A 72089-nucleotide genomic window follows, 5' to 3' on the forward strand; every position below is an offset into this window, starting at 1 on the left:
AACCGTAATTTATTAATTTATTTATGAATATTTTCCGATACGAAATAAAAAATTCGTAAATACAAATAATAATAGCAGATTAATAAAATAATTCTATAAATTTTAAAAAATATTACTAATAATTCTCTTATAACTTTATAAAGGCTTACACCTTTACAAGATTATAGCTTTAATTTAAAAATCTTTTTCTTTAATTCTCTCTTATTTAAATATAAATAAAAAATATAAATAGAAACATCAAATTAATTGTTGTGATTAATTGCTTAATTTAAATTATAATAAATATATTTAATATTTAATATATAATACAATTACAAATTACAAATAAATAAATTGCTTACCAGAAGGTTGCTCTGCCGGAGCCTGATGCCTTTCCTAGGCCTCCTCCTCCTCTCAGTCTTAGACGCGCGATACTTAACGGCACTCCCGCACTCACGAGCGATATTTTTATATCGCTATTTTCGCTATTTTACGCGCGATACTAAACGGTTCCCGCACTATTTCGGTACAATAAAAAATTTTCTATTTGATCGCGCGATGTATATACTTAATATGTATATACTTTGGACGGCACTCCCAGTTTCGGTACGAGCGAAAATCTCGTTTCACTTAAGAGAATCAGCTTTGAGTCAACAGGTCGGGAATGCAACGATACAACGAGCAAGGACTAAGCCCAAACCGGAAAGAAGACGAAACGATTGACGGAAATAGAGGAAAATGAAGTTCACCAACTCTTTTTCGCGCATAATTATCCTATCTCGTATCGAACCTGGACTCGCTAAGCACGATTTCAGGTGCTCCGCCCGGACATATTTATGCCTCCCGCGGTTGCTATATGCTACACCAGGCTGATAGACAGCAAAAGAAGAGGATATCCTCATTTTTTAAATGCTAACATTCAGCAATTTAGAAAATGGGGAGACAACCCCTTTTACCGAGCGAAAATCGTGCCTAGGGGAATCCACTCGACTCCTCGACAGGGTTAATACAGCAGTGGCTGTAGACGAGCAAAAAGAAGGGACCCATTGACGACCATTCCGAGCAATCGATCGAGTTCTAACTAATTTGAGCCGAATCACTTGACGAAGCACGAAGCAAGAGTGTACGTTGCATACCAACGTGTGCAAATTCGAAACATCCCAGTTAGTTGGCATCGGAAGTAGAGACTTGTGACAATAAATGAAATTGGGATTTTTATATGAAAAAGTCCAAAAGTTCCGCGAAAACGCGACGACGCGAGAATACTACAACGCGAAAACGCGGTAACGAAGCGCTTGCCGTCCGCGACACGTTAACGGCACCGACGACGCGAAATGGTACTTGGCTTCCCCTTCAGGCTCCTTAAGATTTATCATAAATAGAAAAATTTAAGATAAACCTCAAGGCACCATCCAAGTACTAAGCCCTCCCACCACGACAAGGTGTACCCCATGGGAGGGTTATATTATATATAATTTTATATATAATATAATATATAATTTATAATATTTATTTTGTAATATACTATATAAATTTTAATTCGCAAATATAAACGATAAATAAAAATATAAAAGATAAGAAAAAAATCTATTATATAAAGCAATGTTCAAAATAATTGATTTTAAAACTAATTATTGCGCGCAATTAATTTTTACATTTTTACTTTTAAGTAGATATACTTTAATGTTATAAATTACATATTACAAAATAATTTATATTTCTTAGATATAAACTTTTAAAAATATGATAAATAAAAAAATTTCTATTTTTTTCTATCTTTCTATATTATAATTTAAAATCACTATTGAATCACAATTAAAGAAATAAAACCAAACGAGAAATATGTAAATTTTCAATATATTGTTACATCCGCGGCGGCGACTTCGAGATATCGGAGCGCGTTCAACACAATCGGGCACTCGCGTACCGCGTAAAATAACAAGACACAAGAAATTCAATCGAATGGCGAATACATCCAGGGGGGTGGGACGCGGAGATGCAACAATATAATAAATAATGAATGCGATAAATAATTTATATTAATGAATTACATCATATCTTATTGATCCATCCATTTCTAAGAGCTCCTTTTTTCTTTTTCTTCGCTTTTTTCTCGTGGCACTTTAATCCTCGTTGCACTCATTTGAATTCCTCGTTGCACTTACACTCATTCACGAAAAGTTCCTCGTTGCACTTGCAATTGTGTTCAGAGAAAGAATTTGATAATATATGATACGTCTCACATCACTACTTCACTGCTCAAGAGCCACTGAGCGAATGATAGCAAGTCAGAAACATTACCGCGGTACTGTTTATATCGCCAAGGTTGACTATGTAAAGAAAGAATTTGATAATATGTGAAACGTCTCTCAAGTCACTACTCAAGGTCACTGTGCGAATGATAATAAAGCTGTGTAACATATTAACAATAGCGCTATACTGTTTATCAGGGTCGAACACGGTATTATTGATAATTTTCTCGTTGCTGAAATATTTTCTGTAATATAAAATATTTGCGCGAGGAATATTAAATTATAGAAGTATTTTAATTTATTGATTAAGATTAATTGATTATTTATTAAACTATTTATCATGAAGTCTTTCGTTATGCTTGTTTGATTTCTTGCGTGGAAATCCCGGGTGGTTCCACGGGCGACGCATAGTCGAGGCATAAGCCTCTAGATTTCTTTTCTGTTGTAGCGACAAGCTCCTTTGAGAGTGTAATAAACTCTTTTCTTCTTAATTTCTATCTTTATTGTAAGAATTACTATGGTACTTGCTCTAACGAATGATTCGTGGCGGCGGTATGATTAGCAGGACCCTGTACACCGGCTCCGAGAAGCTTATATACCGCGAATCTCCCGAATCTCGAATGTTCCGAGAATTTGCGAGATCTCACGATCATCTCGTTTCTGTAGCGGCCACGTTTCATAACAATCGACTCGAAGCCGGAGATAATATATGATAACTTTTAATAATATATAAGATATAAGAATAGTAAATAGCTCGTTCTAGAGACGTATAATGAAATATGTGGAAATATATGAAATGAAGCAAATTGATACGAAATAACACGAAACACCGCCCGCCTTGGAAAACTGCGTCTTACAATATTAACATGTGATAATTAAATGAATATAAACAATATGACAAATAATATAAATAAATAATAAATAATAAAATGTACAAGTAATGACAATGATTATGTTACGTCCAGACCTTGGAGTGGATCGGCCGTATGGAAGAATGTAACTTACTTACCCCGTGACACACTTTATTCGGGCGTGTGTATGGATCGGGTCGAACGAATGTGAAGGGCCTGACACAGGTCAGCGACCGAGGGTCTCTTTAACGCTGCGTTTTAAGCCTATTCGCTCGGTGGTCCCTTTTCGGTAAAGGAATTTAATCCTTGTTACGCGGGATGGGACCTAGTGCGATCTCAGGATTAGGGAAGAGAACGGGTTAAATAATTAAATTATATATTAAATTAAAAATACAATATAATATTTAAAAAGATAAAGAAAGAATGAAAATACTTGTTAGCGCTTATAACTATGTGTGTGTGTGTGGGAATGTATGTATTCTCGCGGGTGTTACAATTGTTCGGAGGTCATCAGTCAGAATGTACAGGGAGGAATTTACGTTAAGAGTTAGGTTCTGACTGGTTATTACAATATATATAATTAATAAAATATAAGAAATAAGACAAAAATAAAAAAATGAATGTATAATAAAAGTATGAATAACGCTTACTCATTAAAGGAAGTATAGAATTCGTCGCTTGCGCATATGTGTTATAGTTAGAATTAAAATTTTCTAAATTCGCTGAAATACAGGTCTAAAATAAAATACAATAACAAAATTAAGATAAGGGATACGCCAAGTCTATGTTTGAAAATTATTCATCTTTTTCAACGGTTTCTCCCAAAGTAGTGATAACACAAAGGAAAATAATATAAAGAGAAGAGAAAAAAATAATAATAATATAAAGATGGGAAATTAAAAGAAAATGAAAGGAAGAAAAGAAAAAAAAATAATAGAAATGAAGAGTTAAATATATATAAAGAAGGGCTGAAACGAGATATAAAGATAGAAAACAATATAAATTCTCGCTAAATAAATCAGAAAGAGCTAATAAAGAGAATTAAGGAGTAATCGCGAATCACCTTGCGAAGATTCGAGGGGAACGGGGAATCGTTCGCGAACCACCTTGCGGAGATTCGAGGCGAACGGGGAATCGTTCGCGAACCGCCTTTCGGAGATTCAAGACGAATTAGGGAGAACAAGGAGTGAGACTGGGGGAGGAGTGAGACAAGGATTGATTGATTGATAGTAATTAGTAAAAATTTAATGGTTATTAAACCGTTTAGAATTATTTGTCAGACATAGATTTTAAATAGTGAGATAGTAAGGTATGGGAAAGGGAGAAAATAAAAAATAAAAATCACTCAATTTTACTCACTACTCGTTGGCATCACAAAAATGAGTGCGTTGATAGAATTGCAATAGCTGAGGTCGGAGCTTTATAACATGAAGAGTTGAGTAATGGAGATGTTCACCAGAAAATTCACACGATGCACAATTACAGGTTAACAAAATCATTTTCACAATGATATAAAACAGATTAATAACTCAATTGCATAACGCAAGAGGATCCCCGAGGCTATATAATTTGAAATAAATTAAGATTGAATGACTGAATCTTGACACTGGAACTGTGAACTGAACAGACAACTGCACTGATCCTCGTCGGAAAGATTAGCGTACTGAACTGTCAACTGGCGCGTGCTGCGCCTTGCGCTTGAGTTTTTAAAGTTATTGCTCCTCCTCTTTTCTGGATAGGGAATCCCTTTTGGGCGAATGAGATAATTTCAGTTACTTCCTTCTTAGGAGCAAGGAGGCTGATTTTGGAAGGAGAGGCGTTTTTAAGATTTTTAATAGGTTGGCCCTTTTGGTTCAAGATTTGGTTCTATCCAGCAGAGAATGGGAGCTCAGCGGACAGATTTATGACTCGCGAGAGTCTTCTCGCGTTTTGGCTAACCCTTAAGGATGGCCAGGCGAATTGTTTAGTTTCTCTCCCTTTTTTTTGATAGCCTGCCTAGGATACTGCAGGCCTCTTGTTTTAACAGAAGAGTTTTCGATTTCATAGCTGCACGTGTGTAGCGCTATAAAAAAAGATTTATTGCTCTGATTCCGATTTTTGTTTAGAATTTCTAAGTTCCAACGACTGGCCATCCTTAGCTCTAACTTTTCTTATTTATTTATTGCTTCGAGTCTCTTGGCCTCAGATATCCGCTGCAAGGATTAGATATACATATGTTTATCGTTGGCGCGATTCTTAAGAAGGATCGTTTTGTTTCTAGTGTTTCAATGGTTCTAATGGACGTCCCAACTGTAAACATATGCGACAGTTCGATTTTATTACAGCTCTTTATTTTAGTGGAATTTCTTATTTATAGCGACAGGCTGTTCGCGTAGTCTAGGCTTATTTATTATTTCTCATTTCCTTGGTTCAGATATCGCCAAGAGTTACCCGCGCACATTGTTATCGAATAGTTTTTCATGGTTTCGAAGAAAGAAAAAAATCGCGACGTCCATCGGACGTAACAATTAATTCTTTTTAGTTTTTAGATGTGTACAGATATTTTGTGGGTGAGCTTATAAAAAATCTGACGGATATTTATGTCGAAGAAATAGATTTAATCATCTTGAAGGAGATTTAGTGGATCATCGATGATTTTTTCTTCAGGACTTCCTAGTGACTGATTTATTCATGGTCAAACTCGGTGCGATCATCGTCATATTTATCTTCGAGTCTTTGACGACTTATGATCTAGAATACATATGTTGCAAATAGTTGATAAAGAGCCTGCATATAATGAGTGGTTCTATCGGGGAATAATTTAATTCTATATTTTAAAGCAAAGTTTTTTGTGAATCCTCGTGTATTTCTAATCTTTTGTATATATGTCTATTTCTATTTGCATGTTTTACTTTCGTTTCTAGTTCGACGAAATTAAAGAGACGAAAATACATTTATATGAATATTATTAGCTTATCAATCTTAATAGATTTTTGAAAATCGCCTCATAAATATGTATAATACAGCTGTTTGTCGATTAGACATAATTTCCATATGTATTCTTGATCCAGACCTTGCAATGCTGGCGATTGTTTTTTTTTTTTTTATAGAAATAAGACAATATATATATGAATATTTTATATCTTATTTCTACAATAAAAAATACAAGAGCTAGCATTGCGAGGTTTGGGTCAAGAATACATTCCGCATATATTATTGACCTAAACCTTGCAATGCTGGCGATTGGTTTTTTTACCGAACAATATATATATTGCATCTCATTTCTACGGGATCAAAAGGGAGGAACGATATATAAGACCTGAAGAGATAATTTACAATTTGTCTGATTGTCGCCTTCGTTTCCTGATATTTTTCTAAGCAAGAGAAAAGACGATGAAACTTCACTTCGCGATCTTGTTGCTGGTAGGCTTGTTCGTTCACGCTACACTAGGTAAGTTTGTGATAACTTGGTGATTAAAAAAATATATTGAAGAAGAGATGCAAATCCGGATGCCACGAAATTAAAAATATATGGTATTATACGTGGTGGAGCAGCTTAAGATTTCGCGAACGATTTGGAGAAGCGAGATACTGTCCTTTAAATAAATATTCCGAAAACGAATGTTATAAGGTTAATGATGTTTATAGCGTATGAATGATTGGTGCGAATGATGATACGATTTTATTTACTCTAGGATTTTATTTACATAAATGGCTGTCCTATTTTTGGGAACGAGACTCTAAGTGTGGGTGAACACATTCGTCAATGCTCAACGGTCACTTGTCGTAATGATACTACAATAATAATGGTTCCGTGAGTCCAAGTTTCATTTCTCAAATTACTTCTTCTTCAAATATCTTCTCGTTACACCTGTAGAGATATGAGACTTGATATCCTGACATGAAATTCTGAAAGAAAAAAATCGCGTCACTTTTAATTGGTGCTTTCGATCGTTTAATTATATATTCAAGCAAGCCGATTATTACATAACGAGCGTTAATCGGTTATTCCGACCTTCGACTTTGCAATTGATTGCAAATCGATTTTAACGAAATGCGCGACAATAATAATTGATACACGATTGATCATCTAATTTAATAGAATTTAAAAAAAGAAACAATCGAGTATAGAGTCTACTTGAGATTGCGATACAGAGAAAGTACATGATTTATAAAACATGATTTATTTGCCAATAAATCAAAGAGTTTATACGGTTTATTTTAGTTATATTGCAACAAGACGATACTCTATGAAAAGAGAGATATCTTGTGTATTACTTAACATTTACAAACCTCATATCATTCTCTTCCATGTAGCAATAGATATAATAACACTAATGATATTTCTGTTTTTTTAATAATAAGTAAAGTTTCCTGTCAAAATTAATTATCCTTTTTAATTTTACTTTATTTATTTTCTGATCCCGTTGAATTTCGACAATATTCAATTATAATTATGTTTCTCTCCAGATGTCCTTTATTCCAATGTGCAGGAGGAAAGCAAATCGGTTGGAAAGAATTGGATCTCAGCAAGCCTTACTCAGAGTGCTGCGCAGGTCCGATTTGTGCGGAATAAAAGTCCAAATGGAACTCCTATATATAATATGATACATAAGAGCCTCTTTTATATCAAATATTTTCGCAGAATAAAAATATCGTTTTCGTCTGCACTTAAAAAGATCACCTTTTTCTTTGCTTGCCTGTTATTTATCGAAACTGAAGAAAAATCGCGATTACTCGCACAATAAAATCGAATTTATCTATTTGCATCCTGGCGCCTCTCGTCGCTTATACTGTTTTTAGTTCGCGTCATCATCGCATTTCAGTTGACGATTCTTTGCGATTCCTTCGCGCGACGATGAGTAACGCAAAAGAACCTTCCTCTCTTTATTTAATCGTAAATTCCGCAAATATAAATTAAAAACATTAGCTTTAATGCAAATAATCCATTGTCCGAATTCTCGTTTGCTCGTGAAATTTCGCGAAATTAATGAGAAGCTACAGCGTTTTTCAAAAATAAAATAAAAAATTCTTTAAAAAATAAATTAAAATTAAAATTTTTAAAAAATTTTTTAAAAAATTCTTTAAAAAATAAAATAAAAAATTCTTTAAAAAATAAATTAAAATTCTAAAAATCTCAGATAAAAGAGATATTCATATTTATTTATATAGATAAATTCTCGTGTTTTTAATTCAAATCAATCGGAGAGTACATCGACTTTTACATTATTTACATTTCCTCTACTTGCCTTCCATTCTCTCAAAGTTGACAGATAACAGTCGAGGAATAAAAATTTTACAGACCATGTTTTGCGAAAAAGCTTACGTTAGATTTATTATATAATACATATATTTCTCTCGCGGGACTGATTGTACTTTCCCTCTGGCAATTGTAATATTCCTTGAATAAATCCTCGTTAAATGGAGCAAAGTAAAACAGTAGCACGATGACCATTGTAGTTATATAAATTTAAAATTAATTTGTACATATCATGTGTTTAGAAAATAATAGTCCATGTGAGACGGAAAACCAATCGGATTTCGCTATATCAATGCAGAAAAATTCTTAGTTATGTAATCTCGAAAGAAAAAAAAAGGATCATCCGATACATTCTTGTAATTAGAACTTGGCAAATTATACAAAAATAGATTTACGTCGAACAAATCATCGAACGATCCGAATACGACTTTTGTTTTTTAGGAAAATGATTTTTTGAGGGAAAATTACTGTAAAAAATTATTTTTAAGGAATTTTTTTATTAAAGATGCATACAAGGTAGAATATTTTTTATGTACTTGGCGTATTTTTTTTACCTTTGTAAGGTTTTTTTTAGAGGGATATAAATTTTATATATATATATAATTATACATGTAGGGAATATTTCTACGTAACTATATTTGTGTCTACGCAGGCAAATGTAATAAATATCTATGTAACTATAATTATGGTTGCGCAGTCAAATATGTAAATTTCTACACACACTGTGTGCGTGTGTGTGCGTGCGTGCGTGCGTGCGTGCGTGCGTGCGTGCGTGCGTGCGTGCGTGCGTGCGTGCGTGTGTGTGTGTGTGTGTGTGTGTGTGTGTACATATATATATAGTGAGAGCGATTTTCGCGAGCGGAATCGCGAGCAGTGTAGCGATGGTTGCGATTGCGCAAGCGGTTTTTCTCGCGAGATGAGCGGTTTCCGTATTCGTAAGCGGTTAATCGTAGTCAAAGCGGAATAGCGGTCGTTATAAGCGGTTCGATTTGCGTATTATCAAAAAAGATAGCGGAAGTCCGAGTGAGTAAGCGGTCGTATAGCGAAATAGCGGTTTTAATCAGCGGTTTAACAAAAGGTGCGGTTCAGTGAAAAGTGCGAGACTTCGTCCTGCTCACGTGCGGTGCCCGTTATAAAGCGAGCGGAATCTTGGGCCCGTTGCGACGTGGCCCAATAAATTTTGTACTTTAGCGGTGACCTCAGGGCGCCGCGTACAATTGACCGCCGATGAGGTCTGACGTAGACAATTCTTTAATTGTCATCGCGCAACCTTTTTCGATCAGCTGATTGGCAATCAGCTGATCGTGACGTATGGGCGCGCATGCCCGTACGCTACGCTGATTTTGTCGATGGTTGACAATGTTATTGCGAATGTTTATGATCAGCGTTTCTTGATCGATGAAAAAATGCGAGATAACGGGAACGGTCGAGTTTTTCTGACTGATCGAAAGCTCGAGAAGATTCTTGACGCCCGTTAAATTAGAATTCTCGAGTTATAGAATATTATTTGAAATATTACGAGAAATTTAATCCGGGATGATTTTCGAACAATACATGTAGGGAATATTTCTGCGTAACTATATTTGTCTACGCAGGCAAATGTAATAAATGTCTATGTAACTATAATTATGGTCACGCAGTCAAATATGTAAATTTCTACACACACACACACACACACACACACACACACACACACACACACACACACACACACACATATATATATATATATAATTATAAATTACATAATTATATTCCACAAAATGATAACTGTTTATTCTCTTTATTAAGATTAATATATAATATGTCAAAATATATTACGTCTAAACAGATTAATGAAAAAAATTTTACAATATTTTTACCTTTTCATGAATATTACAAAATTTTTCACAATCCACTTGATTGTTGTTAAGTGTCACACACACAAGTCTGTGTTTTTTATTATATAATAAATGTACTTGGCGTCGCGACGCTACTGCGTCACTTGATAATAACCTTTAATATGTCACTTCTCTTCCTTGTTCCGCACTATAATTTTATTTATTTACTTATTTATTTATTATTATTATTTTTATTTTTATCATTTTTATTTATTTATTATTAATCTGTATTTAATAACCTGACTGCTTAACGTGTCACTTCTCTTCCTTGTTACACTATTCCGCACTATACATTAATAATTTCACACAACATATAACTTGTCTCTTGTTAAAGCCTTTTACATACCGTATAATCGTATACGCACGATGTGAACGCCGCTTGAGGGACAAACTCGTTTTGTTTGTGTGCGTGCGAGCATACGTACGTAAGACTGAAAATCCGGGATAACGTAAAATGTCACAATTTTGATATACGATCATCATTTCTCGGGATTGACTGCACCGATTTTATTCAAACTGGTCGCAATCGAAAGCTTATATTTACATTACATAATAAAAGTGTCGTTATATTTTTGATTACGGTCTTAGTTTCTGAAATATCTTAATCGAAAGTTTACATGACGTGAAATTCCGGAAAAGGTATTTGGTAGCGCTTATTGCTCGGATCCTGTTTTTTATGTACTTGGCGTCACGACCACAGATATCTATACTATAACTAGATCGCTAACTCCCATTGATTTTGTACATAAAATGTGTCCCCGAAAACCATGTAATATGGCGGTCGCGCATGCGTAATATTGGTGGAAAACTAATATGGTGGACACTTGTAGCCAGCTAATATTTAAGTTTTCAACTTAAAACTTGTACTTTTTACATTATAAACTTTTAATTTTGTAATAAAATAAATATAAATATATATATATATATATATATAAATGTTATATACATATATTTTTAATCTTTATATATTTTTAATCTTCTATATATATTTTTAATCTTGATTTTAATTATATCATATATCTTTTAAATATATTTTGATATATTTTATCTTTAAAGGCTGTAATAAATTTTAATTAAAAACGAAGAACATTATATATTATTTAAAAATAACTTATATTCAACTGTAGGTTTATACACAAATTACATACTTATGTACATTGTACATAACATCAACCAATCACAAACGTGACTGCTGTCCACCAACGTTACGCATGCGTGAGAATTTAGTACATAAATTTCGTGGACATGTATTTGACGCAAGTTAGCGGTCTAGTATATAGTATAGATGTCTGTGGTCACGACGCTACCGCGTCGCTTGATAAGAAAAATGAAGAGACAGAAAACATAGCTAAACCATCCACATCCAACAATTATGATAAAAAAAATAATTCAGAAAACAGTATAAAAAAGGAAACAAAAAAATTATATAATCTGAAATCGGAATATAATATATCATATCCATCATCGCTACTTCCACTAACGTATGATTTACAATGCAGACTTGAAGTAGATGGTATATTGAAAGCGCAACGTTACTTCATTGCATTTTGGGGAAATTATTTGTGGCAGACTACATGTACAAAACCTTCAAAGCAAGATTATAACAATTTAGCATCAAATATTGTAGCTGCATATCCACAACTAGCTGGAGGTACAACTGCTGATAATGTAAGTATAATATATTTAATAGCTAATTATAATACCTTCTCATTACTGCATGATGAGTTAATTTCTTGTTTTCACAGGAAATTGTCAAGACTCAATTAAGTACATGGATTCGAAATCATCGAGCTGTTTTGAAAAAGCAGCTACAAAAAAGAGATCATGAAGGCAAACCTATTACTCTCGCATCAGTTGATACGCCTACCTCGTAAGTTTAAAATTAAAAATGATTAAAAAATTAATAGTAAAAAAGAAAAGTAATTAATGATATCAATAATTACTGCTATAAACATTCTCTTTAGAGTATTAAATGATTCTGACATAAAAAATGCTTTGAAAGAATTGGGAAAAGAGTTTGTCAATATCAATGCATCACATGTGAAGCAACTTTTAAAAATTACAATGTCCGTGGCAATGGATCGAAAAAGAATCCACTGGAATTGTTGATTTAGTAACTAAATATCCGTCATTGGAACATTATGAAATGGTATGTTACTTTATAAATATAATCTAATTGCTTTTTGTATTTTTTTTATTAATAAATATTAATATTAATATTCTGTTTCAGATGCTGTTTGAATTTTTAAATATCAAATCTATTACGGAAGAATTACTTTTTAACAAAACAAACTCCATGATCGATAAATTGATGAAATACTTTTCTGTACAGGACTTTACTGAGAAAACAAAGGCACACATCATAGAAAAATTATTTCATGAACTCCGAAATAAAAAAATCAAAGAAAACATATTCTGTATTATTTACAGTAAAAGAGGTAAGTTCAAGAACATTTCATTAATTGTACTTATAATTAAATCATTTCTTACAAGCATTTTATAAAGATACTGATCATGAAATCCTAAATACTTCTTTTAAAAGTCGATCTACTGCTGTGGCAATATTTATTCGCAAACGTGACAATGTTTTAAAATAATTAAATTCGGCTAATAGCGACGCAAAGTTTTCGAAGTAAGTAAATATATTATTCAACAATCTAGATTGAAGAATTTATGGCTTTATAAGAAGTTAATCAGTTAAAATTTTATAAAAGTTAATAAAAGTTATTTTATAGAGAACTTAATATATATTTATAAAATAATAAATATATTAAATATAGTATATGTATATATATAAAGTAGTAAACATTAGTCCTTTATTAAAAAAATTTAGCATATGAACAGTTTATTTTTTCTTTTAATATTTTGTTATTTTATTATAATCATTTAATTTTAATTCTAAAGTTAGATATGGTAAGGTTATTTAGAGAAAAAATATATGTGTATTTCTTTGTAAAAATAAATATATTTTTACAAATTTCAAACAAGCATTTTATTATAATGTACCATTAATTTGAAACCTATACATTTTAAATATATTAAATTAATGCATTTAAATATGATTAATTAACACGTTTTAATGTATTAAATTAAAATATATCAAGTGCATATAAGTTATGCAGCAGGAAACGTATAAAAAGAGCTTCAGCTAATTTACGCATTTATACGTGTAAATATAACATTAAGATTTGCAGTGAGTCGAGTCGTATTCCAGCTGTCAAGTTGCGCGGACGCGTCTTGATTTCCCGAGCGAATATTATTGTTTATCCCATTGCATTCTGGTGTTATTAAAGTTCCTGTGTTCTCTTTAAAATACGAGTTCTTATTTACGAATGCGCGAGCGTGTGCGCGAGCGAGTACGCGGGTGCCGATCTTTGTGTCGCGCGCGATCGAAAGATATCGTTCCGCGGACGCAACAATATTATAAGTTTATTCAATGCAAATAATGATAATAATAGCTCGTACAATTAATTATATTACTTATTTTAGTTGTATATGTGCTACGATAAATTTGTACTTATTTATAATAATGCAAAAACGGTATGGCGTTACGTATCGCTTGATTCAAACTGCATTATGTAAATGTACAGAAAACGCATAAACCACTTTTTTTAAATCTATTCTTACTATTTTTATCAAATCAGAATATCTTTTTATATAGTAAACGTGCCCCTAGGATAAAGAGAAGATACTCAAAAATAAATTAATATAAAAAGTTTAATAAAATTTAAATTAATCAATTATATATACATATAATTATTTTTATTTATAGAACTATTTTTGTTTTATACATATATAATCTTTTTGTCAAACAATTTTTAAAGATTTTTTAATTCTTTTTGGAATAACGCCATGTATTTAGAGAAAAATAAATTACAACGTAATACTAGCTGTATGCTTATAGACTAGCTATAAGACGTCATGGTCAGAGTCCGGAACTTGGTGTCGTTTTCCCCACTCCAAGTGCATGCTAGCGGCCGAACGCCGCGAAAAGCAGTACCGTCTATGTCGGTCTAATGATGGTAGCAAAGAGGACACCGTCGCGTAAGAAAAAAATATATATATATTAACATAGAATATATGTTTATTTAATATTATACATAATATATAAAATAATATAATAAAATAATATATATGTATATATTATATAAAATATAAAATAATATAATAAATTATTAATTTTCTTTTTCTACGGTGCCCACTTTGCTACCATCACTAGACCGGCTTAGACGGTACTGCTTTTCGCGACGCTCGGCCGCTAGCATGCACATGGAGTGAGGAAAATGGCACCAAGATCCGGGTTCCTGAGTCATGGCAACACATGATCAGATTGATTATTCGAAGCCAGTTACTATTATGATCGCTAGCCAAACACGCTACCGCGTTACTTATCGTTTGATTCAAACTGCATTATATGAATATCACAAAAAATTATGTACAAAGAGTGGACTTATATACCAATTTTTACTCACCAATAATGGATTTTAAAAAGCATACGTAGTAACACAATTGAATGTAGTAACACAATCGTACGAACGAATTGTCATAATTACATATTTCATAAAAGATATAGCAAATATTGAAGTGAATTCGATTACACGCTGCGTGTGCTTGAATATGGCTGAAAATGTTACAAGATCTATAATTCTATAACTTCTTTGATCGTTTGTAATTTGATTGTGGTTATCTTTTTATTGACTGCTTTTCTACTATAATATTAATGAAAAAGGAAAGATAATAATAATTATATTCCTGTATTTGCGATACAATCCAATGAATATATACCATTTTGCATTGTCATTTGTTCTCCTAAAAAAAGAAATAGAAATTATTTACTTACTAAGAATTCTCTAATTTAATCTTAAGATATATACTGTGATCGTGACCATAAAGAGAAATCTAAAAACATAATAATAGAAGATAATAACTTGCGATTCGTTAAAACTGAGTTTTAAGGAATTTATCGAAAATATATGTATATATATGAATTAATATTAATTCGATTAACACATCAGAATTAGTAGAGTGAGAAAAACAACTAATTGAGGATTCAACGACGGAAACCGATTAAGTGCAAACGTTTACGAAAAATGCAAATTATGTTTGGAACAATTTTATGTGTTTTATTGAAAGGTTTAGTACTGACAAAGGCAACTATCACGCCGAAGGATTATATCACGTCAAACATCCTCCAGGAAGAAAGTGTTTCCATGTGTCCGGATTTAATTTTCACGCAGGTAGGAGATATTTTTCGCTTGATTAAGAAACAATTGAATGTTATTGCAGCTAGTAGTGTGACTAAAAATGAAAGATAATAAATTATATATTCTACCTACAATAAGATAAGATAAAATAAAACAATTCAATATGAAAGAAAAAAGTATGTACAATGTTGTAAAAAAAAGATGGATAAAGTTTCGAAAATTTGTTTACAAATGGATGTTATAGAGTATATTAAATTTAATTAAAAATTATTTTAAAATTTGACTGTATTATTCTCTCTCTCTCACTCTCTCTCTCTCTCTCTCTCTCTCTCTATATATATATATATATATATATATATATATATATATATATATATATATATATATATATATATATATATATATATATATATATACAGGGTGTCAGGCAATTTTTGACCTTCACGAAGTAAGAAGGTAGATTGGCTCAAATTAAGAAGGAAGGTATACTATTTTGCGATATTCGCAATAATTAACGAAAAATTAATTAAAGAAGATCGACCAATGCGCGTGGCTAGAAGCACACGGCGAAGGCGGTCTGACTGTAACATAATGGCGGCGCGCGGCGAAGCGGTGATTGGGGAGGGGAGGAGCCTTCGCCACGCGCTTACACACTCATCGCTTCTCCCCTCCCCAATCACCGCTTCGCCGCGCGCCGCCATTATGTTACAGTCAGACCGCCTCCGCCGTCGTGTGCTTCTAGCCACGCGCATTGGCCGATCTTCTTTAATTAATTTTTCGTTAACTATTGCGAATATCGCAAAATAGTATAGTACTTTCCTTCTTAATTTGAGCCAATCTACCTTCTTACTTCGTGAAGGTCAAAAATTGCCTGACACCCTGTATATACAGGGTGAGCCATTTTAATTAACGCACGCAATTATTTCGGAAACAAAGCATTTTAGAGAAAAATGTTTCAGACAAAAGTTTTATGGTTTCGAGGGGGCCATAAGATGGTACCATTGGTTTGACCTTGAAGAGTCATTTGAAGGTCACGTGAAGGTCACTTCAATTTTTTTTAACGGAACACCCTATATATTTTTGCACATTCTAGTAGCTTATCTCGAGAGCTTTCCAAACACTATAATTAAGTACCTTTTCGTTAAGTACTTTTTGAGTTATGAGGCTTGAAATAATTTCTTAATTTTACATAAACCGTAAAAATCTTTTTGAAGCTTGAAATAATTTCTTAATTTTACATAAACCGTAAAATATCTTGTAAAATATTCATTTTTCGATTATCTTACCTTAATACTTTTATGTACAAAATAATGAAAGGAATCAATTGGTGTAAAGAAAACACATAGTTGTTTTTAAGAAAAAATATGGAATTGTTAATTGCAAATTACATATTTTTTCTTCAAAACAACTATGTGTTTTTTTTACACCAATTGATTCCTCTCATTATTTTGTACATAAAAGTATTAAGGTAAGATAATCGAAAAATGAATATTTTACAAGATATTTTACGGTTTATGTAAAATTAAGAAATTATTTCAAGCCTCATAACTCAAAAAGTACTTAACGAAAAGGAACTTAATTATAGTGTTTTGGAAAGCTCTCGAGATAAGCTACTAGAATGTGCAAAAATATATAGGGTGTTCCGTTAAAAAAAATTGAAGTGACCTTCACGTGACCTTCAAATGACTCTTCAAGGTCAAACCAATGGTACCATCTTATGGCCCCCTCGAAACCATAAAACTTTTGTCTGAAACATTTTTCTCTAAAATGCTTTCTTTCCGAAATAATTGCGTGCGTTAATTAAAATGGCTCACCCTGTATACAGTGGTTACCAAACATTCCGGGCCACCTAAATAATTTTTGAATGGTTTGAAATATAGGATTGAAATTTATAGGGATACAATGGGATCACAAAGTCTATTATTTAACCACAAAAACACCCACCACCACACTCCCGGGGAACGGGGAGAGGGGGGAGCAAAAAATCTTAAATGGCAACCCCTATTTTTTATTACATATTTTTATAGCTGAAGTCGAGAGCTTTCCAAAACACTATAACTAAATATTTTTTCATCAAGTACTTTCCGAGTTATGAGGCTTGAAATCATTTTTTAATTTTACATAAACCGTAAAATATCTTGTAAAATATTCATTTTTCGATTATCTTACCTTAATACTTTTATGTACAAAATAATGAGAGAAATCAATGGTGTAAAGAAAACACAGTTATTTTTAAGAAAAAATATGTAATTGTTAATTGCAAATACATATTTTTTCTTCGAAACAACTATGTGTTTTCTTTACACCCATTGATTCCTCTCATTATTTTGTACATAAAAGTATTAAAGTAAGATAATCGAAAAATGAATATTTTACAAGATATTTTACGGTTTATGTAAAATTAAGAAATGATTTCAAGCCTTATAACTCAAAAAGTACTTGAGAGAAAAATATTTTATTATAGTGTTTTGGAAAGCCCTCGAGATAAACTACAAGAATATGCAATGAAAAATAGGGAATTCCATTTAAGAAATTGACGGTGACCTTCACGTGACCTTCAAATGACTCTCCATAGTTAAATCATTGCCACCATCTGATGGCCCCCTTCAAGCCATACAACTTTTGTTTGAAACATTTCTTTCTAAAGTGCATAGTTTATGAAATATTCGACCGTTCCTGGACTTTTGGGACACCCTGTATATATATAATTATTATTTCTAAAAATAACAATTTTTAAAATTAATGAAGTTTTCTGTCTACTATCTGCTACATTATTATATACATACGATGGCACTTCAACAGATTTTTATGTTATTTTTCTTCAATTTTTAAAATTTCCTTATTTTCCTAGATATATATAATAATATTTATTGATATATAGTAAGCTTTATACTAATGTAGATTTTATTTTATGAAATTAATTTAGAAAGTTAGCATCATTTCTTTGTGTTAAGAATAATTGTATAACGGCACAGAGCTACTAAATATCGAGATGAAAAGTCTGTCTAATAAAAAAATCATTCCTCAAACATTCTTCAAGTTGTATCTATTAACGCTAATATTTCGATCGACAATATATTCAATAACAATCACTAGAATTTATATTAATTTTCATTGTACATTTATCCATTTATATAGAATGATGTCCACATATTTTTATCGAGGCATTATCGGTTTATACTGTCGGTTTATACAATCATTTCCAGGATCTGTTTGTGAAAAAAATATAACAACATTCGAGAAAAAACTTGACAAGGTTATAAATAAAAGAATTTATATAAGTCTATGACTAATATTTAATAACTATAAAGAAACAATATTATTAACCTCTTTATTTTTGAAGTACAAACATTAATAAAACTTTGGTGATATCGGCAAATTTTTCAAAAGAAATTTGAGTTGCAGTAAAATTGAAAAGAGTTAACTAACCCGAGCAGAAATGAAATCAGGCATGCCCGATGTATGGCTAGGGCCTGATCGGGAAGCAATAAGGTGTGCCCTAATAAGAGATTCCCGACATGTGCCTGATCCGGTACGCAATAGAAGATATCTAACCTGCATTTCTCTTATAGGTTTTAATATTGGACCACAGATGTCTATACTATAGGACATCTGTTTGTTGGATTAACTATATAGTACCTAACCTGCAATTTGGCAAATCATCTATTGTCTAAGTGGTCACAAAGTATGTTAAATATCTAATTAATAAAGTGATTATTAATGTTTATTATGAATACAAATGAAAAAGAGCGTTTATTGACACGCATTCGCATGAGAAGGTTACGAACTGCTCGTCGTACAGTATTTTATTCAAGATTTGAATCGTACGGTAAATATATATCTAAGTGAAATATAATTTTATTTTACGATATTTTATTTAAAAATCATAAATTTAATAATAATAATATGTAATTATTGGTTAAATTATCTATACTATAGGACATCTGTTTGTTGGATTAACTATATAGTACCTAACCAGCAATTTGGCAAATCATCTATTGTCTAAGTGGTGACAAAGTATGTTAAATATCTAATTAATAAAGTGATTATTAATGTTTATTATGAATACAAATGAAAAAGAGCGTTTATTGACACGCATTCGCATGAGAAGGTTACGAACTGCTCGTCGTACAGTATTTTATTCAAGATTTGAATCGTACGGTAAATATATATCTAAGTGAAATATAATTTTATTTTACGATATTTTATTTAAAAATCATAAATTTAATAATAATAATATGTAGTTATTGGTTAAATTATTAATAAGTTAATAAAAATAGTACATTTATTAACATCTATAGTAAAAAATTATATATATATATATATATATATATATATATATGTATATATATATATATATATATATATATATTGTAATAAAAAATATAAATTACATTTCCACACAATATCTCAGTAATCATCAACGAACAGTAACATTACAACTTTAACATCAATATTAAAATTTCCAACTCAACAATGTAATTGTTATGTATAATACAACATATATTGTTGAATAAGAAATTATAATATTGATCTAATGTTATTGTTTGTTGATGTTTACTGACATTGACAATGAATATAACGAATTAAAATAAAATATACACTCGTCAAAAAAATTATCGCAACACGCAATTAATATTAAAATTTCACCTAAATTCAAATAAGCGTATCTCCGCGAAAAATTATCGCATTTGAAAAATTTTTTTTTTGTTTTAAAGGGTAAAGTCTCCACTTTAAGAAACTTTCGTTAAATTTTGATTTCATTCTCTCTCCCTCTCTTCATCCCTTTAAAAGTAAGGACGTGTTTTTTTTTCAAAAAATTGCAAAGTTTGACGAACTCTACGGGGTGTACTAAATTTTTTTCGTCAATATCATCATAACTATCATAAAATATGGACTTTTCTTTACAAGTTTAAAAAAAAATTGAAGCCCGTGCGATTTTCTTTCGCGGAGTTACGGCGTATCAAAATTATCTATGCATTTTTGTGCAACCGCCAACATTTGTATTAACCGATGGGTACCACGGGGACCACTCCACATAGCGTATCGCTGTCATTCCGGGAGGTAATAAAATTACGGGATTTGTGCGTTTATATGTGGATATTCCACCCCTAATTTTCGTTTAAACGAAGAATTTTTGTTTTCCGAATAAACAACAGTATTTTTAATACTGTGAAGTTTCGTACGTACTGAAGTAAGTACTTACAGTACATACATAATTTCACAGTACTGACGTTCTTACAGTACATAACTTCACAATACTGAAGTTCACACAGTATACACTGTGAAGTTATGTACTGTACTTACTTCAGTACGTACAAAACTTCATAGTATTAAAAACACTGTGTTGTTCATTCGGGAAACAAAAATGCCTCGTTTAAACGAAAATCAATGTGCGCAAATTATTGCTCTTTTGGAAGAAGGGGCAAGTCAGGCACATGTTGCAAGGCGAATGGGTGTGCATCGGGCCTCAATCTCTCGAGTTTGGGCTCGTTATGAAGAAACAGGCGGATTTCGTCGGAGAAGAGGACAAGGTCGAAGACGAGCAACATCAGCTCGAGAAGATCGTCTCATCGTAAACGCGGCAATACAAAATCCAGTAATAATTGCGCGACAAATCGCTAATGACATTCTGCCGTACAGACGAATAAGCGATCAAACAATCAGGAATCGTCTGCACGAAAGAAACTTCAGTTCGCGAGTTCGTGCTCAAGTACCAATGTTGTCTGTGGCTCATCGACGTAATCGTTTACAATATGCACGCAGTCATCAGAACTGGACTGCAAGACAATGGAACAACGTATTGTTCACTGACGAGTCGCGATTTTGCCTCTTCGGTTCTGACAGAAGAGTTCGTGTTTGGCGTCGTCAGGGACACCGTTTTGAAGAGAATTGCGTCGAACCTGTTCGAGCATTTGGTGGTGGTTCAATTATGGTATGGGGTGGAATATCCACACATAGACGCACAAATCTCGTAATTGTACCACCTCCCAGAATGACAGCGATACGCTATGTGGAGGAAATTTTGCGTCCTCACATAATTCCGATGCGTCGTCAAATGGGGCGCAATTTCATTCTAATGCAAGATAATGCTCGCCCACACACTGCCAGGATTACAGTTGACTTCTTCGAAGAAAACAACATCGAGGTGTTACCACATCCAGCGATGAGCCCGGATTTAAATCCCATCGAACATCTGTGGGATATAATGGCAAGAAGGCTGCGTGATTTGGAGAGGCAGCCAACCAATCTCCAGCAATTGGAAGCAGCTCTACAGCGAATTTGGTTCGAAATTCCGCAGGCCACAATTAGAGCTTGCATTAATATGCGTGAGCGCCTGCAAGAGGTCATCCGAAGACGAGGCGGAAATACACATTTTTAAATACATACAACATACATCCCTTTTCCAACACACACACACACACACACACACACACACACACACACACACACACACACACACACACACACACACACACACACACACACATACACACACACACACACACACACACACACACACACATGATGGGTAAAATCCGATCAACAACCTCCCCGTGGTGCCCATCGGTTAATACAAATGTTGGCGGTTGCACAAAAATGCATAGATAATTTTGATACGCCGTAACTCCGCGAAAGAAAATCGCACGGGCTTCAATTTTTTTTTAAACTTGTAAAGAAAAGTCCATATTTTATGATAGTTATGATGATATTGACGAAAAAAATTTAGTACACCCCGTAGAGTTCGTCAAACTTTGCAATTTTTTGGAAAAAAAAACACGTCCTTACTTTTAAAGGGATGAAGAGAGGGAGAGAGAATGAAATCAAAATTTAACGAAAGTTTCTTAAAGTGGAGACTTTACCCTTTAAAACAAAAAAAAATTTTTCAAATGCGATAATTTTTCGCGGAGATACGCTTATTTGAATTTAGGTGAAATTTTAATATTAATTGCGTGTTGCGATAATTTTTTTGACGAGTGTATATAATACAGTAAATATATTGTTTAAAATTATATATCAAAATCATATATAAAATTGTAAGAATTAAAATAATTAACTATTATTCAGATAATAACTATCCAAATTCAAATATTTATGGAGTGGCATCAACATCCAGAGGTCATAATTTGATGGTATCTAATTTTGAATCCGACGATGGTTCATCAAGTGAACTCGGTATTAACTCAAATGAAGAACAAAATGTGAATATTATACAAAGTCATATAAGCTCTCAAAGTATCAAAGATCATGTAAATAATGCAGAATGTGAAAATAATGATTTAGAAAGCGAAAATGCTAATGAAGACAATGGAGGCATTAATGAGGGAATTGAAAACGAAAGAGAAGGAAACGAAATAAGAGAAATCGTAATAACAGATGTTAGTGATAGCGAAGACAACAACCACAATAGTGAGGAAACAAATGATAATGAAAGCGATGAAACATGGGATGAAGTAACACAGCTTCGACAATGGGCAATTCAGTCTCATATTGAACATTGTTATTTAGATTCACTGCTTTGGATTTTGAGAAGACGATTAATTCCAAATCTGCCAACAACATCCAAAACATTTTTGAGAACGACATCGGCTAATTATCAGATTAAAGAATTCAGAGCAAACGATGGCGCGATCATAGGTGAATTCGTATATTTTGGAATAACTGCAGGTCTTCAAAGGTGTGTAAATAAAGAAGTACATCAAACAGATATACTCGATTTGCAAATAAATTGTGATGGCCTTCCTTTATATAAGTCCAGCGCGAAAGAATTTTGGCCGATTTTGTGTAAAGTCCACAACATTCCGGACATATACAAACCTTTTCCTGTGGCTATATTTTGCGGTAATGGAAAACCTAATAATTTAAACAATTATTTAAATGACTTCATAAGGGAAATGAACGAATTGACACGCGAAGGTATTATAATCGAAGAACGAATCTTTAGGGTACGTATTATGTGCTTTGTTTGCGACAGACCCGCACGTTCATTTCTGAAATGCATAAAAGGTCATGGAGGATATAACGCATATGAACGATGCTTAATTCCTGGACAACGATGTCAAAATCGAACTGTTTATCCCTCCGTGATCTGTGATAAACGAACCGATAAATCGTTTAGAGAGCAACAAGATCCTGAGCATCACGTCGGCATCTCTCCACTTCTTCATTTAGAACCTCCGATCAATATGATAAAACAATTTGTCCTTGATTTCATGCACCAAGGTTGCTTAGGTGTTACAAAAAAAATGATACTTGATTTTTGGTTGGAAGGAAGTCTAACTACAAGACTGAGTCCAAGTAAAAAACGTCTGTTGTCACAAAGTTTAACTGAATTACAATCACAAATACCAGTAGACTTTCAACGAACAACAAGATCAATAACAGATATTTCCAGATGGAAAGCAACGGAGTACAGATTGTTTTTGCTTTATATTGGTCCTATTGTTTTACAGCAAATATTGGAAAAGAGATATTATAATCATTTTCTCCTTCTTCATGTTGCATGTAGAATCCTGAACTCAGATAACTTATGTCTGAAATATAATTTTCAAGCAAAAGTTTATTTGAACAATTTTGTTATGCTTACAAAACAATATTATAATACACAAAGTTTAGTCTTAAATATTCATAGTCTTAGTCACCTAGCCGATGATGTCAAAAACATGAAATGTTCCTTAAGCAATTATACAGCTTTTCCATTTGAGAATCTATTAGGAAAAATGAAGAGAATGCTTCGAAGTGGAAATCGACCACTCGCACAATTCTGCCGACGGCAGCATGAATTACTTTATGCAGTGTCAAAGAAAGTGACGTTACCACAGACTGTCATGATATTAAAAACAGGCCTTTCTGAATCATGTGGACGAACTCCTATCAAAAAGATCAAATATAAAGAAACTATATTAATATGTAAAAAACCAAATAATGTGATATCTCTCACAAATAAAAATATAATAAAAATCAAGACAATGTATAGCATACCGCAAAATGGTAGAAAAGAGGATATTATATTGACTGGATATAAATTAAAAATTGTGAAACCAATATTTACGTACCCTCATAATTCAGGTAAACTTGATATGTGGCAGGTAGTTGAAACTAAAATCAAAACTACATGTTTACTCCAGTCCGTTACTTGTAAAATGATCTTCTTAAAAACTACGATTTATGAAAATGATGAAGAGAATGATGACGAAGAGAAAACAAAGACTTTTGCTGTGCCACTTCTTCATATGTGAGGTTTCATATGTAAGTACATATTATGTGCGAATATCAAACATCAAATACAATATTAACTAGAGATTCTATAATACAGTTATACGAGAGAGAGAGAGAGAGAGAGAGAGAAAGAGAGAGAGAGAGAGAGAGAAATATATTGTGTAAGTGAAAAATATATTATAATATTACTGTTAAAATGACGATTTACATGAAAAGACATGTGTATTGAATAGATTATTATTTATTTTCATATTTTTTTCAATAATAAGATTCAATAACTAAGTACAATGACAACGATTTGATCAGCTTAATCCTTTTTTTACTACACTCAAATATATTTGGGCAGAAAAAGCCTACGTCCGAATATATTTGGGCTTATTTTTTTCATTTATACAATATAATTATGTTTGAATATAAATTGAAAATAATAAATATATAAGATGGAAATTGATGTTCACATTACTAATTAGGTAGTAAATACGTTTTTTAATGCATTTACTTTGATTAAATTTCTTCGTTTGCGATTGTAATTGAATTAATGATTAATTAAATAATTGCTAATTATAAAATGATTAATATGTATTTTATAAATCAAATCAAATATTGCTCTGAAATTGTTATAAAGTAATTTATGTCTTTAAATAATTTAAAAAAGTATGGCAATAAAATTGTCATACTTTTATTAATTATTTTTAAAAAATTACAAGTAAGAATAAGAACGTCAGTTAAATCCGCACAGCATTTAGTGCATATCTAGAGAAGATTGTAAGAAAAGAATTAAGACGGTCTTAAATATAAGAACTTGTCTATAATTACTACTTATTATCACATAGAAAAACTTAAGCATTTAAAAAGTAAAAAACTCGACCGATTATAATTAAATATTTTTTTATAATTACATTTTGCATTTATTTACTGCTTAAGTCTTACTACTTTTTCTACTGCTATTAATCTCATCGAAGTTTTTGGCGCCATTTAGCCACTTGAGATCCAAGGAAATACGTAGTCGCGCTGAATGGCTTTTGTTTAGTAAATGTATCTTCTTGGATACCGAGTGGCTAAATGGCGCCAAAAACTTCGATGAGACCAATGGCAGTAGAAAAAGTAGTGAGACTTAAACTGTAAACAAATTGATCAATTACAATATGTAATTATAAAAAGTGTTTAATTATAATTGGTCGAGTTCTTTACTGTTACTGAAGTGAGCGCACATACACGTGTAATGCAAACATCTGACGTATAACTTCTCTTTAGTGTGTGCATCTTGTCTCTCACTAAGAACACGTTAATTGTAGCAATGAAAAAAATGATGTCTGGAAAGAAGAAATTCTCACAAACGGTGCATACATATATTTTTATTTTCTGCATTTGCCTTCGATTCTCATTATTTATATTTTATTGCGATTTTAACCTCTCTTGTAAAATTTTTTAACCTATGTGAATTAACCTCTAAATTGTAAAACAGAGAAGACAAACAATGCACGATACGTTTTGTAAAATATGTAAGTAAAACGTAGAACTATCGAAAAGGCCTCTTTCCAAATGCCTAGTTGCGACTCATTGTCAGTGGCAAAGTGGCTGCTTGAGAAGAAAATAGATTTCTCTCTCTTCCTTCCTTTCCCTCTCTCTTTCTGGCTTTTTTTCCTCTCTTTTATCTTGTTTTATATTTTTGACAATATTTTCTCAATTTTCTCAATTTGATAATATTTTTCATTTATGATGGGTATTGCAATTATATATGTCAATATTCATTTGCATTATTATTCAGTTAATGTGATATTCGCTTTCATTCTTAATTCTAATAAAATTAATAAAAATAATATTTATTTTGTAGAATTTGGAAAAATCCAATGGAATTTACAAACTTATTGAGTTTATAGCTAAAGATAAATGCAAAGGTCGAAGTGTGGATATTGTACCATGTGAATGGATTGTTTATGATAATGCGACTGGAAACTTGAAGACAGTTTTCATGCCACCACCATATACAACTAAAACAGCAGAATTATTGTACTCTCTTGTTAAAAATAAGGCAGAGCCATCAAAGTCGTGGCCATTATATGAAATAAATATTGTAGGTGAAGCCAGTAAATTTTTACTAAGCTTTTTCTGATATAATTGAAATTTTATGAGCAATTTATTCTGTTGATATTCAGATATAACTCTTATTCTTAATCTAGTATCAATTTATGATACATGATAAACTGTTTGAACACATAATCATTTTTATCATGTCAATTTTATTTTTGTATTTCTTAAACATTGATGTACTTCTAGAAACTTACGAATTAGCTGTGATTAAATTAAAAGAAGTGAACGTAAAGGAATATGTTTATTCCACAGAAAGTGATCATGGTGAAATCCGATCACTTTCTGACAGAAAAAAATACAAACTGAAAGCGATTAAAACTGACTATAATTTAGAAAAAACATTATTGAATGTTCCACCTTTACATAGTGACGATGATACCTGCAGCCGGTTTAGTGATTCTAGTAAAGAGAGCGAATGTAAATATTTTAATTAATTTATTAATTATTGACTATTTATCCAATGAATAATTGTCTATTTGATTTCCTTCAGCAATTTTAAATGAAGATACAGAATCATGTGCAATGCAAAAGTGTGAAAAAACTTATAAATGTAGTGCAATAAAGACTAGTATGTATTTATTTTATTTTTTAAATTTTGTTATTGCATATTTATTTTAATAAATATTTGTTTATACTGTATTTTTCGATAAAAATTATGTAATTTTTATATATTGCAGTAATCTCAAAAAATATGGAAAAAAAATCAGGAACTTTAAACAAATGCAATAAACAAAAGTTGAAGAAAATGGAAAGTTTCAATTGTACAACTAAAGGTTAATTGTTTATTTATTACGCGATTTTTTTTAACATATATTTAACCATGTTCCGATACACACTGCTATAATATTCTAAAAATCTATAGTATAATATATGTAACTGTTTTATACAACTATTTTTACTTTAAAAGATGTTTTTGAGGATATATATGTATGTACAATATTTTTATTTTACTTCAAAGTTGCAAATAATTGCTTATATAAAAATAACGTTAATATGTAAAGTGATGTTATATTTTAATTGTTGGTTTCTAGGACATGAATACAATGATGACGATATTATCTCAAATACTAAACATAGTATTGAGAAAAATAGTTCCTTTTGTCAGCTTGACGAGAGAAAACACACTATTAATGGCATGTTTTATTAATATTTATTTTATTGCGTGATTATTTTATACTTAATTTTAATTATTGCATTATATTACAGATTTAGAGCGCTTAATGGCATCCGGATTTAGAAGTATATGTACACAGTTAACACAACTAACTTTAACCATAAATGAGTTGAAAAATACTTTATCCCTTGAAAAGAACATTTCTCGTCAAATTTGCACTGATATTCAATTTGCTGAAAAACATGGTATAGAATTTCCATGTAAAACGCTACCAGACTTCATGGAATTTGAAGAAAACCTAAAAAACAATACATTTCGACAAGATTTTGTAAGATGTTTTTGCTTATCTACTTATTTTGCATTTATAATATTGTATACTTAATTTTAAATGTATTTATTTACTACTTATGTGTTTTTAGCAACTAAATTTATGGAAAAATGTCGACACAAGCATGACTTTATTAAAGTCATTGACTAATATTTTTAAAAAATATATGTCGAGAGATTTAGCTATGGCGTTTACGGCTGTTAAAAAAATGGAAGGAAAGCAGATTTTAAAGACAACTATTTTCTCGTCATGCGTTCAAAGTAATTATTTTTTGTAATTTATACATATCTGTATTTTATAATTTTTCAATTGTTGTGCTATAAATCGCTTTTAAATTTCCTTCGTAAATTACAGAAGTTGTTGTCGAAGAATATTCAAAATCAAATGCTCATCCGCCTATTACAGACAAGGTGTATTATTCAACATTAGGCAGCGTACTTAACAATGCCAAAGATTGGGAAGGTCATCGATTAATGCGACAAAAAAAATTAAACCAAATTCATACTTGTGATCGATATGAAGAGTCTGTTGATGATGATGATTGAATCTTCAACGTAAAAGAAATCTTCAGTGAAATTTTATATTTTTTACAGTATATTATGTTTACGCTTATATGTTTTAAATGTAAGATATATTCACGTGCTAGGATAAAGCTCATTAATTTTTTACAAGACACATACAATGGCAAGTCACATTTAAGCGTTTAATTATTTTTATTTCAATTATTTGTAACACATGTTCATGTAGCTTTTCGCTCTCTTTCGTTTTTCTCATTGATCATTTTAGTATTTCCGTAATACTGGATTCGCGTCGCTGCAGAAATTTCAGCAAGATACGATTATTTTACAAACTTTTAACTGGAAATTTTAAGCGACATTGCATTATTTATATTTGCGATCTGCGCAGCAGAAATCATATCTGGAAAATGTTAGATATTATTTTCATGTTCGAAAGAAGAAAGGACAATGTTAAAAAGATGTTGATTTTGGCCCTCAAGTGAAAATATCCTGAAAAATCATATGACACTTGGCGGTCAAATCGACATCTTTTTAACATTGTCCTTTTTTGCTGCTGTTCTCTACAGAAGTAGCGACCAATTAAATATGCCATTTAAACGTTTAGTCATACATATGTGATATTATTTATGTATAATAAGTGTTAAACGGTTTAATAACATTATTATTAAAATATATTATTGAAATATTATAATCTAATCTATGATCAATAAATAAAATATTTTATCGATATAAGCCTATTGATGCCCTACCAGTACCCTATTAGAAATATAAGGTGCAGCAAGGGGCAGTCATGAGGTCCTGATAAGGAAAACCTGATCAGGCAATGTTAATTCTCGACGTCACATTTATGGTCGGGACCCAACAAGGGCTACCTGATAAGCCCCTGATCAGGCATTAGGGCATGTTTATCAGGCCACTATTAGGGCCCTTCTAAAATTTCTACTCGGGAACCTATTCATGAGAAAGAATCAAATCGTTAGACAAAATTGTTTAATAATTGCAAAGAGCTACACTTTCTCTTGTACTACTTGCTAAAAGCTGTTATGAATCCTCATTGACTCTCGTTAACCTATTGATTGATTTTATTTTTGACATGAGTTATGTTTGATATACAAGATGTCTTAAAAAAAATAAATAAAAAATAGATTTTACGATATGAATACAACTACATCACATTCAATTTATATCATTTAGGAATGGTATATATCAAACCGGTATTATTAAGCAAACAAAAAACGAATGGCAATTTTTCGTTTAATTTTATAATTTATATAATTTATCATTAAAAGCACCAGAAACAACCGCTTCAACGATATTCACTTAATTCTTTTCGTATGTTATACTTTATGAAGGATATTTCAATGTCCGAGAAAAGTGATCATCATATACTAAATTTCAAATCTGACCGGAGTCATTCTGATAGTGCTGCGAGAAATGAGCGAGAAGTCGATGAAGTTACACTTCTAAATATTTCTATTATCCCAGAATTTAACGGTAAGTTGCAAAAAATGCAAAAAACATTAATAACAAAATCTATGACGAAAAAGTGTAAATAATTTAAATTGAAGAGAGAGTGGAAATCAAATCTAAAAATATCTTCCAGTAGTAAGAAGAATATAAATTCTAATTCCGTCCAAAAAAGAAATAGAAAAGCATAATATAAACAGTGTACATAAAAATTGTCATAATTTAAGGTAAAGTCAATTTTATTAAATTGCTACTTTGTTTTAAAGCAATCGTAAATATTATACTTCTGATTTCTTAAGCTATAGGAATTTATCGAAAAGTACTTGTCATTTTATTAAAAGTTATTTGTTCGTTTTTGCTATGAATTAACGATTACTTTTCTAAATCTTGAATAACGCAAAAAATGCTTATATTACTTTTTTAAAGGTCAATACTGTACTAATTTCCATTTTGTAGTTTACATTTATTTTTTCTCTTTTCTTTATTTTCACATTAAATTGTTCTTTCTGATTTACTGAGATAATCCACTTAATCTTATATATAATTATGTTAATATGTACGATCTTAAAATCTCTAGAAAGTAGTTTGAACAAGCCAACATCTCTCAGAGCATTTGTACAATTTGACAGTCAATTCGCAGAAAAAGTAAACGACATTTTTGTGACATTGAGGTAAGGAATCTAAATTCTCAGTTTGTATTCTTTCATTTTTCTCTCTTTTTCTTAAATTCAACGACATAAATATATCAAAATGTTAATTCTGTTATAATTTTGTTAAATATAAAATGGCTAAAATTTTATTTTTTTACAGATGGAACCAACCTGAATTTACCGATGAAATAATACAAGGGTACCAAGTGCAGTGTTTCTTCGAGGACTTTAAAGAAACCTGCGACGATAAAAATATCACAGCTACAAAATTGGAGCACACGGTGCACAATCTAACATCTAACACGACATATTATTTTCGAGTACGTGCATATACTAAAATTGTTGCTGGTCCTTACACGGATTTAATCAATGTGTCGACTACACATGAAAATCCAATACCTAAATTATTAATCGAAACGGACGAAGGTATCCGCATATTTGACGTGGATTCAAACACCATTACTAATTTAGTAACGTCAAAGTACGTATACTGATAAAAAAATAGTTATAATTATCAGAAATTATTTTTAACACTAACTATAAAATTAAAGTTATTATTATTATTATGCTCAAGTTTATTATTATCAACATTATAGTAGTAATAAAATTAGAAATCTCAGCTATAATTTTTTACTATACAATTATAGTTCCTTTTTTTCAGATCAGTAATAGAATATAGCTCCTTTTTTTCAGATATGTACAATATGCCGCTTATTCGATACAAGACAATAGAATTTATTGGAGTGACAAAAAAGATCTAATGACATTGAAGATTAATGAAAATAATATCACAAAGATGGCTAGCTTTGATCATTATCTACATAATCTTTGCATTGACTGGATAGCAAGAAGTCTATATTTCACCTATTATGGGTCAGGCTCTTCTCATATTGTAAAGTTCGACTTAACAATGTGGGAAAATCGCATAATTAAATTTGATGAGATTTTCAAAGTAGAAACTGATATTCACTATTTAAATGTATCACCGTCTATGAGGTACGTTTACTATCGTTCAATTGAAAAAATAATTTTCCATTAAAGATTTATGCAAATTTGTAATTTTTCTATAATTTTACGTTTCATAATTAATATCATAAGTAAAAAAATTAATAAGTTATTATAGAATTTCGAAATTTTACTACATACAAATTTCTGTTTTTGTTAAAATAATGTTTTATAATGAGTAAAATAATTAGCTTTTATTATTATATATTTTTTATATAATTATATATTTAGAATTATATATTTTTTAGAATTTTATATTCCCTATTATACAAGTTGAGTGGTGTATATAATGTGATGCAATAGGGGTAAACAGTATAGTGATTGGCCACTTAAGCAAGATCGCAAAACAAAAATTGAATTATTAACCTGAATTTAATAATTTCGAAAAAAAAATTACTACTAATAGTTGTAAAAAATAATAATAATTCATAATAAAATAAAATCCATCATAAAAATTTAGGAATTAATAAAAATTATGTAAAGAAACACTTATCCTGTCAAAAAAGATAATCATTGGCCATATTAATACAGTTATTGTCTAACAGTTCGATAGTGATTGGCCTCTATCCATGCAAGAATGAGTACATAATTAAATAGTGACAAAGAAATTATTTGGCAAAAAAAAACTAAAATTATTAAATCAATATATATTTTATTACATATATTTAACATAAGAGATAAACATTATTATTAATTATATATTAATTATTATATATTAATTATAATATAAACAAGAGAAACAAATTTTGTTTAACAAGCATTATTTTTAACTAGACGAACTTTTTTTGGAAATATTTCATTTTTCAAAATTTTTGGTTTTAAAATTGCCTGATCTTTCTTTTTCTTTGTTCTTTTTAGTTTTTCATCAGTATTTTCTTTATTGTCAATAGTAGTGAATCTAGGCCGGTTCTAACCCAGGGGCTCCGAGGGTGTGAGGGGCGAGGGGGAACCGGCGGGGGGGTGACGTCACGCGGGGGGGTGACGTCACGGGGGATGACGTCACGCGGGGGGGGGGGTGACGTCATGCGGGGGATGATGACGTCACGTGCGGGGGAAGATGACGTCACGCGGGGATGATGACGTCACGTGCGGGGGATGATGACGTCACGCGGGGATGATGACGTCACGTGCGGGGGATGATGACGTCACGTGCGGGTAGGGGGGAGGTCCGCGGCGCGACCGGTGGACGAGGGGGTCCGCGCGGGGAAGGGGGGATCCGCGGCGCGAGCGATGGACGAGGGGGTCCGCGGGGGGTAGGGGGGATCCGCGGCGCGAGCGATGGACGAGGGGGTCCGCGCGGGTAGGGGGGATCCGCGGCGCGAGCGATGGACGAGGGGGTCCGCGCGGGTAGGGGGGATCCGCAGCGCGAGCGAGTGATGAGGGGGTCCGCGGGGGGTAGGGGGGATCCGCGGCGCGAGCGATGGACGAGGGGGTCCGCGCGGGAAGGGGGGATCCGCGGCGGGCCCGCGATGTGTCCACGTGTGAGAAGGACGGTGCACTGGTTTGAAAAGGATAGCGTAAAGTGTGTGAAGAGGACAGTGCGACAAGGATGGCATCAAGTGTGACAAGGACGACATCAACATACGACAAGGATGACGTCAACGTGGAACAAGGACGACGCATTGTAAGATGCTGCATAGGTGGGAGAAGGACGACGCAAAGGTAAGTGAGTGATAGCGATGAGCATATGAATGAGAGAGAACGATAATATCGCTAAGAGAACGCATACGAAAGAGAACGATAATAGCTAAGATAACGCGTGCGAGCGAGAACGAAGATATCGCGAGACTTACAACTAACGCGAGACTTATTGTTAGAACGATAGCGCGTACGAAAGAGAGAGAGAGAACGATAAATTCTTACAACTAGCGCAAGAGAGACGCAAAGAATGGGAGCGCAAGGAGAGGCGCGTAAATAAATACATTTCTTTTTTTTTAAATTAAAATATAAAATTTATTTAAATGTGTGCGTGTATTATACAATTTTGTGTGTGTGTGTGTGTATGTGTGCGCTTAATATATAATAATATATGATATAAAATTAAAAAAAATAATAATAATAATATAATAATAAAATAATAAGAATAATATATTTGGGGGGAGTGCGCCGGGCTAAGGAGGAGGCCGCTCCTAGAATGCTAAGGGGTCGATGTGCCGGGCTGAGTGGAGCCGCTCCTGGAACAGAAAAAGACATTTGAATAGTTTTTAATAATTTATATTAGAACTTTTGATATATTATAAATTGAAAGTTACTTACAAATTATGTTTCTTGAAAGAAGAGTTCGTTACGCGTCGCCGAATTTTCGCTCTGAGTAGGCAGCATGTAATAAGGTTCCAGCAACTCCTCTCGTTGCTCTTCTATACTAGGAGGTTCAGATGGTAAAAAATGTATCTTCCATATTTCCATTCGGTCAGTACTATATACTATGATGGACATTATCTACATCATATCCTTGTCTCTTGAGGGTACGGAACGTATGACAATATTCCTGGTAACAATCCTTGCAGTCTAGGACAGATCTTATCACCGTTACCTCCGTGCCGCAGTGACAGCACCTAAACGGTGTAAACGGTCCCTCGAAGAACCCGTGGAAATAATTATGTTTTAATGCATAATTTCGATAAAATCCGTACCGACAATCCTTGCAGTAGTGTCGGTTTCGACGTTGGTAGGATTCGGTCCAGAAACATTTTGCAATGTGTATTCTCGGGATATCAGAGTAAAAGCGAGGATCGGACCTCGGTTTGTATGGTTTAGGAATACACATAATTTTGTTCACTTTTCTTCCTCACACACTCTCCACAACTTTGTGACAAGCACAGAACAACGAAAGAAATAATATTCTAATGTCGCAGGCTCCTCTTCATTATATATCTTTTAATATCTTTTGTCTCATTCCAACTAGAGCATCACGTCTCATCTACCTCAGCATTTCTCTACATCTTTAGCGGAGCGTGTTGAGAAAAGTATAACTATTCTTATTCGTATGGAAGGAAAGAATTAAAATCATAGATGGAATAAAAATAATTATTTATTGCACGCATCGTAAAGAATATCATTTACAGCACATGTTAATAATTCGCAATCGATTATTGATTCGCTGTTAAAGACGTCACTATCACGTATCGTTTTTACAGCATCGCATACAGTAGTAATATTGTTACGTCGTAAAACAGTTTCAAATTGTTTAAATTTTTCATTTACGAGATACGTATTCTCACATAACCAATTGTGCATATGATCGATACAATTTTCAAAATTAAATAAATGTAATAATGTCAGTGGTTTCATGTACAAAGAATTGTCACATAATGTGAGTTTTACAATTTTCGATTGATACATTTCAATCGATAAATCTCCAATCCTTAATGGGAGAGCAGTCGATTGTAGAAATTGTTCAATGTCTGCTTGCTTCTGCATCAACAAATTCCATGTTGAAAAAGGCAACACTATTTGATTACCTCGATTATCACCGAGAATCAGTTCCACGTACGACACAGCTCCAACGCTTATTCCAATGTCCAAATACTTGTATGACGTTGGGGTTAGAGCATATCTTCTTCCAAGTATGCGAGTCGCACGACGAGGCTGAATGCTATAAAAATATATAAATTAGATCAATATTTAAAAAATTAATAAATAAAATTTTTAAACGATCAAAACTTACATGTCACATTTTTGCTTCTTACACGGTGGAGTTTCACCGTTTCGAATCGGAACGTAAAAATTCATATCGATTTCTTCAGCGAACCTTTCACACGCGCGATTGATGCAATACTGATCGTATTAGAATTAATATCAATTCAAATAGTATCGCAAATTGCGATGTAGAGGGGATTATTGCTGACACGACATTTTAATTTCCTCTAAAATTTTGTCGCGCCGATGTACGGCTGCGATGACATCATCATCCCCAGAACAAAGATTTAGCTGAATTCGCTAAAATCGAGCGCCGATGTACGGCTGCTCCTGATGCAATCACGTCAGATTTTTCAAATGTACGTGACAAAACGTGAAATTTTCAAGGTTAAGATGCACATCGGAACAAAGATTAACCGTCAAGGTTAAAACGCACATCACCCCTAGACAAAGATTTAGCTGAATGTGCTAAAATCAAGCCGATGTAGGACTGCTCCCGATGCAACCACGTTAGATTTTTCAAATGTATGTGACAAAACGTGAAATTATCAAGGTTAAATTGCAGACGCTACTCCAGGGAATTTTTAAGATGAAATCATTCTAGAATGTTCGATGATATGCACGAGACAGTATATAAATCATGATAAAGAGGCACACCCCGCCAGTAGCTAAAGTACATCCGGAACTATCATTGGGAAGTGCATTTCGCAAGTCTGATACAATATGGAGGAACAAAGTTTGCGAGAGTAATCCACTTTGGTGAATTCATTGGAAGACTACATTGTGTGGGAGCAACGATGTGATACGTATATCGAGTCGTTGGAAGAGCAAAGTCGCATCAAGCGACCGCGATTATCGATCGGATATCGACAATCGCTGATTGCTCGGATCGCGCGCCTCGAAGGGTTGAAAAATTCGGTACGTGGACGTTTCGTACACACGGGTGCCGGATGTAGCACGCGTCAAAATGGACTTGTGTGGCGCGAGATTGATACGGCGTTCGAGAGCCGCATATTAACTGGTGCAGTGATAAATTATAATCACATCGAACCGCGCCAGTTTCTCGATGATGCCAAAGACATTGTGTTGGAACATGTGAAGGATGTTATGAAAAAACATTATAATGTGAAAGTGAACACAATATTTAACGGTGAATTTGTGGCTGGGGATAAACGCGCCAATAAAAGTATAAACACGAAAAACTATGAACTCTTTCGCACATCCGATTTACGCGAGTGGTACGAACGGCGCGTTATCGAACCCACCCTAGCGTCTCTGGAAGAGTTTCAGGAACGCGACAGCGGGTGGGCTTTGTCGCGAATATTAAATTTAACTGTAAATATAAATAAGTATAATCCTATGCGTGCGAGATGTCACATTAAGTTATCGCGGGAGATTATGTTGAAAAGAGCGGTGATTAATGTACAATCAAAGGACAATGCATGTTTCGCTTGGGCAGTGGTCGCCGCACTATACCCCGCCGAAAGAAAGGCGGAACGGGAATCATCGTACCCGCATTACACGACAGTGCTGAATCTCCAGAACATTGAGTTTCCAGTGACTGTGAACCAAATAAAAAATTTTGAACTTGCCAATGACATTTCTATAAATGTGTACAGCATCGAAGACAAGAACAGCATTGTCCCGATGCGTCTTACGGAGCAGAAGCGGGATAAGCATATCAACTTGCTGTACATTGAAGACGACAACAGCGTTGGACATTTCACTTGGATTAAGAATTTATCCCGGCTCGTGAGCTCACAATTGAGCAAAAAGGAGCACAAGAAATATATCTGCGACCGGTAAGTTTAATTTATATTATTTGAATAATTATAAGTTATGTAGCAAATTGTATATAAATCTTTAAAAAATTTTTCTTTTACAGATGCTTACATTACTTTGATTCGGACGCCAAGTTGCAGTCGCATACGGTCGACTGTGGAAAGATGAACGATTGCGCTGTCCGATTGCCGAGCGATAAGGACAAGTGGCTCGAGTTCAATAACTTTAATCGGAAGGAGCGGCTTCCATTTGTGGTCTACGCCGACCTGGAATGCGTTTTGGCCAAGATGGATGAAGAGAAAAACGCATATCAACATCACCAAGTATTTAGTATAGCTTACTATGTACATTGTTCGTATGACGAATCTTTATCGGCATATCATTCGCGTCGTAGCGCCGATTGTATAGCTTGGTTCGCCGAAGACCTCAAAAATTTAGCGTTACGTGTAAAAAATATTTTAAAAACAAATGTCCCCATGGTAAATTTGACGTCCGAAGAGTGGGAAAAATTCCATAGCGCCACTCAATGTCATATATGCGAAAAACCGTTCGTGCAAGACGATACACGCGTTCGCGATCATTGCCATCTAACCGGGCGGTACAGAGGTCCAGCACACTCAAATTGCAATTTAAATTATAAAGAATCTTTTTATATTCCAATAGTTTTTCATAATTTATCCGGTTACGATTCACATTTCATTATCGAGGAAATAGCCACATCGTTCGAAGGGAGAATCGAGTTACTTCCGATAACAAAAGAGAAATATATTTCATTCACAAAAGATGTTTGTATGGATGAAGAATCAAAAAATCATGTAAAATTACGTTTCATCGATTCATACAAATTTCTCGCATCGAGTCTCGACAAATTGGCATCGTTTTTGGATAAAGACAAACTCAAAATTTTAAAATCAGAATATCAAAATTTATCTACCGAACATTTCAATTTGTTAACACGAAAAGGTGTATTTCCGTACGAATACATCGACTCTGTTGACAAGTTGCAAGATACGTGTTTACCACCGCGCGAATCGTTTTACAGTTCTTTGACCGGTGACACTGTATCCGAGAGCGATTACGCGCACGCCGAGAACATCTGGACGCGATTCTCCATTCGGGCGCTAGGCGAATATAGCGACTTGTACCTTAAAATTGATGTCTTGTTATTAGCCGATATTTTCGAAAACTTTCGAGATAAATGTATTGAAAGTTACGGACTCGACCCCGCGTATTACTATACTCTCCCCGGATACACGTGGGACGCCATGTTGAAGCATACGAAAATTACGTTCGAGCTGCTTACTGACATCGACATGGTTATGTTCATCGAACGTGGTATACGCGGCGGTCTGAGTCAATGTTCGGGTAGATACGCTCGCGCTAATAACAAGTACATGGAGTCGTACGATCCATCGAAACCATCATCGTACCTGATGTACTTTGATGTAAATAATTTGTACGGATGGGCAATGTGTCAACCGTTGCCCTATGCCGATTTTCGATGGGTCGACGACATAACCAATTTTGACGTATCATCCATCACGCTAGATTCGCCTACAGGCTATGTCCTCGAAGTGGACCTCGAGTACCCGCAACATCTTCACGATGCGCACACTGACCTGCCGTTTTGCCCGACACGCGACAAACCACCTGGCAAGCGGGAATTCAAACTGCTTGCAACGCTATACGATAAGAAGCGTTACGTGATACACTATCGCAACCTGCAGCAGTGTACGCGTCACGGTCTTCGCGTAACAAAAATACATCGAATTTTACAGTTTTCACAATCTCCGTGGCTTCGAAATTACATAGAATTAAATACACATTTTAGAACATTGGCTAAAAATGATTTCGAAAAAAATTTATATAAATTAATGAACAATGCAGTGTTTGGTAAAACGATGGAAAATGTGCGCAATCGTGTCGATGTTAAATTATTAACAAAGTGGGATGGTCGGTATGGCGCAGAGGCAATGATCGCGAAACCAAATTTCCACAGCAGAAGCGTTTTTTCAGAAAACTTAATCGCTGTGGAATTGCGCAAACTCGAGGTGAAATTCTACAAACCGATTTACGTGGGTATGTGCATACTCGACATATCCAAGACATGTTTGTACGAGTTTCATCACGAGTATATGACGCCAATGTATCGCGACAAATGCCAGGTAATGTACACCGATACGGATAGTCTCATATATCACATTGAGTGCGCGGATGTGTATGAGAATATGAAGCGCGATATCATCAGATTCGACACGAGCGATTATGCAGTGGATAATGCGTACGGTATACCGCTTGTAAATAAAAAGGTACCGGGCCTGATGAAGGACGAAAACAACGGTACCATAATGACCGAATTCGTCGGGCTCAGAGCAAAGATGTACGCGTTACGAGTGAATGGAAAAAAGGACACGAAGAAAGTTAAAGGTGTCAAGAGTAACGTTGTTGCGAGAACGATAACATTTGACGACTACACGCGGTGTTTGAAAGAAGAAATTGAAATGACGCGTCAGCAGTCGTGTATACGATCTAAACTGCACCAAGTATACACGATCTGCGAGACGAAAATTGCTCTGAGTCCGTACGACGATAAGCGGTATATCGTACCCGAAACCACCGATACGTTACCATGGGGACATTATAGAATACCATTGTAAATAAATGTATATTTTATTTATTATTAATTGTATATTTTGTACATAACCATGTATATATTTTTATATTTAATACATTTTATATATTTTTATATTATTAAATATTTATATATTAAATTATTTATATAGTTTATATGTATATTATTTTAATAAATATTTATAATACACTATTTTTATGTATCCAAGAGTTGTATGATTTATCCATTCCCAACCATTTCACGTATACGTCATCACCCTTTTCCCGCAAAATTTTTTCCACGAGATATACGTCGGGATTAGCGACGCGTTGTAATTCGTATTCGTAGAATCCTCCAGCGACGGGATCTCCACGCGAATCTTCGAGTATGAATGTCGCGGGATTAGTTTTCTGCACCTCGACAAAATCTTAAAAACTTCAGTCGTCCAATTAGGTGTGAAACCTTTTTCAAAGATGGTCTTGTATTTGCTTACGCGTATCGAATCGCCTACTTTAAATTTTGTCGGAGCCGCAATTTTTACGTTGCTATACACCGTATTTAAAAGTTTTTCAGCGATCGCTGGAGTGACGTCGGCAGGTCTCATACCGATGGTGCGATGTTTTCGCGTATTGTACTCTACAACGAGTCGAGATAGCTCGTCGATCCATTTGTAATTTCCGTTGAGCATAACATTTTCCACATATTGTTTTTCAAAGTACGGTTGAATCGTTCCATGACCGAGGCTTTCATAATGGAATACGTCGAGTAATGATTAATGTTGTGTTTCTTCATGAGTTTCTGCACACTCGCGTTGTAAAATTCTTTTCCTCTGTCGGTTTGAAAATTTTTCGGACACCTTTTATCGTCTCCAATAATCTTTGCGATCGTTTCGGACATTTCGTTTCCGCTCTTACTCTTGAGCGGTACGGCCCACGCATACTTGCTCAACACATCGATAACTGTGAGTATGTATTTATGACCCTTGTTGAGTCGAGAATACGAACGCATGTCGACCACGTCCGCCTGCCACAGATCGTCGTATCCGCGTACAATGACGCGTCTTCGTGGTAAATTTCTTCTCGCCGGAGCATGTAGTTCCTCGACAAGTTGTCGCTTTTCGGAGGTGTTTATCTTCTTTCGCACGTTTGATTGAGGCATAATTAATATTGCGATATTAGTATCTCTCGTTTACTGTGTCGAGTCAGATGTTGCATATCTCAGCACATTCTTTATCTCGTCCATCATTATTCGTAGCGCCTGCACGTGTGTTTCAAGCGTGATAATTTTTTGCTCAATTTCTCCCTATCGATCTCTCAAAAGTTTATCCACGTATCGTTTGTTGACGGCGTCAGTATCAGTTTCCGGTTGCGCTACACGTTGAATCTTGCGCGACCTTGCGTCAAAGCCGGTAGTAGTCTGGCAGAGAGCGTTATCGCGAACGTAATTTCTCAATAATCCATTCCATTGATAGTACAAATTATTCGACGTTCCGAGCGATAATCCAAATTTATTAATCGACATTTCGGTACCGAGAACTTTGACCGAATGACATGTATCTTTGACGCATAGTTTAATTTATAATAATGCCAGCCTCGCGAAGTTCTTCGATAATTGACAAGATTTCATTGTCGTGAGCATTGTTGCCGGCTCGACGCACGGCGTCCAGCAATCGCAAACGATCTACCAATTCGTTGGGATCGTTCCAATGCACGTAATCGATCATGTTGTCGCTTAGCGTCATGGTGTGCGGCGCGTCTATACTTCTTCCCACCTTTCTATCGGGGAATAATGGTGCAATTATATATTTGTACTTGTATCCTTTGTTACTTTTAATAGGATTATTAACTTTGTTGTCACGTTTATGCGCATTTGTTGCTTTTAATATACTTTGATATTTATACAAATCGTCTTGAGTGTATTTTTTATGATTGGGAAATTTTCTAAAAATCAAATCGTAGATACCTTCGGATCCCGTATATTTTATTCCATCGATAATTATATTATCTTCCATGTCCACATCGAAACGTTTATCACCGAGCATCATTCCTTCGCTGGTAAATTTAACACCGTAGACGTAATCCATACTCTTATTTTTATCAACACTCATGATAGCTCCTATATATTTTTGCGCTAGTGGACCAAAATGATCTCGGAACGTTTTCTGACCTTCGGACGTTTCTAATTCATGTCGGACCGATGTTACAAACGAATCGGGCGTGGTCTCATAAATTTCTTCGACGGACGGGGATGGCATTGTTTGACGCGGTTGTACTTTTATCGGAGTAGAAACAGTAGCGATATTAGAAAATTGTTTCCTTCGTTTTGATCGATTTGGTGTCGAATATATCGGCGAATCGTTTATCGACATATTTATCCGTGCTCGCTTTATTCCTTGCTTCGACTCTTTTATTTTTTCATCATGCTTCTCTCCAAACGTCAAACTCAACGGCTCGATTTTTGGTGCATCAGATTCCACAGTATTTTCGATAAGCTGTTTTAAAGGTTCGGTAATTGACTTAAATTGTCTTTCCAATGTAACGTCTTCCTCCATTTTACCAGTTTTCAAAGCGCGATATTTTTTGCGAATTGATTCGCTCATTTTTGCAATCTCTCTCGCAATCTTTTCATGATCGCCGTTCATGATGCTTGATCGATGTGTCGATGACGACTGATCGCTTTACGGTATCGCGAAATCATTAAATCCTCTTCTATATCGTCCATTGATCAACGTGCTGTCTTTATCAATGACTACGAAGCCATATTTGCGTTGCCAACATTTCTGACACAATGCGCGGAAATCGTCGTAAGACATGTCGGTATTTACATGATCGTTGTACACATGTTTCAAATTTGTGCCGTCTTGTTTAAATAAAATCAAAAGATTCGCATTGTCGCGTATAAGATGCTTAGGTATCTTGGCGTACGTTTGACAAAGATAGAAACAGTCGACGCTCGAGTGTCGACCCATTGCAAAGTATTCTCTTATCGTATCTTGCTTGTCACATGCCACGTCATCAAAGATAAAGATGGAATTCGGAAGCGCCTCGCTCGGTGAAATGACATCGCTGTTATTAGAGAATGTGAAATAACCAATTTCGTCTATAGGTGCTAATAAATTTTCCAAGTATCTATATTTCGGTTGTTGAAGCGATTTCGAGTATACGTACACGTTCTCGAAACGTACACCATACGGACTTTCTATCAAACTAATCAACACGTTTGTCTTACCGCAGTTTGAAGGGCCACAAACGATACCGCGTATAGTAGTCGGTAGCATGTTTCCATGCTTGCGTACTTTTTTCTCCGATATTAGTCTATCGTCGAAATTTGATACTTTGATTATCCGCGCTTGTCGTACGAACCGCATGTTTTCTCTTTCGAATCAATTTTGCGAATGATCACGAGGGGGAGACCTATTTATAGAGGTGTCTCAACTCGAAACCGTTCAGTATCAAAAATGTTTCTCCTTCTGTCGGATGAAAGAGACATTTTCCGGCTTACCGCCGAACAACTGCAGTATATCCCAAAGATTGTTTTACTACAAAATTTTGGTGATTACGTGGAACGATTGTGGAACAAGCTTCCAGAATATATAAAGGCTGATTCGGAGGTTCAACAATATCGTTCGTGCATGCGACATTACAATCAGCCGTGGCAGCGAACGCACATCGACGGTCCGCCACCGTTAATAAAAGATTGCTACGAATGTCAGCGAGAATCGTAAGAGGTAGCGGTCTCTTAAATCGTGCGATAAACGCGCTTCCCATCGAATTACATATTCCCGGTTATCAGTTTTGCGGCCCGGGAACTCGATTAGAGAAACGATTGGCTAGAGGCGATCGAGGCATCAATCCATTGGACGCCGCTTGTCGCGAGCACGACATTGCTTACTCGCGAAGCAACGACCTCGGTCAACGACACGTCGCGGATCGCATACTAGCTGCAAGAGCGCGAGAACGCATTACCGCGAGGAATTCGACTCTTGGCGAAAGAGCAGCCGCTACGACTGTTTGGGCGGCAATGAAGGCAAAGACAAAACTCGGCATGGGGATGAAAAAGCCATCGACGACAAAGAGGAGGAAAAAACGAATACTTCCAGTAGCGAAACACGGTGGTATTTTACCACTTTTACCGTTGTTGGGAGTTGTCGGTTCTTTGGTGCGGCGGGAATCGCAAAGGCGGTAAACGATAGCAAGGCGGCGCAACGTCAGCTGGAAGAGTTGCAGCGTCACAATCGCGCTATGGAAGGTCGCGGACTTTATCTCGCTCCGTACAAGCGTGGACAGGGATTCTCAACAAAGTCTAAGAGAAAAAAAAAAACGTCGAAAAAACATTAAAAATGCCTACGGGTGCGACAACTAACGTGCAATTGGAACAATTGGCAAAACGTATGCACATATCTTTCTTTAGAGGTGTTTTCATGCGCAATAATTTACCGATAAGCGGTGTACGACGAAACGAGAGCGGTATCGTCAATTTGGATGACGTTGATGGTCCCGGTACTCATTGGGTAGCGTACGCAAAGAGGGGAGATCGTGTCGTATATTTCGATAGTTTTGGAAACCTTCGACCACCCAAGGAACTTGTGCGATATTTCGGACGAGTGAAAATTGAATACAATTACGCATCTTATCAAAGTTACAATCAGAGCATCTGTGGACAGTTGTGTTTAAAATTTCTTCAAACAGTCGACGATCAATTTAAAGCCTAACAATCCATCGTCACGACTCAGTATTCGTTCGACATGTCACTGACACTTACGTTGACTGGCAGAAGCAGCGTTCTCGCTGTAAGCTATTTTCCCGCTATAGATTTGACCGATGCCGATTACGAGCTTGGATTAACGGATTTTGAAACTTATCATACGATTCCGAACGTAAATTTTTCGAATAATAAATTTTACTTTGGCAACGACGACAAGGAAATTACGATTCCCGAAGGATCGTACGAATTGCACGCTATAAATGACTATCTCAAACGTGCAATTTTGCAAGATGAACACCTTTCCAGAGATGTTGAAAACGATTATGATGAGGAATATCCAATAGCGCTTCGCGCCAATCATAGCACGCTAAAGAGCGAAATCAAATGTGCCTACAGAATAAACTTTACCAAACCCGACAATGTAGGATCCTTGCTTGGATTCTCGTCGAATCGTATATTGCAACCTCGCGAGTGGTACGAATCGGACGAACCGGTTAATATTATAAACGTAAATATTATTCGTATAGAATGTAACATGACTACTGGTGCGTACAGCAATGGCATGCGCGTACACACAATACATGAATTTTCACCGAGCGTACCGCCAGGATATAAGATATCGGAAACGCCGGCACAGATCATTTATCTGCCGATCATCGTACGGAGCATTACGATTTAACGATACGTATTGTGGATCAAAGAGGTCGATTGCTCGATTTTCGAGGAGAGGAAATTACCGTAAGATTGCATATACGGCGGCGACAAACATAGTATGCTCGTGCTGAACGAAACGGAGCACGCGAGAGACAATACTTTTACGAGGGACAATACTATTGCGGTATCGGGTGACAATAATAAGATAGCCATTAAGAAGAAGCTGAGCGCGTTGAATCGTGAATTTTTAAAATCATTGGGATTCATCGTACGAAAAGAATGATTGATATTTTGAATATCGGAGGTGAGCCAATCTTTGACGATCGCATCGTCAAGATTGAGACTCATACGTACAATCCGTACGCCAATACGACGCTTGGATACAGCGATGAGATACGAATACCTATACAACATCAGGATTTGTACACGTTACCGTGCGAAAGCTTTCTTTACATCGAGGGAAGGTTTAATGTGCGTAAAGCGAATGACGAAATGAAGGTTGTATTGGGAAACAATTGCGCCGCATTCATGTTTGATGAGCTTCGATACGAACTCGATGGAGTAGAGATTGATCGCAACAGAAATGTTGGAATAACTTCGACGCTCAAAAATTATGTCTCTCTAACGCATCAGAAAAGTATAAACTTGAAGAACGCTGCGTGGGATTTGACGTACAACGGTGACAAAAATTATTTCAACTATTGCGTACCGCTCAACATGTTGCTGGGATTTTGCGAAGATTATAAACGCGTTGTGATTAATGCTCGTCACGAATTGATTTTGATACGTTCGCGCAACGATAATAATTGTCTATTCGGACACCCATCGTCGGAAGCTGAGATTGAATTACTCAAGATACAGTGGCGTATGCCTCATGTAATATTGAACGAGATTAATAAATTGTCGATGTTGCGAATGTTGGAAAGCGGACGATACTTGAACATGAGTTTCAGATCTTGGGATCTATATGAATTTCCTCTGCTGCATAGCACGACTAAGCATTCATGGACCGTGAAAGCCGCCTCCCAGCTAGAGAAACCACGATATGTGATCTTTGCACTGCAAACTGATAAAAAGAATTCAGTGTCACAAGATGTTACATTATTCGATGACTGCAAATTGACCAACGTTAAACTCTATTTAAACTCGGAATTTTATCCCTATGATGATTTAAATTTAGATTTTGAAAAAAATAGATTCGCCGTCCTATTCAACATGTACTCTCGTTTTCGCAAATCTTATTAAGATGCGATGATAATGCAACGCTATTAACTGTTTCAAAGTTTCTACATTGCGGTCCTCTCGCGATCATTGATTGCTCGCGACAAAACGAGTCTGTCAAAACTGCTACCGTGGACGTGAGAATAGAGTTTGAATGCAGGGAAAATATACCGGCGAATACTACCGCCTACTGTCTCATCTTGCACGATCGGGTTGTCGAATATAATCCATTGACCAATGTAGTCCGCAAAATTACATAAGTCAGCAAATATCCCCTCCATTGCATATGAAAAATATAAAAGATTGAGATGTTTGACGATCGACATCAGTCTGCGATCGGATCTTGTCATCATGGTTGTGCCAACGTTTGTGGATCTACAAGGATTCATCGTTGGGAAAAATTTTGTCGTGAAGGAAGCTGCTGTTCTGAGAAAGGGATCCGTACTTTCTCATTATATTTTTACATGTCCCGAACCATGGCACATGCTCACAAAATCTGAGAGATGTCAGGTTTTATGGTTGATGAAAAATCACCATGGATTATCGTGGAATGATGGACACGTTTCAGATTGGAAATCGAAACGTTTAATTACGACAGCGGTGATGGGTGCAACGGGGGAGGATGATGATGCGTCACCTCTCGTGTACGTTAAAGGGCATGAAAAACGGCAATGGCTAGCCGATATACTGGACAATGATGCAAGAAACGATGTGATTATCGAAACTTTGGATGCAGATTATGAGGATGTAGCTTCTTTAAATAAGTTAGATGTTAAGAATACTGTACGTTGTGAAAATCATGTAAAAAATTGCGCTTTAGAAAATGTATTTAAGATTTATAATTGGTGGTTGAAACATCATGATTCATCGAATCCATATTTATAATAAATTGATGATGCAATATATTTTTATCGTCTTTCTCTCCTTTCTTTCCTCATCTCTATCTATGTACGTGTGCAGTATCGTGTTTCCGTACGCGACACAGCTGCCACAGATATTGTATTTCGATACTACATTGTGGTACATGATAAAACATTTAAATATTTGATAATTGAATATAGTTTTACGTTCGATGACCGTTCGACGAGCGTTCATTCCCGTTCGACGAGCGTTTGTTTCCGTTCGACGGGCGTTCGTTTCCGTTCGATTACCGTTCAATTACCGTTCGACGAGCGTTTGTTTCCGTTCGATTACCGTTCAATTACCGTTCGATGACCGTTCAACGGGCGTTCGTTTCCGTTCGATTACCGTTCAACGGGCATTCGTTTCCGTTCGACGGGCGTTCAATTACCGTTCAATTCCGTTCGATTACCGTTCGTTTCCGTTCGATTACCGTTCGACGGGCGTTCGTTTCCGTTCGACGGGTGTTCAATTACCGTTCAATTCCGTTCGATTACCGTTCAATTCCGTTCGATGACCGTTCATTTCCGTTCGATGACCGTTCAATTACCGTTCGACGACCGTTCAACGAGCGTTCGTTTCCGTTCGATGACCGTTCAATTACCGTTCGACGACCGTTCGTTTCCGTTCGACGGGCGTTCATTTCCGTTCGACGAGCGTTCGTTTCCGTTCGACGGTCGTTCATTTGCGTTCGACGACCGTTCAACGAGCGTTCGTTTCCGTTCGACGACCGTTCAACGAGCGTTCGTTTGCGTTCGACAGTTGTTCGATGACCGTTCAATTACCGTTCGTTTCCGTTCGACGAGCGTTCGATAGCCGTTCGACAGTCGTTCGTTTCTGTTCGATGACCTTTCGAGCAGGGTTGACGCATTATAGCGTTATATCATGCTAATTTGCGTGGGAACATGCATACTTTTGTCTTACGACGCATTTTTGGTAAAGCGATAATGATACGTCCCTATTCTAAAGTTTCATACCGAGACGTTTGTCTCCTCGCAAAGTCGCGATATGATAATATTAATATTATATTATATACCACGCTGAGTTTCATGGGACCGTACTTTTGTCTTACGACACGTTTTTGATATGGTGATAATGTCGCATCTCTACTATAAAACCTCGTGCCGGGACCTCGTTCTCTCATCAGAAAGTTCTGAATCGTGTGCGTGTCAAAGTCAAATTAAAAAAAATAATGGATAGCATTTTGGAAAATTGCTCAGGGTGGAAGCAATATTTCTTCGACCTGCTCTGTGTTTTGCTCGTTAAGCTGGCCTTCCATTGGGAGGTAAGTATTACATTTGCGAATATTTAAAAAAAAAAAAATGTGCGTGTATTTATACTAATTATATTTTTTTAATGTAGTCCCAGGATGAGGTTCAAATCCCTGGGTTTACGAATATCCGGCGCCGGCAGTGGGTGCGGGCGGAGCGTCGGGCAAGGAGATATGAACTCTCCTATATGTGGGGTGACACCCCGGAGAGTCCCCAGGACGAGGAAGACATCTTTGACTTGCGGCGGCTCTTTGGGGAGGAGCCCTACGCGGAAGAGGAGATTTGGGTGCCCGGGGAGATTCGGGCGCCCAATGGCATTACATATAATGGATACAGATGTAAGTACATATTTTTCCTTCTATAAGTTTTATTGTGACTAGGTTTTTTATTAATACATCTTTCCTCTTTTTCTGTTCCAGAAGCGGCCTCCCTTTAGTCCGGTGCATCGCCCCTCCCCATATATATATTTTTTTAAATTTTATTTCTTATATTATTATTATTATTATTATTTTTTTTAATTTTATATCATATATTATTATATATTAAGCGCACACACACACACACACACACACACACACACACACACACAAAATTGTATAGTACACGCACACATTTAAATAAATTTTATATTTTAATTTAAAAAAAAAAGAAATGTATTTATTTACGCGCCTCTCCTTGCGCTCCCATCCTTTGCGTCTCTCTTGCGCTAGTTGTAAGAATTTATCGTTCTCTCTCTCTCTCTTTCGTACGCGCTATCGTTCTAACAATAAGTCTCGCGTTAGTTGTAAGTCTCACGATATCTTCGTTCTCGCTCGCACGCGTTATCTTAGCTATTATCGTTCTCTCTCGCATACGTTGTTCTCGCGATATTATAGTTCTCTTTCGTATGCGTTCTCTTCGCGCTATTATCGTTCTCTCTCATTCACAAGCTCGTCGCTATCACTCACTTACCTTTGCGTCGTCCTTCTCCCACCTATGCAGCATCTTACAATGCGTCGTCCTTGTTCCACGTTGACGTCATCCTTGTCGTATGTTGATGTCGTCCTTGTCACACTTGATGCCATCCTTGTCGCACTGTCCTCTTCACACACTTTACGCTATCCTTTTCAAACCAGTGCACCGTCCTTCTCACACGTGGACACATCGCGGGCCCGCCGCGGATCCCCCCTTCCCGCGCGGACCCCCTCGTCCATCGGTCGCGCCGCGGATCCCCCTACCCGCGCGGACCCCCTCGTCCATCGCTCACGCCGCAGATCCCTCCTTCCCCGCGCGGATCCCCTCGTCCATCGCTCACGCCGCGGATCCCCCCTTCCCCGCGCGGACCCCCTCGTCCATCGCTCGCGCCGCGGATCCCCCCTTCCCGCGCGGACCCCCTCGTCCATCGCTCGCGCCGCGGATCCCCCCCTTCCCCGCGCGGACCCCCTCGTCCACCGGTCGCGCCGCGGACCTCCCCCCTACCCGCACGTGACGTCATCATCCCCCGCACGTGACGTCATCATCCCCCGCACGTGATGTCATCATCCCCCGCACGTGACGTCATTATCCCCGCGTGACGTCATCATCCCCCGCACGTGACGTCATCATCCCCGCGTGACGTCATCATCCCCCGCACGTGACGTCATCATCCCCCGCATGACGTCACCCCCCCGCGTGACGTCATCCCCCGTGACGTCACCCCCCGCGTGACGTCACCCCCCCGCCGGTTCCCCGTCGCCCCTCACCCCCCTCGGAGCCCCTGGGTTAGAACCGGCCTAGACTCACTACTGTCAATTTTTTCTTTTTTAACTTTTTGTGACATCATTTTTTTTCCCTGTTTTGCTAATTTTTTTTGTTCTTTTATTTTTTCAGCTAGTTTTTTCTTTTCTAACATTTGTTGTTTTTTATTATCCTTTTGTTTCTGTTCCATTTTTATTCGTTCTAATTTTTTTTCTTCATTTAATTTCCACTCAAAAGACGAAATCGCATATGATGTTCGTTCGGTAAACCTTTTTCCTTTGCGTGTAGGTGTTACTGGTCGTGGTAAAAAATCTTTTAATTTTTTAGAACAATCTTTACGATGACTTAGAGACAAATCAAGTATATTATTTTCAGTCTTATCGGCTGCTAGATCATTATTCAATTCTAAATTGTTTATATTATCATATGCAGTTTCATTATATTCAACAATACTATTTACTTCTAAATTATTAATATTGATTTTAGGCTCACCGGTTGCTATAATAATATTATTTATTCCTAAATCATTCTTAACATTGCTTTCAATTTCATCAATTATTGCAATATTATTTAATTCTGAATCATTTATAATACCATTTACTTTAATTTCATTAGTCGTAATCTCATTATTTAACTCTAAATCATATAGTATAATATCACATCCAGTTTCATCAATTGCAATATTGTTTATTTCTAAATCATCTTTAATATGACTTTCATCCTCATTAATAACCAATATATTATTTAACTTTGAATTTTCTATAATATAACTATCAGTTTTATCATCTACCGCAATAATATTATTTAACTTTAAATTATTTCTAATATCACTCTCAGTCTTATCAATTTTATCAAAAATATTTGACTTTAAATCACCTACAATATCTGTAACTATAGCTGATTGTGCATCATAATTATTTGTTGAATTTGATACTTTTGTATATTCTTCAAACAATTGATGGAGAATTAAAAATTCTGTGGACTTGCTTTCTGCTGTGACTTGCTGAGAAGAAAATAATTGTAATTCTTTCAATAAATCATCTCCGACTACTTTGGCATACGTTTCAAATGAAACTGTGGCTGCATTAGATGGACGATTAATAGTGATTGCTTCAATATTTTTGACCTTAACACCGAGACATTTTGTGTAATCTACTGCATCTGGATTCCAAGAATACAAGCCACATGCTTTGAAACCATTTCTCACGGTATTGCCATTAGGTGAAAATTTATCAACAGCATTTTTCAAAATTGGAGCCATTCTATCTAATGATAACGATAGTGTTGGATTTTGTTGCCTCCACTCTAAAACGCTTTTTTTCCACATACTCTTTAAAGGTTTAAATGCTGAGACGTCAGCAGGTTGTAACATTCTCGTTGAATTTGGATATAAACAAATAAGAATTATCTCTAATTCTGAACAAAGTTTGCTTACTTCTAAAGTGACATGACTGCTATGCCCATCGACAAATAAAATAACAGGAAATTCAATCTTTTCTTTTTTGAGATAAGGATAAAATATATTTTTTAAATATTCATAAAATAATTCTACATTCATCCAGCCACTTGGTGTAACACCGATTCCCCAATCATTAGGTACTGATCGTCCAACAGAGGCAGGTAATCTTTTATAAGGAAACACAACAGTCGGTGGAGTTGTTACTCCACTTGCACTAAATGTAAATAATACAGTCAAATTTAACTTAGAATTTCCTCTATCGATTTCATAAACATTTCGTGCTCCACGAGGAGCTATCACATTTTTCATCTTTGGACATACCATAAAGTACGTTTCATCACTATTAAATATACGTGTTGGATCTTCCAAAATATGTAAATAGTTATGTTCTGCTAAATAATTATATACCTCTTTAAACCAATTTTTAATATCATTTTTACTAACACAAGAACTAGCATTGGTAACTCCTTCTGGATGTCTTTCAGTAAGAATTGGGTTTCTTCTTAACAAACCTTTATACCATCCATTCCCTGGTACGTTGTTACGAAAAGGATTTTTTATCTTTGTTTGATTCAAAAATTCTTTGACACTAGTTTGTACGTTGATTTTTCTCACAGGAAATCCTTTCCGTTGGCAATCAATAATCCAATTTACCAAATCATCTTCTCCACTACGACCTAATACAGGAGCTGGACCTGGAGTTGTTTTCACAAATGCATTACTCATTCTAAACTGGATAGTCGATCTTGGGACACCATATTGTTTTGAAGCTGCATGTTTTGACATTCGATTTTTTATTGCATGAATAGCATCTTCAATTTGTTTTTCACAATATTTTTTTTGGTACTTGTTATCTTTTTTAACTTTTGGCATTTTTTTAATGGATCAATTTAGAAATGTAACCTAAAAATTAAAAATTTTTAGGTTACATTTGTTATTAATTATAATTTTTACATAAACTAATATATTTATAATAAATTATTTGTTTCTATTTATTATGTTATAATACTGAATATGGTTACAGCTGAAAAATATATCTTTTTAGTAATAACAAATATAACTTACTGTCTTATCTGTCACTCGATGTAAGAGGCCAATAACTGTCACATAGTTTCCATAACTACAAAACAATAATTGGCCGAGTGGCCAATTACTGTTGTAAAACGTCAATCGTGTGTTAGTCGTTGGCATAATATAATTTTTAAAATATATATGTTATTTTCACCGATATGAATTTTTTTTACAAAATTTAAACTTTATTAATGCATGTCTATCACGAAAACAAAAATTATATGTCATAAAAACATTTAAAAATTTGCAAATTGTTGGTTCCACTCTTACGGTTTTTTGATTGAACGGAGACAATTTTCAAGTATGTTACCAAAGTCATTTTAATCATTATTTATATAAATTGTAATATATAGAAAATAATTAAATATTAATTGTATTTGAAGCAGAAAAATGTATTAAATATTTTTTTATTTGTAATTAAAAACATTTTAATAGTGTTTTCTTTTAATCTTTAATTTTTTTAAATGTGGCCAATCATTGTAGAGTGGCTAATAACTGTACTGTTTACCCCTATCATCTCGATGGAAAAAATGAGCAAATTGTTCAGATAAATTCATCCTTTTGCCTATTTCATTATAGGAATTCTTTTCGTCATATAATAATTGATGACATGAATTCTTTTCGTCATATAATAATTGATGACATGAATAATGAGGAGCCGTTAATTTACTTGTTAAGTGATGATAACATATTTGTGACAGACATTAACATTTCTATGTGCAATACGATTTTACACAAGAAAAATATAAGTGATAACATCGACTTCCAAACTATGACGATTGACAAAACAAACATTTACATTTTAGCAACAGAAAATTCGTTTCAATTTACTCTCTATGTTTTGAAAAAGAAATATGCAAATCTCAAGAGCGTAAATGCAGCCGAATATGTTGAAAAGATAATAATAAGATCAGATAAGAAAAATATACCTTATAGTATTTACGCTTTTGATAAATCTTTACAACCATTTCCTCCAATGAGATGTCTGACACCTGATGAAAAAGTTTATAATTTTGAGAATGTGAATACAACGGCAAACAGCATCATTGTAAATCTTCCGAAACCGGTTGTAAAGAGTGGATGCAAAAAATATAATTTACCAACTACTATATATACTATATCCGTAAGCTGTTTAGACAACAATCTCAACAAGTCTGAGAAATTCAATGTGCAGACGTACAAGCGATATTACGAGATTCAGAACTTAACACCATTTACAGAGTACAAGTTGAAGTTTACTTTAAGCAATTTTTACTTTGATCAATTATCAATAAATCCATTCGATTCGAATGTGATACCAATAAAGACTAATTCGGGCAAGCTTAATGCACCAGAAAACATAAGTGTTCTAGCTTTGACGCCTACTATAGCAGTAGTTCATTGGATGCCACCCAAGAAGGTGAACTGCGTGGCCGTGACCTACGAAGTGCATTGGAAGTCAGTTACATTAGTGAACGGCACGCAACAAAAGAGCAAACAATTTATCAATGTGCCGAAACGTATGGCAGATGGCAGATTTTTCACAAAGATTAACTTGTCGCTACCAGTACAAGATTACTTGATATACGTGCGTGTGTATCCAATTAATTTCAGTGATTTCTACAACGAGAGTTTAAGCAAGATTGTTCACATATACTCAGAACCAAACAATATTACATTGAACGGGGTCAGCATAAATAGCATGAACATTTCATGGATCTCAAACATTAATCTGACGATCTTTTTTATACTAGAGTACAAAGATATTGCAGCAGAAAATTGGCAAACAATGAATGATATTAAAATGAATTATAACAATGAAGTAATATATCGTGTCAAAAATTTACAATCGGGAACTTTATACAAGTTTCGCTTGATATTGAGATATCTCGAATATGAGGAAAATTTTATATGGCCGGCTGATGAAAGATTTAATTTTTCAACACGTGGTAGCAAACGTGGTAAGCAAATGAAAATACCCCTACAGCACAATAAAGTTGCGGATATATTGCAGAATAATTTCATTGCAATATTGCAAATCGATTGCGAAACTCTGCTGAGTTATTGTTATAAGATTGTGATGAAGTTAAGCTGTCCGCTTTTCGCAATGAAATATTGTAGCAATATTACAGTGTAATATATTGGAAAGAGTGCAATGTTATTGCAACCATATTTTTGTTTTTGATGGATGAATATCTTGGAAACATTTGATTAAATTAAAAAGCTTGATGTAAATAGAAGTTTGCAATATCTATGATAATCATATCTAAGATAATATATTGCGAAATGATATTTAAACATAATCATATAATATAAAATGTTATATTTTTATACAAAATTACTTTAAACTCTTACTAACGAATCACTTTTTTTATTTTAAATGTTTTTTATACTATTATAATGGGGTATATATATATATATATATATATATATATATATATATAAAGATTATAGTTATAGAATTAATTAAACATTACTAATTATATTTTTATTTAAAAATTTTAAAGATCCGTTATAATTATATATATATGCATGTGAAAAGTACATAAAAATGCATAGAAAAATAGAATGATAGATATAATAATAGTATCTATTCCTAATATAATAAAAAGACATATTATCTTTGAAGATTAATATCGTATTCGTACATGAAGTGAAAATATATCGTAAAATATATTGTAACATTGATATAAAATGTTATCTATATTTTAATAAAAAAAATAGCAATGCTTATCTTTATCTTAGAATTATATTTACTCGACTGATATTATTACTATGTCATTATTTCATTTGACTTCTGCAAAAAAGTAAAATTCATCGCATATATACAAATATAAAAAAATATATTATTACATTATTTTTATAGATAAATTAAAGAATGTTATAATTTTAAAATGTTTCTAAAATATAAATATCATATTGCTAATGTCTAATTCATACTTTGTTAATTTTTATTTCTACAATGTTTCCGTAATGTTGCATTGCAATTTGTAATATTGCAATATTGTTTCAAAGTAGTTGTAACATTCTGTGTTGCATAGATATTATATTATTATTCGCTAATTTTTTTAGATATAAATAGGCCTAAAATTTAAAAAAATTAAATTTTGTAATAAAGTTATAAGTAAAAATAAATTTGTAAAAACATACACACACGAAGATATTAAAATTATATTTTTGCTTAATATAGATATTCCGAGCACTCCTGGAATAATAGCGAAAGAATATTACTTATTATTGATGTTAAGTTTTATCGTTATAGTTACTATAATCAGCGTCTGCTACTTTTATCGTTGTAAGTATATTTGATGTAGGTATCGACTTGAATTGTAGATTATACATATGTATATATCTGATATAATATCTAAACATTTACTGAAAATAGTAATTTACTTATATAAAACTAAACGAATAAATTTACTAAAAAACAGCAGATTTTATAATACATTTTATAACATAATTAATTCGAAATGTTATAACAGTGTATCGTCAACGCAGAGGTAATAATGAACAATTTTTGTCTTCAACAATGACCGATATGGAATTGTCGATTCTACATGAACCTTACCGATACGGTCAATTCAATACGATTTACAATCCTATGTTACATTGTAATCCGGATGAATGTGCGATAATTAAAATCGCACGTAAACAAATTACAATTACAAAACTTCTTGGTAGCGGCGCATTCGGAATGGTAAAAATTAATTTTTTCAAGCAATGTTTCAAATTAATTTCTGGATCAACAAAACAGATATGTATTTTCTAATAAAGATATAAATTACAAAAATTTTTATAATAGATTATAAGTAATGTAAAATTTAGATGAGACAACAAATATGCACTTTATTATACATTTTTGTTGGATTATTTAATATAAAGTAAAATATAATATTACTTGACATTAAACTACACATTTTCTAATGAAGTACGCACATAAATTTGTGTGAAATATTTCGCAGGTGTATCAAGGAAAGGTGAAGAACTTAGAAAGATCGGGCACAGAGATATCCGTTGCAATAAAAACGCTTCGGAAAGATGCTTCTTCCCATGAGAAAAAGAATTTGTTAAAGGAAGCCAAGCTTATGAATCATATTCGACACAAACATATATTAAGATTGTTGGCCGTTTGTTTAAATGGGGATTCTCCTTTACTAGTGTTGGAATTGATGGAAACTGGTGATCTGTTAAAATATTTGAGAGATTGTCGAAATTTGCAAGCGTCAGATTCGCCTGCTTTACGTTTGCAGGATTTGCTCGCCATGTGCGAAGATGTTGCGCGAGGTTGTTGGTACTTGGAAGAGAAGCGTTTCGTACATAGAGATCTAGCGTGTCGCAATTGTTTAGTATCTTCAAGAAATCGCGAAAATCGTGTCATCAAAATTGGAGATTTTGGACTATCTAGAAATATCTACAAAAATGATTATTATCGCGTGGTAAATACAATTATGAAAAAAATTTAATGACTAAAAAATGAATTCTTTCGAAAATATTTTCCATTCTTTTATCATAATAGTATCGTGCATTGTTTCTTTAAATAATATAGAATATGAATAGTTTTTATTTATATAAACAAGAGATAAATGAACGTTTTTTCATTTTACACATATTCTAAAAATGAACAACTTGAATCAGAAAATTAAATTTTTGTTTAAATCATGTTTTAGAAAGGAGAACGTTGGTTTCCTATTAGCTGGATGGCACCCGAATCTTTGATGATTGAAATATTTACTTCTCAAAGCGATGTTTGGTCATTTGGGGTATTAATGTAAGAAATTACATCGTTGGGTGAGCAACCTTATATTGCCAAGACTGATGAAAGAGTGATAACTTATGTACTTGCTGGAGGCAGGTTGCCGATGACTCTTAACTGTCCGTCACCATTGTACCAGTTGATGCTACGTTGCTGGAGTGCAGCGGATGCTAGACCAAATTTCAAATTTTGTCTGAAAAATATTATAGCATTAAGAGAGAACATGGAAGATGCCTTACTGAGTCCAGTCGATACTATATAGCCGATATAATTAAATTAATGTTTATCTTATTTTCCAAACGATTCAATAAATCTTAATGTAGAAAAATTATTTCTAGAATATTTCTAAATTGATTCTGTTATTTTCAGGTTTAATCTTAATATTAGATTTATCAATGAAGATAAAAGAAATTTTTTAATCTTACCTTCCATAAAATTTTGATTATTAAAAAATATCACATCCGTTTTCATAATTGTAAACAATGTAATATAATGATATATCTAATTTATATTTTTGAGTAATCGAAGCGAAATCTAATAATTGCGATTATATATATATGTATAAACAATATCTTTTTTTTTTAGAAATATAATTAATTTTCGATATTATATATAACGGATAATTAAAAATGATTGTAAAATTTATGAGTGAAAGAGGAAACGCGAATAATATCCTAATTAGTTGTGAATATATAAATATAATAATATTATTATTTTTGAATTTATAACAGTTATCATGTATGAATTTCTACATCATTCGGGATAGGTATATACATATATTTTATCTTTATATTTTTAATGACTTACTTTATATTTAAATTATATTGATGATTACAAAAGTATGCAGTTGTAAAAATGAACTATACTTATTGCTCTATCTCCACTAGCTATATTTAATATAGCTAATAATGTATTGTTACGTCCCCTGCACAGTTTTTCGCCCAAAGTATACCAACCCTAGGCACAGCAAATTACCAACTTATCGACAGCCAACAAGACTACTACCTTCTTACCGACTCGAATATTCCAATAGATGGCTAACCTACCACACCCCCTTTTCTCAAGAACTCCCCACCACCTCTACTCTCCCACTCCCGAATCCCGAAAATGAGGGACCTCAGTGTAGTCCCAAAAATAGTCACTTCTATCTCGAGCATCAAGCAAGCGACTTCTCCTTCGGAAGCGCTCCTTGATCCGTGGTATCAATTCTATTTCCGATTGCGTTACTATTTCCGATTGCGTTACTATTTCCGATTGTGTTACTATTTCCGATTGCGTCACTATTGCGTTACTATTTCCAATTGCGTTGCCATTGCCTATAGTGCTTCCACACCCACTCAATTCCGAATGCGACTACTACTTCACGATACCAGCGCCCGCGCCGATAGCTCTCGTACGGTCCTATTTGTGAAACTAACATTGTAAGTAGATCAAATATAATTGAATATACTTTGAACATAATATAAAGTGTTAAAATTGAGTACGCCTAACCCCGTACGCGCCTCCTTCAATTGGCACGAATTCCGTAATTTCATCATAAACCTGGTTTCGATCACCCGGCGACAGTGATAATACGGTGCCTACCACGCGGCACGGTTATCACCGCCTCTCAACTCCGCCGCTTGGTGCTAATACTCTGCACATTCGGCACTCCCACCCCAGAAGGTCGAGACTCCGGTGCTACTAATCTACACGTTGTTTTCAACCACTCCTACATTCTCCCATGGTCGAACCCAGCCGTTTGCTAATTTAACCTTTCCGTAGATGCCTAAAGCAAGGAGGGGCGGACATCAATTTTATGCGCGCAGCCTATATTATAAGTTCAAGTACGCCCCCGTGAATGAAACTGACAGTGAGTTCCTGGGGACAGAGCGCAACTACCTCGACACAGAGTACGAGGCATTCTTCGATTCGCGGTTTCAATTAAGGAGAACTAAACCAATAAGGAAAGACATTCGCATTAAATCAATTGAATATTTCCGGTGGCCACGTAACTTGGCAACCGTAAGAAACAACCCGTCACTGCCGCCCCTGGATTACGTACCCGAGGACCCCCGGAGAATAAGATACCTCCAAATCCGCGCGGAAATTTTGCACACGGAATACGGCGCCAGTACTCCCGAGCATTGGGGCTCCGCGAATCAACCGATCATATTAGATTAGCCATATACACCGAATCCGGCGAAATCTCGCATCCCGTTGGAACGCCAACCCCGGAACAAAGGGACCGCGAGGGTTTCACTTTTATTGCTTGCAGATGAGGCAAGGACCCACACCGACCCTGCGGACCGAGCAACCCTTTACCTGGATTTTATTGCCCTAACCCTTTCGGAGTTTCACTTTTCGACCTGTACCGAAATTCCAAACGGAAGAAATATCATTCCCGCACGCTTCCTACCTTTTTATGTAGACAACCAACCTAAGAATAGATAAATAAATAATCAACCTTATTGCGGATTTGGTCGTCACATTTTGTTTCATTCCCCTAACTCAATAAACTACGTCCACATGAACCGCGAGCAATCGCCCGACGAGGTATACCACCGACTCGCGGACATCCGCTGCACCTATATCTCCGGTTTCGCCCATAGGGTTCATTTAATACCCTACTGCGCCTATTGTTTCGCGAACTCAAACAACATCAATAAGGAATCGTACGCACATTTTAACGTTCATCTGGCCATAGACAGTAATACTTATACCGGAGTTTATTGCACCGTTTGTTCACGCAACCTTGCTAATTTCTTCCCATTTGATTGCAATCAGTGTATCGCCGCATATATTAGATTTGCTATAGAATTACGACAGCAGGGCATCAATTATTACTCACTTCCCGACCCCATCAAGGTTTTCGTAGGCGGCACTATTCCCCCCAGCTTTACCGTTCGGGACTTCCCATGATCACCACGCCAACGGGCGCATCGGTAACTTCTCCTACTATTACTTAGCTAACTCTGACGGTCGGTAAAACAGCTTCCATCGATTCACTTTATCGGCATCACGACTGCCGATAAGCCTTTAACAGTCGATAACACAGCTGCTCGCTTCGCCTTCACTAAGGGGAACCTGTCGTTCGGGTAGCCTAGTCGCAGGCGTATCCCCAGGGCCTAGCCCCTGAAAAAGTGCGACCAGTCTGGCACGAGGCCCGAACACTCATAGGAGCCGCGGCCCAGCCGGGACGTAACACAAAATTGGTGACAGCGGTGGGATCCGAGAACCCCGACACGATGGAGACCCGCTCAAAGAAGGCGACAGCACCCCCCGACGAAGACTCTACCCTAGGTGACCAAGAATTGAGAACTATGCAGTACAAGTTAAAAAACAAGGAAGAGGCATTGGCCCGACAAGCCAAGGAGTTAGAAGAGGCTCGCCAGAAGCATGAAGAAAACGTTCGGAACTTCAATGAATTTTCCCAACTGACAGAGAGAGAGTTGGAGGAACAAAAACGTAGAATGGAGCGCGACAACAGCATCCAGTTACTCGGTTCCGGCGTAATCGGGGAGATCGAACACCTGCGCGAGGAAGTAAATAAAATCAATAACACTGCGCGTCGCACCAGCAAGGGTTGCACCTCAAGTACACTCGTGACTAACGAACCTCCCGACACTACTCCCAAAGTGACCTTTCGAGAAGCCACAGAATCAGTCCCAAATTTCGATGGATACAACATCTCCCTTAGCCAATTCGTACGCGCGTGCAGGCGTGCCCGCGAGATAGTACCCCCGTCCTCCGAACGCAACCTAACCAAACTGCTGATAAACAAATTACGCGCAAGAGCGTATTCGGCAGTGGAAGACGAGCCCTGCGAGAATGTCACGCAATTAATCGACCTCTTAAACGTAGCGTTCGGCTCTCCCAAAACAATCGACCAATACCGAGGAGAACTTAGCACCATATACCTAAAACCTAGGGAGCACATCCTGGATTATATTACTCTCGTTAAGGATCTACGCACCGCGATCCTGGACGAAGAACGCCGCGAAACCGGGTACTTAACGGAAAGAGGCCTGCTGGAAATCGACGAGCTGACCGCTAGGTCATTCTGCGACGGGCTACCCTTGGAATACCGACTCCAGATGGACTGCAGCCTGTATACCACGCCGTCCGAGGCCTTCGCCAAGGCAAAAACCATCGCGAAGAGGCAGGAGATAGACAAGCTCCGTTACGGAAGCAGCGATCGCCAGGACTCAAGGATCGACAGACTGACCCGCAAACCTGAAGCCTACCCCGTCGCACGGGACCCCGTCCAACCAAATATCTACATTCCACCCCCGCGCGCTCGGTACCAGGGCGAAAATCACCCACGGAACCAAACCACGTGGCGAAATAATCGCCCGCACTTTAACCCCGCGCATAGACAGGAAGAACGCCCGGGACGCTTTGATAGACGATCACCCCCACCCACGATACATACGGGATCTGAACCGAAGGCGTGCCGTTATTGTAAGAATGTAGGTCACGACATTAGCGAATGCAGGAAGAGAGAGTATAACAACTCCTTGAGAAACTCGCAAGCGGGAAACGCTACGGGCCCCGAGAATCGGACTGGCGAGCGCCGCCAAGGGGCCCAGACCCTGCCACCTCGCCCGCCCAGAGCAATAAACCTGATAGAAACCAGCCCTCCGGAGGACGAGAATACAGAATCGCACTAAGCCGACGAGGACGCTCCAACGCGCCTACAGTCACCATATTCGCTGATCAATTCCTCCAAGACACTAATTTTATGATAGACACAGGCGCCGCTCCCAACATAATAAAACAACGAAGCGTCCACCCTGAGGCAACAATAGTGGACGAAAATGTATATCTTAGCGGTATCACAAAGGAAAGGATCAAGACTCTCGGCACAATCAAAACTTCCTACATGGGCTACCCGCTAGATCTACAGGTAGTGCCGGACAACTTCCCGATAACACAAGAAGGAATATTAGGCAGCGACTTCCTAGACAACGCCTCCATGATCGACCTCGAGAACAAAGCCGTGCACTGGCAAGGAATACGGATTCCTTTCTCCTCGAGAGACACTGTAGTCATACCCGCTCGTTCACGGTCCACGTTCTATATCAAGGTAAGAAATCCAGAAATACAAGTCGGGTACGTCTCCCGCCTCAGGGCAGCGAAAGGGATGTACCTAGGAGACGCGATAGTCGAAAATAGAGAAGGCACCGCGTATTTACAAGCCATTAACACTAACGACGTCGACCACGAACTAGTAGTGCCGTCATTAGAATTGGAAGAAATCGAACAAATGTCAACAACCACCCACGAGATCCTAACGGTCACCACGACGGACGACGGGGAGACGAAGAGTGCTAAGAATAAAAATCGAGTTGAAGGAATCACGAAGCTGCTCCGCCTGGAACACCTGAACGAGAGGAAGCCGAAAAGGTAGCTTCATTCATTAACAAGCATGATGACCTGTTCCAATTGCCGGGCGACAAGCTGGGCCACACCCCCGCCGTCGCCCACCGAATCACTACAGTAGACGAACAGCCCATCCACACTAAACAGTACCGCTTCCCACCAATCCACAAAAAGGAAATAAACAAACAAATAAAAGAGTTATTAAACAACGACGTGATACGCCCATCAGAATCACCTTACAACTCCCCGTTGTGGATAGTTCGCAAGAAGGCGGACTCTAGAGGCAATAAGAGATGGCGTCTGGTCATAGACTATCGAGCATTAAACGAGAAGACTATCGGAGACGCCTACCCACTACCTAACATCACAGAGATATTAGACCAGTTGGGCAGCGCCACATATTTCAGTGTATTTGACCTCGCGTCTGGATTCCACCAGATACCAATGGACGAAAAACACGCGCGGAAAACCGCCTTCTCGACCCCTCATGGCCACTACGAGTTCACTCGAATGCCCTTTGGATTAAAAAACGCCCCCGCCACATTTCAGAGGCTAATGGATCAGGCACTAACGGGACTATAAGGAACGGAACTCTTCGTGTACCTGGACGATATCGTCATATACGCGAGCTCGCTAAAAGAGCATGAGGTTAAATTCGACAGACTAGCCGAGCGGCTACGCGCGGCCAACCTCAAACTACAACCGGACAAGTGCGAATTCCTGAGAAAGGAAGTCGGATACCTGGGACATATCATCGGGAGAGATGGTGTAAAACCAGATCCTTCCAAGGTGCGGGCAGTAAAGGACTTTCCCCGACCTAGCAACGCGAAGAACATAAAACAATTCCTGGGGCTCGCGGGATACTACCGCAGATTCATCCCCAACTTTTCAAAGATAGCACGCCCCTTCACCGAACTCCTCAAAAGGGACGAAGAGTTCAACTGGAAGGAAGAGCAGGAGCAAGCCTTTACCCAGCTACGTAACACGCTTTGCACAGAACCGGTCCTACAATATCCGGACTTCACAAAACCCTTTATAGTAACAACAGACGCCTCGGGCTATGCGATCGGCGGCATTCTGAGCCAGGGACCGATCGGAAAAGACGCTCCCATCGCATACACATCCCGCCTACTGAACGATGCAGAAAAGAACTACTCCACGATTGAAAAGGAACTATTGGCCATTGTTTATTGCGTAAACCATTTCCGTCCATACCTCTACGGTAGGAAATTCTCTCTCGTCACAGACCATAAACCCTTGGTGTGGCTGCATTCAGTCAAGGACCCTACGTCCCGATTAGTACGCTGGCGCTTAAAACTTGCCGAATACGAATATCAGGTTATGTACAAAGCAGGGAAAACCAACGTTAATGCGGACGCCCTCTCAAGAAACCCTGTAAAAGCCAGCGCGAAACAAATACACGAAAACGCACGAATTCTCCCAGTGACCCGACGTACAACACCACCAGAACCCCACCGATCGCCATACAATACGAGACAGAGGAAAGCCGAGGCAACAGCGAATCGCGCCCCCACTCCTGACGTCACCGATGAACACACAGAGAGCGACGACAGCTCGGATTCAGACAACTCCGAGGAGTCACACGACGACATCGATGAAACCCCTGAGATCAAACGACCAAAGACCTTTAGAATCATACACGTCCCCGATAACTTCCTAACCCGGTCAGACAACCTCGTTGTCTTCACCACCCAACAAGGTAAACCGATAGGATCAGGGGCCCAAATCCTCGCAGAAGCGGGACTACTACCAGCTGTCGAAAATGCGCCTCTCGGGAGAGCACGGGTAAACCCCGAAGGAAACCGACAAATCATAACCTTAGTAGTAAAAGACAAAGTATCCGCACTTATTGAAAAAGAAATCCTCAAGGAAGCCATCCCTTTTAGACGTCGTCATCGAACTAGGGCTGCAATCCATCTCCCTAGCCAAAAGCGCTTGCGATAACGTCCCCTGGGAAACTATGCGTTCCCTCCTCTCGCGAATACTCGGAGATACCCAAGTGCAGGTCTTCGCGTGCGCAAATGAGATAACTATTCCCCCCGAGAACGACCGACCGCGACTTATTATCGAAACCCATAATTCGGCCGCAGGCGGACACAAGAGCGTCACTAAGACATATAATCGCCTAAAGAAACGCTATCACTGGACCAGGATGAAAAGGGACGTTCAGAAATTTGTACAGAACTGTCGCCCTTGTCAACTAAAAAAACTTGTACGTGTAAAAACTAAACAACCAATGACATTAACTGACACCCCTGACTCCGCCTTGGACAAGATATCCATGGATATCATGGGCCCCTTGCCCACCACGCGATTAGATAACAAATACATTCTAACCATACAGGATCTCTTAACGAAATACTCATTAGCCATCCCACTCCAGAGCGCTGGTGCTATACAAGTAGCACACGCCTTTACGGAGGAATTCGTGTGTGTGTTCGGCGCACCTAAAGCCTAAATCCTCACGGATCAAGGCACACACTTCCTAAATAGTCTCATGCGGAGCATAGCACGCAAATTCAGAATACAACACTACAAAACCACGGCATATAGACCACAATCAAACGGGTCTGTCGAGCGCTCACACCAAGTCCTCTGGGAATACCTAAAACAGTACGTAGATAAAAGCAACGAATGGGACGAATGCCTAAAACTAGCGTCTTTCTCATATAACACCAGTGTTCATGAGGGAACTCGTTACACCCCGTTCGAATTAGTATTCGGTAAGGCTGCTAGGGTACCATCGAGCGAAACCGACGATGTAAACGAACGAAACGAGAGCTACGCGGAGTACCTAACGATACTCTTTAATAGGATTAAGGACGCCCAACAAAACGCGCGAGAACATTTAATCGCCGCGAAAATCAGATCAAAAATGTACTACGATCGAAAGCTTTGTACACGCAAATTTAAGGTAGACGATAACGTATATCTCCTCAAAGAACCCCAGAAAAGGAAACTTGGCGACCAATACACAGGACCGTATAGAATACTGGAGATGTTAGGAAACCACAACGTTAAGATAGCCACTAGCACGCACAAAAGTAGGATAGTCCACCAGGATAAGCTGAAACACGCCTTCGACACGCCCCAACCACCCCCCTCCATAACTAAAGCGAGCAAATATAACGACCACCCGGACGGAGGACCGGCCAGTTCAACCCCAGTTTCGCCATGACGAAGAACACTTTAGCAACCCTGCTCCTCCTAGCAACACCCATCTTATGCATGGTGGGATATGATTGTGGAGGGCGAAGCCTAAACATAACATCACTATCGCTCCTAGATATAGGAGAGTGCCAAGTCGATAACATAGAACCACAGAAGGAAGAAGCTTACATACAACTACTTCAACTAAGCGAGTTCGACCATACACACGCCATCCAATGCAAAATCGAAATCGACAGGATCATATACTACTGCGGGATGCACTCACATGTATTCGTAGTACATAATGGGAAACGAGAATACATACGTGAAATATCTGCGGAAAATTGCAAAAAACTGCACGACACTGGAACCATATTTCTGGGCAATAACGCGCTTATCTCCGGAGTCAAAATCAACTCTACGTCCTCACATAGTCTCACTTACGCGGGAACTATAGGAGTGGATGGCAGCTGTAAGGGCACACAGTTCAACGACCCCTACGGTACCTGGGACGACGTAGTGGTACAAGCATCCGTGAGAATAACCACACGAGAGCTGACCCTCCCCATCAAATACGCCAATAACGAAATCATCCTACCTCTCGGAGCGCGATGCCGCGCAACGACCGGGGAATGTAACGACGCAGATGGAACCACAACTTACTGGAATGTAGTACCGCGAGATAACTGCCAGTTCAGTCGGTACGACGTACTCTACGAAGGCCCTGCTTACCGACTGACACCAGCAATCGTAAGGAGCGATTCACCTATAGTATATACGGTAACCACGCAAGACACAACTTTCGCACTAGCACGCACACCACGAGAAGAAAGCATATGCGGATACAAAATTATCCAAACCGAGCACCCAAAACTCTACATCCATGACACCCAACCAGGACGAGTATTCCGGACCCGTGCCAAAACATCTATCGACAATCTAGATATCTTCTCCTACGTAAACTCCAAATTCATTTACGTAGAGAAGCACCTAAAAACTCAGTTAACTCAACTATACCGGGACATCATGGAACAAAAATGCGTGCTGGAAAGACAGGTACTACAGAACGCATTCACCCTTGCGAGCATAGCCCCTGACGAAATGGCACACAGAATAATGAAGTCCCCAGGCTATACCGCCATCACCTCTGGAGAAGTAATTCACCTCATTAAATGCGTTCCCGTGGACTGCCGGATCAGGCATACCGAAGCTTGTTACAACGAACTCCCGGTCACCTACCAGAACAAATCCCTGTTCTTGCAACCAAGATCCAAGATACTTACTAAAACAGGAACCCCAAGGGACTGCAACGAACTATTACCGGTAATGTATAAAATACTGAACACCTGGTATAAACTCTCGCCAAAGCCATCAGAAACGATAGCACCACCAACCATTCAACCACTCACGAAACCCGCATGGAAATACGTGAGCCCCGCCTCACTCGCTACAAGTGGTATCTACTCCGACGAAGACATAGACCGACTGAGGGACCACATCATGTTCCCAATGGAAAAGCCTTCGATGCTGAACACAATAGCACGAGGAGCCATGGGACAGGAAATACCAGCACGAAGCCTCTCCCTAGCAAACCTGACGAGGAATCCCTAAACCAAATAGCGGAGAGCGCAGGTGCGCGACTCTGGAAAACTTTTGTCACATTCGGCTCAGTCAGCGCAGGAGTACTAGCCATTTTTATGATAATGAAATTCGTGAAATTGATAATCGACACATTAGTACATGGATACGCACTACACTCCATCTATGGTTGGAGTCTACATTTACTCGGAGCCTTACGGAATTCAGTCGCCAATCTCCTCCTCCATCAAGGAATAAGACGAAACAACAACGGAACCCGCGATGGAATTCACCCCCGACCCCCTGCCACCCTTCCAACGACCGAAGAAGACGCCTTGAAACCCCTCACCCATAACCCAGACCCACAATCTCACAACGCGAAAGAAAATTATATGGAACTACGAAAACTACTAGAAGAAGACATGAAAACGATTCCTACCGGAAAACACCCCACATCTACATCTTAAGAAAATGCTGGAACAAGGACCAACATTTTATTTTAAGGGGGGAGGTGTTACGTCCCCTGCACAGTTTTTCGCCCTAAGTATACCAACCCTAGGCACAGCAAATTACCAACTTATCGACAGCCAACAAGACTACTACCTTCTTACCGACTCGAATATTCCAATAGATGGCTAACCTACCACACCCCCTTTTCTCAAGAACTCCCCACCACCTCTACTCTCCCACTCCCGAATCCCGAAAACGAGGGACCTCAGTGTAGTCCCAAAAATAGTCACTTCTATCTCGAGCATCAAGCAAGCGACTTCTCCTTCGGAAGCGCTCCTTGATCCGTGGTATCAATTCTATTTCCGATTGCGTTACTATTTCCGATTGCGTTACTATTTCCGATTGTGTTACTATTTCCGATTGCGTCACTATTGCGTTACTATTTCCAATTGCGTTGCCATTGCCTATAGTGCTTCCACACTCACTCAATTCCGAATGCGACTACCACTTCACGATACCAGCGCCCGCGCCGATAGCTCTTGTACGGTCCTACTTGTGAAACTAACATTGTAAGTAGATCAAATATATTTGAATATACTTTGAACATAATATAAAGTGTTGAAATTGAGTACGCCTAACCCCGTACGCGCCTCCTTCAATTGGCACGAATTCCGTAATTTCATCATAAACCTGGTTTCGATCACCCGGCGACAGTGATAATACGGTGCCTACCACGCGGCACGGTTATCACCGCCTCTCAACTCCGCCGCTTGGTGCTAATACTCTGCACATTCGGCACTCCCACCCCAGAAGGTCGAGACTCCGGTGCTACTAATCTACACGTTGTTTTCAACCACTCCTACATTCTCCCATGGTCGAACCCAGCCGTTTGCTAATTTAACCTTTCCGTAGATGCCTAAAGCAAGGAGGGGCGGACATCAATTTTATGCGCGCAGCCTATATTATAAGTTCAAGTACGCCCCCGTGAATGAAACTGACAGTGAGTTCCTGGGGACAGAGCGCAACTACCTCGACACAGAGTACGAGGCATTCTTCGATTCGCGGTTTCAATTAAGGAGAACTAAACCAATAAGGAAAGACATTCGCATTAAATCAATTGAATATTTCCGGTGGCCACGTAACTTGGCAACCGTAAGAAACAACCCGTCACTGCCGCCCCTGGATTACGTACCCGAGGACCCCCGGAGAATAAGATACCTCCAAATCCGCGCGGAAATTTTGCACACGGAATACGGCGCCAGCACTCCCGAGCATTGGGGCTCCGCGGATCAACCGATCATATTAGATTAGCCATATACACCGAATCCGGCGAAATCTCGCATCCCGTTGGAACGCCAACCCCGGAACAAAGGGACCGCGAGGGTTTCACTTTTATTGCTTGTAGATGAGGCAAGGACCCACACCGACCCTGCGGACCGAGCAACCCTTTACCTGGATTTTATTGCCCTAACCCTTTCGGAGTTTCACTTTTCGACCTGTACCGAAATTCCAAACGGAAGAAATATCATTCCCGCACGCTTCGTACCTTTTTATGTAGACAACCAACCTAAGAATAGATAAATAAATAATCAACCTTATTGCGGATTTGGTCGTCACATTTTGTTTCATTCCCCTAACTCAATAAACTACGTCCACATGAACCGCGAGCAATCGCCCGACGAGGTATACCACCGACTCGCGGACATCCGCTGCACCTATATCTCCGGTTTCGCCCATAGGATTCATTTAATACCCTACTGCGCCTATTGTTTCGCGAACTCAAACAACATCAATAAAGAATCGTACGCACATTTTAACGTTCATCTGGCCATAGACAGTAATACTTATACCGGAATTTATTGCACCGTTTGTTCACGCAACCTTGCTAATTTCTTCCCATTTGATTGCAATCAGTGTATCGCCGCATATATTAGATTTGCTATAGAATTACGACAGCAGGGCATCAATTATTACTCACTTCCCGACCCCATCAAGGTTTTCGTAGGCGGCACTATTCCCCCCAGCTTTACCGTTCGGGACTTCCCATGATCACCACGCCAACGGGCGCATCGGTAACTTCTCCTACTATTACTTAGCTAACTCTGACGGTCGGTAAAACAGCTTCCATCGATTCACTTTATCGGCATCACGACTGCCGATAAGCCTTTAACAGTCGATAACACAGCTGCTCGCTTCGCCTTCACTAAGGGGAACCTGTCGTTCGGGTAGCCTAGTCGCAGGCGTATCCCCAGGGCCTAGCCCCTGAAAAAGTACGACCAGTCTGGCACGAGGCCCGAACACTCATAGGAGCCGCGGCCCAGCCGGGACGTAACAGTATAATATTTACACACAATTACGGTCTATCATTTTGAAAAACCACTAAATACTGACAACGTTTTATAGATATGTATTGTTACGTCCAGACCCTGGAATGGATGGGCCGTATGGAAGGACGCAACTTACTTACCCCGTGACACACTTTATTCGGGCGTGTGTATGGATCGGGTCGAACGAATGTGAAGGGCCTGACACAGGTCAGCGACCGAAGGTCTCTTTAATGCTGCGTTTTTAAGCCTATTCGTTCGGTGGCCCCTTTTCGGTAAAGGAATTTAATCCTTTTACGCGGAATGGGACCTAGTGCGATCTCAGGATTTAGGGAAGAGAACGGTTTAAATAATTAAATTATACATTAAATTAAAAATACATATATTATAAAAACAATAATGAAAGAAAAATACATCTTAGCAGTTGTAGGTATGCGTGAGTGAGTATCTGTATGTGTATGTACACTACCGCTCAAAAGTATTTGGCCACCCTTAATTTAAGAGAGAACTCGAAAACGAAATTGTGTCTATTGCCTTTCATCGATGTTTATTGTTTATGCGCTAACGGAAAGTTGTTCTCAATAGCTATATTATAAATATCACTTCATGTTTACTAACAGATAGCTACAAAGCTAAATAAGGTATTTATGGCTCTTTTCCTAGAATGAATACTTTTAAGTTTTTACTACAAAGGCGCGTGTTTCATGGAATTTTTTTGTTTATTTGATATTTTAGAATGTAACGGATATAGATTTGCGTCAGTTATCTGCTGCCAAAAATATCTAAAGAAACTTTAGAAAAATTAATAAGAAGATTGCCGAGACTTTGTGAAGTCGTCATAAAAAATAAAGGAGGACACATGGATGAATCAAAAATTTAAAATTTTTGTATATTTTGATATTAAATATATAGATTAATATAAATGAATGATTTTTATTTATTTATAGTCATTTAAACACAATTTATCTAGGTGGCCAAATACTTTTGAGCGGTAGTGTATATATGCTCGCGGGTGTTACAATCGTTCGGAAGTCATCAGTCAGAATATACAGGGAAGAATTTACGTTAAGAATTAAATTCTGACTGGTTAATACAATATACATATAATTAATGTAATATAAGAAATAAAACAAAATAAAAAGTGAATGTGTAATAAAAATATGAATAACGCTTACTCATTAAGGGAAGTATAGAATTCGTCGCTTGCGCATATGTGTTATAGTTAGAATTAAAATTTTCTAAATTCGCTGAAACACAGGTCTAAATTAAAATACAATAATAAAATTAAGATAAGAGATTCGCCAAGTCTAAGTTCGAAAATTATGCATCTATTTCAACGGTTTCTCCCAAAAGTAATGATAATTCAAAGGAAAATAATATAAAGAGAAAATAAAAGATAATAATAAAAATTATAATATAAGGATGGGAAATTAAAAGAAAACGAAAGGGAGTAAAGAAAAAGTAGAAATGAATAGATATACAGGGTGAGCCATTTTAATTAACGCACGCAATTATTTCGGAAACAAAGCATTTTAGAAAAAAATGTTTCAGACAAAAGTTTTATGGTTTCGAGGGGGCCATAAGATGATATCATTGGTTTGACCTTGAAGAGTTATTTGAAGGTCACATGAAGGTCACCTTCAAT

The 72089-nt window shown here is 36.6% G+C and overlaps 4 protein-coding genes and 1 pseudogene across 6 annotated transcripts; all 5 read left to right on the forward strand.

Moving 5' to 3' along the window:
- The first annotated feature begins 6454 nt into the window (after nucleotides 1-6454).
- Nucleotides 6455-7637, forward strand: LOC145965764 (uncharacterized). The gene is made up of 3 exons (XM_083089451.1): nucleotides 6455-6516; nucleotides 6777-6875; nucleotides 7532-7637. The coding sequence occupies exons 1-3, from the start codon at nucleotides 6455-6457 to the stop codon at nucleotides 7635-7637; spliced, it is 267 nt and encodes an 88-aa protein (XP_082945577.1).
- A 3698-nt stretch (nucleotides 7638-11335) lies between these two features.
- Nucleotides 11336-14156, forward strand: LOC145965510 (uncharacterized). Of its 2 annotated transcripts, none has more exons than XM_083089133.1 (5): nucleotides 11336-11869; nucleotides 11947-12071; nucleotides 12166-12350; nucleotides 12432-12639; nucleotides 14106-14156. In XM_083089133.1, exons 1-3 carry the CDS (start codon nucleotides 11447-11449, stop codon nucleotides 12308-12310), a joined length of 693 nt encoding a protein of 230 aa, XP_082945259.1. In that variant the 5' UTR covers nucleotides 11336-11446; the 3' UTR covers nucleotides 12311-12350; nucleotides 12432-12639; nucleotides 14106-14156. The 2 variants fall into 2 exon arrangements, with proteins under 2 accessions (XP_082945259.1, XP_082945258.1); XM_083089132.1 differs by lacking the exon at nucleotides 14106-14156 and adding an exon at nucleotides 12744-12837.
- A 347-nt stretch (nucleotides 14157-14503) lies between these two features.
- Nucleotides 14504-57862, forward strand: LOC145965739 (proto-oncogene tyrosine-protein kinase ROS-like; annotated as a pseudogene). Its single transcript, XR_014436786.1, has 12 exons — nucleotides 14504-15438; nucleotides 30028-30169; nucleotides 30720-30813; nucleotides 30953-31273; nucleotides 31486-31788; nucleotides 39407-39424; nucleotides 52444-52454; nucleotides 53311-54765; nucleotides 55995-56099; nucleotides 56287-56501; nucleotides 56767-57240; nucleotides 57472-57862. The product of XR_014436786.1 is annotated as a proto-oncogene tyrosine-protein kinase ROS-like (transcript).
- Nucleotides 20844-24644, forward strand: LOC145965591 (uncharacterized). The gene is made up of 3 exons (XM_083089260.1): nucleotides 20844-20980; nucleotides 21049-21734; nucleotides 22474-24644. Exons 1-3 carry the CDS (start codon nucleotides 20844-20846, stop codon nucleotides 24642-24644), a joined length of 2994 nt encoding a protein of 997 aa, XP_082945386.1.
- On the forward strand, nucleotides 27854-29139 carry LOC145965758 (uncharacterized). The gene is made up of 3 exons (XM_083089446.1): nucleotides 27854-28157; nucleotides 28249-28417; nucleotides 28512-29139. Exons 1-3 carry the CDS (start codon nucleotides 27936-27938, stop codon nucleotides 28700-28702), a joined length of 582 nt encoding a protein of 193 aa, XP_082945572.1. The 5' UTR covers nucleotides 27854-27935; the 3' UTR covers nucleotides 28703-29139.
- Nucleotides 57863-72089: the final 14227 nt, after the last annotated feature.

Source organism: Camponotus vicinus, unplaced genomic scaffold (genome assembly GCF_025532165.1).
Source record: "Camponotus vicinus isolate PSW18456_S1 unplaced genomic scaffold, iyCamVici1.0 SCAF_14, whole genome shotgun sequence".
NCBI lineage: Eukaryota > Metazoa > Arthropoda > Insecta > Hymenoptera > Formicidae > Camponotus > Camponotus vicinus.

Coding starts and splice junctions, on each gene's coding strand:
- LOC145965764 (XM_083089451.1), top strand. CDS start 6,455: ATGAAACTTCACTTCGCGATCTTGTTGCTGGTAGGCTTGTTCGTTCAC. Junction 6,517..6,776: donor GTTCACGCTACACTAGGTAA/GTTTGTGATAAC, acceptor TTACATAAATGG/CTGTCCTATTTTTGGGAACG. Junction 6,876..7,531: donor ACTACAATAATAATGGTTCC/GTGAGTCCAAGT, acceptor GTTTCTCTCCAG/ATGTCCTTTATTCCAATGTG.
- LOC145965510 (XM_083089133.1), top strand. CDS start 11,447: ATGTATTTGACGCAAGTTAGCGGTCTAGTATATAGTATAGATGTCTGT. Junction 11,870..11,946: donor GAGGTACAACTGCTGATAAT/GTAAGTATAATA, acceptor TTGTTTTCACAG/GAAATTGTCAAGACTCAATT. Junction 12,072..12,165: donor TCAGTTGATACGCCTACCTC/GTAAGTTTAAAA, acceptor CATTCTCTTTAG/AGTATTAAATGATTCTGACA.
- LOC145965591 (XM_083089260.1), top strand. CDS start 20,844: ATGTTGCAAGGCGAATGGGTGTGCATCGGGCCTCAATCTCTCGAGTTT. Junction 20,981..21,048: donor CTCGAGAAGATCGTCTCATC/GTAAACGCGGCA, acceptor TCTGCCGTACAG/ACGAATAAGCGATCAAACAA. Junction 21,735..22,473: donor TAGAGCTTGCATTAATATGC/GTGAGCGCCTGC, acceptor ACTATTATTCAG/ATAATAACTATCCAAATTCA.
- LOC145965758 (XM_083089446.1), top strand. CDS start 27,936: ATGGCATCCGGATTTAGAAGTATATGTACACAGTTAACACAACTAACT. Junction 28,158..28,248: donor ATACATTTCGACAAGATTTT/GTAAGATGTTTT, acceptor ATGTGTTTTTAG/CAACTAAATTTATGGAAAAA. Junction 28,418..28,511: donor TTTCTCGTCATGCGTTCAAA/GTAATTATTTTT, acceptor CGTAAATTACAG/AAGTTGTTGTCGAAGAATAT.